At 41.6% G+C, this 58,359-nt stretch overlaps 2 protein-coding genes and 1 long non-coding RNA gene across 8 annotated transcripts; 1 reads left to right on the top strand and 2 right to left on the bottom strand.

The window, feature by feature from the left end:
* Nucleotides 1-24,057: 24,057 nt before the first annotated feature.
* On the bottom strand, nt 24,058-30,685 carry LOC109905347 (probable G-protein coupled receptor 171). Of its 5 annotated transcripts, XM_020502660.2 has the most exons (5): nt 29,538-29,889; nt 28,216-28,580; nt 25,647-27,665; nt 25,079-25,493; nt 24,058-24,919 (listed from the first exon to the last, which is right to left on the bottom strand). In XM_020502660.2, the coding sequence occupies exons 2-3, from the start codon at nt 28,575-28,577 to the stop codon at nt 26,927-26,929; spliced, it is 1,101 nt and encodes a 366-aa protein (XP_020358249.1). In that variant the 5' UTR covers nt 28,578-28,580; nt 29,538-29,889; the 3' UTR covers nt 24,058-24,919; nt 25,079-25,493; nt 25,647-26,926. The 5 variants fall into 5 exon arrangements, with proteins under 5 accessions (XP_020358249.1, XP_020358251.1, XP_020358250.1 ...); XM_020502662.2 differs by lacking the exons at nt 28,216-28,580; nt 29,538-29,889 and adding an exon at nt 30,498-30,685 and having other exon boundaries at nt 25,647-25,710; XM_020502661.2 differs by lacking the exon at nt 28,216-28,580 and having other exon boundaries at nt 25,647-25,710; nt 29,538-29,670.
* Nucleotides 30,686-31,244: 559 nt separating this feature from the next.
* LOC109905350 (uncharacterized) lies at nt 31,245-35,818 on the top strand. Of its 2 annotated transcripts, XR_004203068.1 has the most exons (3): nt 31,245-31,302; nt 35,228-35,423; nt 35,730-35,818. It is a non-coding gene; the product is annotated as an uncharacterized LOC109905350 (long non-coding RNA). The 2 variants fall into 2 exon arrangements; XR_002257258.1 differs by lacking the exon at nt 35,730-35,818 and having other exon boundaries at nt 35,228-35,464.
* Nucleotides 35,819-36,981: 1,163 nt separating this feature from the next.
* LOC109904747 (P2Y purinoceptor 14) lies at nt 36,982-38,802 on the bottom strand. Its single transcript, XM_031791404.1, has 2 exons — nt 38,799-38,802; nt 36,982-38,346 (listed from the first exon to the last, which is right to left on the bottom strand). Exons 1-2 carry the CDS (start codon nt 38,800-38,802, stop codon nt 37,307-37,309), a joined length of 1,044 nt encoding a protein of 347 aa, XP_031647264.1. The 3' UTR covers nt 36,982-37,306.
* Nucleotides 38,803-58,359: the final 19,557 nt, after the last annotated feature.

Below are 58,359 nucleotides of genomic sequence, written 5' to 3'. Positions count from 1 at the left end.
TAAATATATACAAAAAATACCTTATTTACATATTCAGCCCCTTTGCTTTGAAACTCAATTGAGCTCCTGTTTCCATTGATCATCCTTGAGATGTTTCTACTACTTGATTGAAGTCCACCTGTGGTAAATTCAATTGCACACTGCCAAGAGTGTGCAAAGCTGTTATCAAGGCAAAGGGTGGCTACTTTGAAGAATCTCAAATATAAAATATATTTTGATTGATCACTTTTTGGGTTACTACATGATTCATAGTTTGTTGTCTTCTCTATTCTACAATATAGTAAAAAATTAAGAAAAACACTGGAACGAGTATGTGTGTCCAGACTTTTGATTGCTACTGTAAATATTTTATCCAGTCAGATAAACACTTCAAACAGCATACCCGACCGCTCGGAGGCCTCCGCATGGTCCTAAAGCACACCCTTGACCATTTTTGTATCACATTTCAGAATGTGGGGGGGGGGGAGACATGTCCCCCCGTCCCCAATGAAAGTTGCACCCTTGTCTAAAATAACTTACTGTTGGCAAATCCAAAGTCCTCTGATAATACTAGTCCTGTGCAAATCTCCATCCCTGTGTTTTGTGAGAAATGTCTCAGTTTGACAGGTATTGCTCGTGGTGAAATAAAATCTACAGTGAAATAAAACAATAATAACTAACCGAAACAGCAGAAGACAAGGCATATTGACATTAGAGAGAGGCATGTGTCGCCGAGGGATCATAGGGTCCAATGAGAAGCAATAGGTGAGTCAGGGAGCCGTTCGGTATTCGCTACTACGCTAGGTGAGCGGGAAGCACGGCGTTCAGAATACTAGCGGGCCTGGGCGGAAAAGTCTGAAACCACATCGGACGATTACGTCGGCAGACCAGTCGTGATAGATCGGCTGGGCTCCGTGTCGGCAATAAAGGGTCCAGGCCAATTTGCAAAATAAGTATTGTAGCCCACGAATTAGTTAGCAGGTATACCTCTTCGACAAGCCGGGAGATGGGCCTAGCTAGAGGCTAGCTGGTGCTTTGCTTCAGGACAGAGGTGTTAGCCAGGAGTAGCAACTGGGTTGCAGCTAGCTAGCTGCGATCTGGTGTAATGGCCCAGAGTTTGCGCCAGGAATCCAGTGATGTGGTGGAGAAAAGCAGTCCGATATGCTCTGGGTTGATATCGCTCTGTGTAAACTGGTAGTTATTGACCGAGCTAAAGCTGGCTGGTGTCCGAGCTAAAGGTGAAGACCGCTAGCCGTCGCTAACAGTGACAAGTAGCTGGCTAGTTGCTGATGGAGGTTCCAGTTATAACGTATATAAAAATAGCAGGAAAGTATAGTTAGATCGTAGGTGGAAAGTGAGAGAAAATATAAACGAAAAAAACGACTATTTAGATGGGACAAGACAAACACACGTCTGACTGCTACGCCATCTTGGATTAGTCAGTAGACTTGATTCACGATGATGACTGCTAGCTAAGATTGTGAAAGTAAGATGTTGACATGCTCAGTCCAATCAAAGCTACTGTACAAATAACGTGATTTGACATCTTTTCTGTGACCAATGACCTTGAGCCTTCTTGGAAGGGCACTTGTAATATAACTCTGGTAGGACCCAAATGGCAGACATTTTGGATGTCTACCCTTTTTTATTATTTTTTTCTTTTTATTAACAACAAATCAATACATAAAGCACACGAGGGAACACAAGCATACATAGATTACAAACAATGGACAATCGAGCTAGGGGGTACAATGTCACATTACAATTACACAAGGACCTTAAGGGACATGCCTATATTTACAATTCTATCAGCTTTTTTGTTAGTAGAGCATTTAACCGTCTTAAAATACAGTTCAAATTTTTTTTGTAGGGTACGAAAATGTGGTTTTCTGTTTGTAAATTTACATTTGTGTATATGAAATTTGGCCAAAAGAATAATGAAATTAATTACATAAAAATGTTTCAGCTTATTTCTATTGTATGTAAAGAATCCAAACAGTACATCTCTCCACAATAGTGTAAAATCTTCATAAATGTGTTCAATTATAAACCTACTGATGTCTTGCCACAGTTTTCTTACATGCATACAATGCCAAAAAAGATGCAACACTTGTTTTGGGGTGGTCATTACAAAAGGAGCAATTTGAGTTGTTTTCCTTACACTTCTTCCTACTTCCTACTTCTTCCTGGTTGGAAACTTCTTTCATTTTGTTAACAAGTAGGTATGTGTGTGGCAACATACAAACGTTTTTCCAACAGATATTATCAATAAATCCATTCCAATAAGGAATGACATAAGGTATAGATACAACATCCTGCTGAAACAAGGATCCTATCGCTCTGTTGTTGAATGGACCAAAAGAGAAACAAATCTTTCCAACTGATGAGTCAACAGGGTCAATAGAAGGTAGGCTCTGAGGGTCAGGTCTTGACACGTTCCTGAATAACAGCAACACCTGAGGGAATGGCATCTAAAATAATTGCAAAATCTTTAGGTGTTACAGGGACCTTGTAAAGTGATAAGAATTCTTTATAACTGAGTAAAAGACCCTCTGCATTTACCAGTTGGCTCACCAATAGGATATTATTTCGGAACCAATATTCTAAAAACAGAGAGGTATTTTTATACAATATATCCCGATTATTCCATATATAATATCTGTGTGGAGAAAAATTGTGTTTATAAATTAAGGACCATGACAAGAAAACCTGCTGATGAAAAGCAGAAAGTTTCACTGGAACTTTGTCAATATTATAATTGCAAAACATCATGAAGTTAAGGCCACCAAAAGTAGAGAAGACATGATGAGGAATAAAATTCCAGATAGAAGCGGGTCTTCTTAGGAATAGTTTTATCCAATTGATCTTAAAAGTATTATTTAAAATAGTAAAGTCCAGAAAATTCAGTCCACTATTCTCATAAGTGTTCATTACAGCAGTTTTCCTAATGTAATGGGTACGGTTTCTCCAAAGAAAGTTGAAAAGCATCTGATCTATCTCCTTGCTTATTTTACTGTCAAGATCTAAAGATAGAGCACCATATGTTAGTCTAGAGATGCCTTCAGCCTTGATTATTAGGACTCTACCTTTTAAAGATAAGTCCCTCTGTAGCCATTGATTTAGTTTCTTCTGGTTTTTTTTAATAAGAGGGTTCAAATTTAGTAAGCCTCTAGACTTCTGATCCTTTGTAATGGTTATGCCTAAATATGTAAGTTCTTATTTTACTGGAATACCATAATATGAAGGTGTCACACAATCTTTGACAGCTATGAGTTCACATTAATTAATGTTAAGATATAGACCAGACGCTTTGGAAAAGGATTGTATCACATTGATCGATATGGGAATTTGGTTAGCGTCTTTCAGAAAAAGTGTAGTATCATCAGCCAGCTGGCTTATAATAATTTCTTTACCAGCTATGGAAATACCTTGTACAGGACTATTATTTAAAGAATTTGCATGAAGTTGGGTGATTAATAAAAACAGGTACGGAGAGATAGGACAACCTTGCCTAATTCCTCTCTTTAACTCAAATCTAGGTGAGGTGCCATATTTCAATTTGATAGAGCTGTTACCATTTGCATAGAGAGTCTTAATAGCCTTACGGAAAAAATCCCCAAAGCCAAGTCTCTCAAGGGAGTGGAAGAGAAACTGATGCTCTACTGTGTCAAATGCTTTATAAAAATCTAAAGATAATATGAAGCTATCCTCAGTTATTAGGTCTGAGTAGTCAAGTACGTCTAATACTAGTCTGACATTGTTTGAAATATGTCTGTTCCTCATGAAGCCAGACTGTGTTTCATCAATGATTGCATCCAGGACTTCTTTAATTATTTTTGCAAGTAGTAAATCTTATAGTCATTATTAAGAAGACAAATTGGACGTCGGTTATCGATGAGCAGCACTTCTTTTTTAGGCGTAGGTATCAGTGTTATTAACCCCTGACTCATTGTAGGAGGGAGAACATTGTTTTTAATACTCTCTAAAAAGACTTCAAATAGGAAGGGAGCTACTTGTTCAGAAAATAATTTGTAAAATTCTGATGTAATTCCATCAACACCTGGTGATTTATTGTTCTTTAGATGTTTTATAGACTATAATCTCTTCAACTTTGATGGGTTCATCACACTGTTTAGATTCTATATCACTGATAGAGTGAACATTATTCAGCGAGTTAAAAAACATATCTGTGGATTCCTGACAGTACTTGGAGCCATACAATTTTCTGTAAAAATTGCTACAGTATTTAGCGATTGATTTTTGGTCATCTGTAATAATACCATCAATGTTTAACTTATGGATAGTGTTATTTTTAGAGTGAAATGTCTCAAGCCTAAAGAAATAGGATGAATTCTGTTTTCCCTCCTCAATCCATTTTTTCCTAGATCTAATAAAGGCTCTTTCTGCTTTTAATTTATATATATTATCCAGTTTATTTTGTAACTCAATTAGTTCCATCTTCTCCTCCCCCAAGAGGTCAGCTGGGGACCTCTGAGAAAGGGAAGTTATCTTAATGATCACCTTTTCCTCCTCAGCTCTTCTGGTCTTAGCAAGATCACTACCATATTTTCTAAGGTATTTGGACATCTCAAATTTAAAGAGCTCCCAGTTCTTGCAATAAGATTTTTCTTCACAATCCCTTTCCCAATAGTGTGAAAGCAGATCTTTAACCTCAAATTTAAAACCTCTCTCTCCATATATCAGTAAGATCAAACTTTTCCATAAAAAGTATGAAACCCAAATTCTGATTGGTTGGCCTACCTGGGGGCCATCTATCAGTTGAATTATCTATTGTATTGTAAGTCCCCTCCTATCAATAATAACGAATTGGGAAATTTAGATAACCAATGAAGTATATGTTTCTCTATAGATTCAAGCAACTCATCATTCTCATGTTTGGTGTTGTACCCGTAGAAGTTTACAGTAATGAGCATAATGTCATTGTAACTGATCACAAGACAAATAAAGTGACCAAAGGGGTCACATTCCGAGTGTAGAATATTACCACCAAAGGTATTTTTCATTGTAGTGACACCGGCAGAGCGTTCTGATCCATGGGAGAGACAAATATCGTTGCCCCACTGTGACCTCCAGAAGTTGGCATCAGTCAAAATTGAGTGAGACTCTTGAAAAAAGCAAAAATCTGTTCGAAATTGTTAGCAAATAAAAATAAGGCCTTGCGCTTCACATTGTTTCGTAACCCCCTAGCATTAAGAGATAATATAGACAAAGACAAAACAACAAAGATTATATAAAAGTATAAACTGTAGTAGGATGAGTCAAAGACGTAGGAGCAGTGAACGTAAACGATAAGGAAACGAGATCTGCACCATTTAAGTCAATTTAAAGTGAAAATAGCTTATTCCATAACCTTTGAGCTAGACGTTATCTGGCTTTGAAATTCAACTCAACTGGAAATTATGTTCAAGACCAAACCAAGGGTTCTTGTAGTAAGAGAGCGGAAAAACCCTCTTTAGTGTAATCAGGAACTATTCTGAGAAATAAAACAACAAATAATAATTTAAATTAAAGGGTACCTACTATTTTAAGTACATATGAAAACTGATCATAAAATAATTGAATAACAAAATGTTTTACATATAAACATCCCTAAGACCTTTTTTGGAAATAAGTATTAATAACTAAATAGAACAATAACCGTGTAAAGTCAGAACAGACCTGTATGCCCTTTAAAACAGTATCTTAGTTACTGTATACATAAAAAATAAATACAGCTTTCAATCTTCTTCGTAAGTTTGTAAACAAAATAGGTCTTCTGGTCATACAAGAACAAACTAATAAATTGAAATACCTGAGTATTCCTGAAAAATAGTCACCTGATGCTTGTTAGGTAAACAACATAAGGAAAATGAGAATACCATGGCTGAAACCATCAACCTGTTCCTTCTGGTGAGATTTTAGGGAGGAATATGGATTTCTGAACCGTTGATGAAACCCCGTCCTCTGACGAAGTAAGCAACCTTCCCCTCATTTCGTGCTAAGTAAGGGATGTCTACCCTTACTTAAGGACTGAAGCTAGGCGATTGCGCAATGTCCCCATGAGTGACACAATACTGAGCCAATCATGGTGCAATGCTCCTATTTTCTGGTGGCCCGCCCCACCACCACAGAAAGCCCTGAGCTAGGCTGAAACACTTGCATTTTGGAGCTGCCTTACTCAAGAAAACAAAAAAGAGACCATGGTTGTATGCGGCTTTATTAACTCAGTTGTATATATATATGTTTTTACATTGTTTGCAAACTGATATGTGACACGTATTAATGCCAAAATAACATGCAAGCCACCCCCCAATTAAAAACAAATAAATAAATATATATATATATAATTTATTTAGTTGCTAAAAATGTGGGTCTCAAAACCGGTGGGGCTCTGCCTGCCCTTAGTATCTCTATTCCACTGCTCCTGCCATCTCTACACCATTACTGTCCATATCAGGCTTTGTCTATCTGACTTGCTCATTGACACTACAACATCAACAAATCAAATCAAATTTTTATATAGCCCTTCGTACATGAGCTGATATCTCAAAGTGCTGTACAGAAACCCAGCCTAAAACCCCAAACAGCAAGCAATGCAGGTGTAGAAGCACGGTGGCTAGGAAAAACTCCCTAGAAAGGCCAAAACCTAGGAAGAAACCTAGAGAGGAACCAGGCTATGTGGGGTGGCTAGTCAACAACCCCACTATTAAGTGCTTGTTTAGCCAGTACATGAACTGCCTCATTCCCCTCCACACCTAAATGGGCTGGAACCCAGATAAAGCTTGTCTGTATACCCATCTGTCTAACCCTGAAATGGGACTGCAGACTCAACACTGCACTTGAATTAGAGCAAATAACTACTATGTCTGGCTTGACTTCCTCCACCCACTGCAAGGCCAACAGTATGGCCATCCGCTCCGACGTTTATACAGCCAGATGATCCGTAATATATTTCTTGACTGCCACCCCACATTCCTGCACTGCAAATGCTGACCCAGTATGTCCTGTCCTTGGATCTTTTGAACCATCTGTGAAAATGGCAACAGAATCCTGATATACACAGTATCCAGATGTCTATTAAACAAATCAGATGGATCAACATCCTCCTTATCTTTCCATAATCTCCCCAACACTGCCAGACTACTGGAGGCGGGAGCAGCCATGGTGGATTCACAGGAATAGCTACCGTTGGACTAAACTCCCTTCCATACAGTCCCATCTCCCTCGTCTGGGTATTACTCACCCACCCAAAGCTTGTGTTCTGTCCTCGCTCATGTTCCCAGCATGCCTGTAAAATCCCTTTCACAGGATGACACCCCATGTTACTGTAGGTTAACCCAATAATTAATTGCCAGTTCTACTCCTCCAGGCTATCTCAGGTTACAAACACCAACCTATTCTATGGAATGCAGTCACACTCACACAGATGATAGAGTACTCATCAAAGCTATTCGAAGCATGAAGAGTATTACAACATAATCTTGTAATTTTTCTACCATAGGGCTGCCGGACCATACTCTACACTGCCATAGTCTATTACAGATCAGATCAATGCAACATACATGGCCCTCGATGAGGAACGCCCAGCTGCACACTCCTTTATCAGACAGTTTATCCTATTTAGCACCTTACACTTTCCCACCACTCTCTCAATGTGTTTTGCCCAGGTCAGCCTAATGTCAAAGCACACCACGAGGAACCTGAGGGCCCCCACCCTCTACAAGTTTATCCCATATAACTTCAATCATACCTCATCTCCCACCTTCCTCCTGGTAAAGAACACTGTCAGAGTTTTCTCTACAGAGAACCTGAATCCCTACAACGCCTACCGCTCTACCACATCAATTGCTTCCAAATCAAATCAAATTTGTCACATACATATGGTTAGCAGATGTTAATGCGAGTGTAGCGAAATGCTTGTGCTTCTAGTTCCGACAATGCAGTAATAACCAACAAGTAATCTGGCAAAAAATTCCAAAACTACTACCTTATAGACACAAGTGTAAGGGGATAAAGAATATGTACACAAAGATATATGAATGAGTGATGGTACAGAGCGGCATAGGCAAGATACAGTAGATGGTATTGAGTGCAGTATATACATATAAGATGAGTATGTAAACAAAGTGGCATAGTTAAAGTGGCTAGTGACACATGTATTACATAAAGATGCAGTAGATGATATAGAGTACAGTATATACATATACATATGAGATTAATAATGTAGGGTATGTAAACATTATATTAGGTAGAATTGTTTAAAGTGGCTAGTGATATATTTTACATCATTTCCCATCAATTCCCATTATTAAAGTGGCTGGAGTTGAGTCAGTGTGTTGGCAGCAGCCACTCAATGTTAGTGGTGGCTGTTTAACAGTCTGATGGCCTTGAGATAGAAGCTGTTTTTCAGTCTCTCGGTCCCAGCTTTGATGCACCTGTACTGACCTCGCCTTCTGGATGATAGCGGGGTGAACAGGCAGTGGCTCGGGTGGTTGTTGTCCTTGATGATCTTTATGGCCTTCCTGTGACATCGGGTGGTGTAGGTGTCCTGGAGGGCAGGTAGTTTGCCCCGGTGATGCGTTGTGCAGACCTCACTACCCTCTGGAGAGCCTTACGGTTGTGGGCGGAGCAGTTGCCGTACCAGGCGGTGATACAGCCCGACAGGATGCTCTCGGTTGTGCTTTTGGTGACAAGCCGAATTTCTTCAGCCTCCTGAGGTTGAAGAGGCGCTGCTGCGCCTTCTTCACGATGCTGTCTGTGTGGGTGGACCAATTCAGTTTGTCTGTGATGTGTACGCCGAGGAACTTAAAACTTACTACCCTCTCCACTACTGTTCCATCGATGTGGATAGGTGGGTGTTCCCTCTGCTGTTTCCTGAAGTCCACAATCATCTCCTTAGTTTTGTTGACGTTGAGTGTGAGGTTATTTTCCTGACACCACACTCCGAGGGCCCTCACCTCCTCCCTGTAGGCCGTCTCGTCGTTGTTGGTAATCAAGCCTACCACTGTTGTGTCGTCCACAAACTTGATGATTGAGTTGGAGGCGTGCGTGGCCACGCAGAATGCAACCTTGTGGGGCCCCAGTGTTGAGGATCAGCGGGGTGGAAATGTTGTTGCCTACCCTCACCACCTGGGGGCGGCCCGTCAGGAAGTCCAGTACCCAGTTGCACAGGGCGGGGTCGAGACCCAGGGTCTCGAGCTTGATGACGAGCTTGGAGGGCACTATGGTGTTAAATGCCGAGCTGTAGTCGATGAACAGTATTCTCACATAGGTATTCCTCTTGTCCAGATGGGTTAGGGCAGTGTGGTTGAGATTGCATCGTCTGTGGACCTATTTGGGCGGTAAGCAAACTGGAGTGGGTCTAGGGTGGAGGTGATATGGTCCTTGACTAGTCTCTCAAAGCACTTCATGATGACGGAAGTGAGTGCTACGGGGCGGTAGTCGTTTAGCTCAGTTACCTTAGCTTTCTTGGGAACAGGAACAATGGTGGCCCTCTTGAAGCATGTGGGAACAACAGACTGGGATAGGGATTGATTGAATATGTCCGTAAACACACCAGCCAGCTGGTCTGCGCATGCTCTGAGGGCGCGGCTGGGGATGCCGTCTGGGCCTGCAGCCTTGCGAGGTTGACACGTTTAAATGTTTTCCTCACGTCGGCTGCAGTGAAGGAGAGTCCGCATGTTTTAGTTGCAGGACGTATCAGTGGCACTGTATTGTCCTCAAAGCGGTATGTATGTATGTATGGCACATTTCTTCCCCTCTTCCATTACCCCATCATCTGCAAATAACGACCTCCCTATATCCGTCCGTACCTGAGAGTAAACCTGATTGGTCATGATTGAGAACAACCGAGGACCAATCACGCTCCCCTGAGGTATACCGTTATCCACTAGGTAGCTGCCTGACAGAGACTTCACCACCCTCACCTGGATAGACCTTCCAAACAGGAAGTCCTTTATCCAGTTGTACATTGCTCCTGGGTCCATAGTTCCCCTCCCTTCCTGAACCCACTCTGATTTTATTTATAATTTCTTAATTTATTATTTAACCTTTATTTAACTAGGCAAGTCAGTTAAGAACAAATTCTTATTTACAATGACGGCCTACCCCGGGCCAAACCCAGATGACGCTGGACCAATTGTGCACCGCCCTATGGGTCTCCCAATCACGGCCAGTTGTGATACAGCCTGGAATTGAACCAGGGTCTGTCATGACGCCTCTAGCACTGAGATGCAGTGCCTTAGACTGCTGAACCACTCGGGAGCCCCTGAGCCCCTAATGTGGCGATACTAACCCCCTGCTCTCCAGGAAATAAGTATGTTGTTCTGTAGTAATATGTTCCATAATCTTACATGCATGTGATGTTAAAGCTATTGGCCAATAGCTTGTTGGCCTCTTTGGTTCGTTCTCTGGCTTCCAGATTGGTACCACTACTGCCTTCTTCCAGTTGCCTGGTAGTTTCCCTTCCTCCCACACTCTGTTGTACAACACCAATACCTTATCCAGTGCCTCATTACTAAGATGGGCCAACATAACATAGCACACCTCATCTTTCTCAGATGAAGTTAACCCAGCCTTACATATTACCCTCTCTCCCATGGTAAATGGTGCATTCAACGCGGAATAAACATCCTCCCTCCTATCCAGCACTCCCCCCTCGTTCTCTCTCAGTCCCTCTGACAGATTTGCTGAGCTATGCATTTGGACAAACGCTTTGGCCATCATCTCTGCCTTCTCCTCATCTGTTACTGGCACATCCTCCCCACTTGTCAATACTGGCTAATCCCACTCCCTTCTGGCCCCACTCATCAATACTGGATTATCCCATGCCCTTCTGACCCCACTCATCAATACTGGATTATCCCACTCCCTTCTGGCCCCACTCATCAATACTGGATTATCCCACTCCCTTCTGGCCCCACTCATCAATACTGGATTATCCCACTCCCTTCTGACCCCACTCATCAATACTGGATTATCCCACGCCCTTCTGGCCCCACTCATCTTCTTAATCATCCCCCACACTTCTTCCACAGGTGTCGCCTTCCAATGGTGCCACAGAACCGACGCCAACATGACCTCTTTGTTCTCCTCACCAGGGCCTGGGCCTGCTTATACTGAATCAGATGTTGGAAGTTGTCTAAATACCCTGTATTACCATGTAGTCACCATTGCCCCACACTCCTCCATCCACCATCGGACTGCTTTCCTCCTCCTCCTGCCTGAACTCTTATAGCCTCAGTAGCTGCCCCACTAAAGCTGTACTCAGTTATTCATAGTATCCACATACCCTCTTATATCCACCGATCCATCACCTGCTCACTCATCAGCTCCTGAAACTGGTTCCACTTTGCCCTTCCAAACACCAACCTGCCTACTCCGTCCACTGACACCTCCTCCTCTCTCAGCCTACTGTGCATACAGTAAGGATAAGGATCACTCCCTACTGTCGAATCCTCCCATACCTCCCACAGACAGATTCCTGCCGTTTCATTAGATACCAGAGTGAGGTCCAACGTAGACTCTTTCCTTGTGGCTACATCAATCCTGGTCTTTCATTTAAATCAGATTTTACATCACTTGGCTATTTCCATCTATTCGTTTCCCTCCCCAGAGTGTGTTGTGGGCATTAAAATCCCCTCCCCCTACATCTCTGTCCATTACGAACCACTACATACACTCTATGATAAACTCCGAAGTCGGTTTAGCTGGCTTAGCTGGCATATCCACAACGAACTGCTGGAACTACTGCCCATTAGCCAACAAGCTTCGAGCATTCAATTCCATTATAGTATTACCACCATAACTAACATCCAGTAATACATTGAGGTAATCTCAAACCTCTTCCCATGTCATATCTCAGACCACCTGCCCCGTAATCCCCGGTCTAGATGTGCCTACCCACATAACACTTTTGCATTGACAACTTCCCAAATCAACTTTTATCACAGCCGTCAATCAACCTCATTGCCCCAACTCCCCCTTCCTCCCTAAACTTCAGAATCACTTTATGTTCCTCTTCACGTCCATGATCCCCTCGCAACTTATCTTGCCCTTCGCCCTTGGCACTCTCGACCTCTGAACTGCCGCTGGCGTTGGAAACTATTGCTCTCCTCAAACATATTTTTTTCTTCATCTCCGCCTCCATAGACCTCTCGCTCCCCTTCAAACCCTGCTTTCTTTCTCTCCTTTATTTGTACTGATATGAACGTACTTGGTTCACCTTCTTCTCAATCACTATCTCCAACTATATTTGACCCAGTCACAGCACACCGAGTAAAGTTTGATTGTTTGCTTATTCACTTTCAATCGAATTGCAGTATCTTCAATCGAATCGCAAATCTTTCTCCAGACAGGTGAGTGTTCTTCAAGCAGAGTCCTATATGTCCAATTCATTGCCATAAATTTTGTGATTGATGGAAGTTAAGTTGACCACATGACACACTGCACAAAAGCAGAGCCAGGTTACTGAACCAATAGTGTGGGCATTCCTACATCTGCAGGAACGCCCCCCTCAAGCATCCCATTGGTTCCTGCCTGAACTCGCTCCTGCATGAACACCCCCCCCCCCCCCAAGCACAACGTCTTCATGCTTGTGACACGGTGAAAAGGGAAATAAATGTATTAACCAATAGACAGTGTCAATCGCCTGACGAACACCTGCCACCACCGTCTGACAGAACTGCAGGAAAACAGTTTGCGAAGGACACTGTCTACCATGTGCTAGCTATCTTCTTAGCGACACTTTGTGCTAGCTTGTTAGTTAGCTAGCACACGGTGTCACCCACACCTCCCACCTGCTGTGTACCGGAGAGAACCATGCCCAACAGGCATGAATGACTGTCTGCCAGTAGCCCCCGCCTCCCGCTAGCACAGCAGGCGAGAGACTGGAGCGGCATTGTGTGTTAGCTAACTAACTAGCTAGCACACAGTGTCGCCCTTGCCTCCTGCCTGCTGTGTACCGGACTACCCTCTACAGGATCGGTGGGTCCCACACAGGACGGTTGAGCTAACGTGGGCTAATGCGATTAGCATGAGGTTGTAAGTAACAAGAACATTTCCCAGGACATAGACATATCTGATATTGGCAGAAAGCTTAAATTCTTGTTAATATAACTTCACTGTCCAATTTACAGTAGCTATTACAGTAAAATAATACCATGATGTTGTTTGAGGAGAGTGCACATTTATGAACTTGAAAAGTTATTCATAAACCAATTAGGCACATTTGGGCAGTCCTGATACAAAATGTTGAACAGAAATGCAGTGGTTCATTGGATAAGTCTAAAACGTTGCACTTAACACTGCAGCCATCTAGTGGCCAAAATCAAAATTGCGCCTCGGCTGGAATAATACATTATGGCCTTTCTCTTGCATTTCTAAAATTATGGTACAAATGTTTTTTTATGTGTATTCACTTTTACCAGATCTAATGTGTTATATTCTCCTATATTCATTTCACATTTCCACAAACTTCAAAGTGTTTCCTTTTGAAATGGTATCAAGAAAATGCATATGCTTGCTTCAGGTCCTGAGCTACAGGCAGTTAGATTTGGGTATGTCATTTTAGGCGAAAAAGTGGAAAAAAAGGGTCTGATCCTAAGGGCTTGTAAGTAAGCATTTCACAGTAAGGTCTACTCCAGTTGTATTCGGCGCATGTGACAAATAACATTTGATTTGGTCATAGACAATGCACTGATGGAGGGTGTCATCGGTGGAGTTTGTGGGAAGCGTCATCATCAATTGGGGAGTAGATAGTCTAACACAACATGCACCTTTGACTGATGTTGTGGCAGAATCAGAATTATTTAGGTAACATTGATAAATAAGATGTTTTATCAATGTTCATAAGTATGTTTATTTGGGAAAAGTTACTTGGGGCCCAGAGAGGGGAGAGGTCAGGTTTGTCTTATCTGTGAATGTGTCTGTAACTATTCCTAAACCATGTGAAGGGATGGTGTGATTAATGGGGAACCAGCTAGTTGGCTCCACAATGTCTGTGTGCCAGTCACTCCTCTCCGTAAGCTCGTCCAGGAGGGGTTGTATTTTTTATGGGAATATCTAGAATTGATATATGCCATTGAATGAGGTAATGCTTTGGTCCTAAGTGGTACCAAGAACGAGAAGTAGAACCTCGTCTAAGAGGGCAAACTGAACGATAATTTATAGCTAATGCTGTCTGGCTATAGGATACTCTTTTTTTCTGGTAAAAGGTTCTTTGTGTAATGTTCCTAAGATCTGTTATTCGTCATGTGAGTTTTGATGGGTGTGTCTTGGCTATAAATGATACTAAGAACTGTTTTGTAAGCACTCTCAGAGAATTCATTTATAGACACTGAATTGATCTGAGAGTCACAGGGCTATGGTGAAGCTCATATAATTAAAGATGGCCTTTATGATAACTCTGACTTGTGTGTGGTTTACTCTCTCATGATTTGGTAATACAGGAAATTTCCAAGACATTTGGCGACGAGGAAGGGATGTGAAACTTCACTCGGTGACCATTCCTGACAATCTAGGTAAATAAATCGTGCACGAGGGATCCCTCAAAATTGGGATCTTAGGGAAACCACACTTCAGGAACGAAGCAGATGGACCAACCTTTGATCTGAGAGGAAGCGAGCAGAGTGGATACCACATCTCGAACTGAGTTTTTTTTTAAGAAAGAGGTGAGCGAACCACACACACTTGAAGTCCATTTTTTTTAAAAATATGCCTCTGTTACGTATACTCTGAGTGTGAATTCCTCTGTAAGGAGGGCACTTTGGAGGTGTAAGCAGGGCCGAGTCAGAGGAGAGTAATCTGAGAGTTTGTGGACTCAAAGATACTCTGCCACTGTCCGGTTGCGAGTGACCAAGAGCTGTCCTGACACTGAATTGATCACAGTGGGGATTGGTGCGGTCTGTGGGGGTGAGGGGCAAGGGTGACTGTGTTCTGTGTGAAACATGGTACTTGGTGAAGCCCTATTGGAAGAAGGACCTCATTCTGTGTGTCTGTGTGATTGTCTAAGTGACCCTCAGACGTGGTGAATTCCAATTATTTTAAATGTGCTAGCCAGGTATGCCCTGGGTTACTCTGTGTGAGTATTTTGTTATGGGATCACTCGGTAATATTTGTCGGAGCGTTCTGTGTGAGCGGGGTAGGTTGACTCTGTGTGAGTAACCTTTCAAGTATGTTCTGTGTGAACGTCTGACCAGTTCTGTGTGAACATCTGACCAGTTCTGTGTGAACATCTGACCAATCCTGTGTGGGTGATCCTTAAAGTTCTGTCTGAGTACCTAAGATTTTTTATGTTTTATATGGATTCTGTGAATATTTTAAATTATGATTAATTGTATGTGTGTATAATCAATTACTACAGATTTGATAAAGTAATGCTGAGAATATAATTAGATACAATTTAAACCACCCGTTCGTAGACGTACGTAGGTTTTGAGTTGGTATCTTTAATGGATAATTTGATAAAGATGAGGGTGTAAGCACTATTAAACTAGCCTACAAAATCTTGGAAATTGAGCTCTGGAAACTGATTAGAGTGTGTCCACTTTTGGTTATTTTACCCTAACGATGTAACTATAAAACGCTTATTGGATTATCTCCGTCTGGGTACAACATTTGAAATAAAACTGCCCTTAAGGTCTGATAATGTTAGATTTTTTCTTCCCAGCATGAGATAAATTGCGGGATTTATTGAATAAACTGTTTTCCATAAAGTTAGAGAGAATTCGAGGGAATTTCGAAGTAATTTATAATGTCGTACACAGCCTAAAGTTTCCATCAAACAAATTATCATTGCGTGATGTAGTAAAGTAATTGAAATACGTTGCATGAGTAAACATAATCTACTTTTATTAAAAGGCGCAGGATCTGTTTCCTTGTGTAATAAATTTTATTTTTTGATTGCTAATCTATTCATTTGGCATATGAGAATCATAGCCGGAGTAACGCTTGGACCTTTAAAACTATCGGAATTGCCGATAGTGACATGTCCAGATTTTACGAATACAGACAATTGTAAAGTGGGTTTATTTGCGGAGAATCTTAGTCATTTACATAGTGTTGGTGGTATAGTGGTGAGCATAGCTTCCTTCCAAGCTGGAGCCCCGTGTTTGGTTCCCAGCCAAGGCGTTAACTAAAATCTGAGTTTTGGATTGTAATTAAACTATTTGTATGGCTTCCCTGGAAAATGATGGTCGCTTGTGTTTGTATAAAATATAAAGGGAACTTTTTAAATAGCTTGTTTGGTTCAAATTGAAAGACTAATTCATTCAACTTAAAATAAGAGCGAAGCGACTCAAGACAGTATCTGTTGCCTAAATGATCTACTGGAATAATGTATTGAGAATTGAGTCGTATTTAAATAACTATCAATAGAGGAGACAGTTACCTAAATTAAAGACATTCTAAATAATAGCGGAGAGATAATGGCGATAGAGAGGTGCCCACCGAAATGTTTTTCATTCTTATAGATTGACTGACACATGTTATAATTTTGGCGCTGTGTGTGTTATTTTTAAAGTCTTGGACATTTCATAAGTGTGAAGATGAAAGAGAAGAGAAAGTTGTAAAGTTTGGTTTTAAAGCTTTTGCCCACTGGGAAAAAAAGAAATAGGATATGTTGAGCTGAAAGGGATTCAGGTGTGAGTAAGGAAACATTGTGATAATGTATTCTGATGGTTATTGATTCATGATTCATTAATGATAGTTTTGTTAACTCTATAGTCAACACAATTGCATATGTTTTGGGAAACTAGCTAGGTTGAATTTGGTTATTTGTGCTTTTCCCCTGATACATAGACATCTGTCTCAGGGGCATCAGTTTTTTTTTTTTAAGAAACATGCTGATTGTGTTTTATTTTATTGAGATGTAAACATGAGTCTCTGAGCAATTTTTTCATCTGAACCATTATAGTAGTGAGTTCTTGTGTAGTTTGTTTGTTATTTGCATGAATTTATCACTGTATCATCTGCATACATTGGAACTTCAGACCCTGTACAGACAGAAGGAAGATCATTAATGTACGTGCTGAACAGTATTGACCTTTGGGGAATGAAAACTTTGTGGATATGAGTGGAAAAAATTTGTTTTGATTTTTACGCTGATGAGACAACGCTAACTTTCGAAAGATTTTAGATTTGTTAAAAATCAGGATAGTTTTTACTAAATTTATATCAACAGGTTGAAATTATTAGATTGCTGATTAAAGGGGTTTGTTTATTTGTTACTGTTTATTGTTGATTTTAGGTGTTGATTTTACTTAATTAAACAAATTTCCACGACACTGACAAAAAAAAAATCCACATGTGGTTAGGTCATACAAATTTGAATAGTTTAGAAAACTGAGGCTAGCCAGCAAAACATAAACAAGTGTACTGCAGTGATCTTAGTACAACACCTATGAACCTTGTTTAAAAAATAATACTTACTTCAAATCAAATCAAATTGTATTTGTCACATACACATGGTTAGCAGATGTTAATGCGAGTGTAGCGAAATGCTTGTGCTTCTAGTTCCGACAATGCAGTAATAACCAACAAGTAATCTAACTAACAATTCCAAAACTACTGTCTTATACACAGTGTAATGGGATAAAGAATATGTACATAAGGATATATGAATGAGTGATGGTACAGAGCAGCATAGGCAAGATACAGTAGATGGTATCGAGTACAGTATATACATATGAGATGAGTATGTAAACAAAGTGGCATAGTTAAAGTGGCTAGTGATACATGTATTACATAAGGATGCAGTCGATGATATAGAGTACAGTATATACGTATGCATATGAGATGAATAATGTAGGGTAAGTAACATTATATAAGGTAGCATTGTTTAAAGTGGCTAGTGATATATTTACATCATTTCCCATCAATTCCCATTATTAAAGTGGCTGGAGTTGAGTCAGTGTCAGTGTCAGTGTGTTGGCAGCAGCCACTCAATGTTAGTGGTGGCTGTTTAACAGTCTGATGGCCTTGAGATAGAAGCTGTTTTTCAGTCTCTCGGTCCCAGCTTTGATGCACCTGTACTGACCTCGCCTTCTGGATGATAGCAGGGTGAACAGGCAGTGGCTCGGGTGGTTGATGTCCTTGATGATCTTTATGGCCTTCCTGTAACATCGGGTGGTGTAGGTGTCCTGGAGGGCAGGTAGTTTGCCCCCGGTGATGCGTTGTGCAGACCTCACTACCCTCTGGAGAGCCTTACGGTTGAGGGCGGAGCAGTTGCCGTACCAGGCGGTGATACAGCCCGCCAGGATGCTCTCGATTGTGCATCTGTAGAAGTTTGTGAGTGCTTTTGGTGACAAGCCAAATTTCTTCAGCCTCCTGAGGTTGAAGAGGCGCTGCTGCGCCTTCTTCACGATGCTGTCTGTGTGAGTGGACCAATTCAGTTTGTCTGTGATGTGTATGCCGAGGAACTTAAAACTTGCTACCCTCTCCACTACTGTTCCATCGATGTGGATAGGGGGGTGTTCCCTCTGCTGTTTCCTGAAGTCCACAATCATCTCCTTAGTTTTGTTGACGTTGAGTGTGAGGTTATTTTCCTGACACCACACTCCGAGGGCCCTCACCTCCTCCCTGTAGGCCGTCTCGTCGTTGTTGATAATCAAGCCTACCACTGTTGTGTCGTTCAGATGTCACTCTTTCGTTGTGTCTGTTTGTTGGTTTTCAGTTGAGACACCGAAGTCACTGTCTGTTTAAAATGACATTACAGGAAGTGGTGAACACAATGAGTTTCATGTTCAATTTCTTTAGCGTATACACCCAGACGACACATCCTAGACAGTCAGTGACCTGTAGAAGGAAGCCCAAAAAGATTTCCATTCTGAATCTCACCATTTTGTAGTTTGAAAAAAAGTCAAACCATTAAAACATTTTTATTTTTATCTCAGTGTACCTAAGGAATACGTTTGCTTGACAGTATCTTACCATTTGTACAGCAGATTGAAACAAGTCCTATTTTTGGTTGAAATGTCCTATTTGACAGGTCTATTTAGCATTAGAAACTGAGATATAATCTAACGCTTTAAAAGAGGATGCACTTTAATTGCATATTTTATATTTAGGTGTTACTATTTGCTCCAATATTGTTTTGGCATTCTGTATGTTGGACTTCCTCTTGTAAAAGCCTTCCTCATACCACACAAAAACAAAAAGCTTTTAGCTATATTATGTTATGCTTTTAAGGTTTTACATTTTGAGGACATGAAATTCTGTGGTGGGATTCGGCGGTCTGTATCTGCTACAGGAACTGATGCACAGAAATAAGATGTGCTCTGATCTGTGCTTTTGATCACACATGGAAATTATGACAGGTACTCGTTTCTAATGTGTATCATTTATTGGAGCTTGATACAAATACATAAGACACGAAGTGCACAGACACTAACCTTGGTGTTTTATCTGGCTGTACGTGTTGCCATGCTTTGATTGATTGAACGCACAATGATTAATACTGTACTTTTGTCAACAACAATGCTAGAGCCATTGACTAAGAGGACAATGAGTGTGCAGGTTGGTTGAATAGAGAGTTTGGGGACAGAAACAAGGCCAAGCAGTATATTTCTCAGTCTAAATCACTAAGGTAAACCACAGGTTACATATAGTCAGGTCAAGCTGTCGTCTGAGTTTATTATTAAAGGAAAAATTATAGCTGAGGTCGAGGCTCTCAGCCGGGCAAAATAGCGGTACAAGGAAAATAGGCAAATGTATGTTCTATCTAGACCAAAGCATGCCCATAGGTAACCCATTTCATATTCTGTATTGAGTAGAGACATCACATTTTTAGTTAGCCAATTTTAGCCTCAATATATGTATTTTATAATATATATTTATTTATGTTCCAGGCAGTTCCATTTTTTTCCCCCAATACAAAGTTCTAATCATTTCTAGGTATGTGGAAGAGATGCTGGGAAAAATATATACAGTAGATAGACAATGTACAATATATACAGAAATAGTTAGAGTGAACAGATTAGCAAAGGAAAACAGTTTTACGTGTATAGCATCCGATGAATTTGTGGCAATGAATTACATTCAGAAGTTCCTTTACAACTGCCATTTTCAACAGATTCAACTGTACTGGCACATGATCCAGAAGGAGGGCAGTGCGGTGTGTCCTAAATGACACTGGCCCGTCTCGACATACTTAACGACGTCCTTGTCTGGGTGCATGGCAGGGTGGTCAGGTTCCCCTGGCTAATTCTCCTAGCTCCTGGTGGTGGGGCTGTACTGTCTGGCTGTGCCATTGTTGTACTAAGACGCCTCTGCATGCCCAGCTAGGCCCTGAAGGTCTTCCAGAAGATGAAGTAGATGAGTGGGTCCAGGCAGGCATTGAGGACTGACAGCAGCACGGTCAGTTACTTCAGGTAGGCCTTGCTGGCATATCCACAATAAACTGCTTGAACTCCTGCCCATTAGCAAACGGGCTTTGAGCATTCCATTGCAGTATTACTACCATAACTAAAATCAAGTAATACAAAACTCCAGCTTCGGCTGGTTGAGGTAATCTCAAAACTCTTCCCATGTCAATCCTGTCATACTCAGATGTTTCCCAGCCACTTTCACTATCAGCTGAATCCTCTCGGTTTTAGACTACTTTAGCAGTGCTATTGATAGCTGCTGCTATAAACTTCACCAACACTCTCTTATCTATGTACAGTTGAAGTCGGAAGTTTACATACACTTAGGTTGGAGTCATTAAAACTCATTTTTCAACCATGCCACACATTTCTTGTTAACAAACTATAGTTTTGGCAAGTCGGTTAGGACATCTACTTTGTGCATGACACAAGTAATTTCTCCAACAATTGTTTACAGACAGATTATTTAACCTATAATTCACAGTATCACAATTCCAGTGGGTCAGAAGTTTACATACACTAAGTTGACTGTGCCTTTAAACAGCTTGGAAAATTCCAGAAAATTATGTCATGGCTTTAGAAGCTTCTGATAGGCTAATTGACATCATTTGAGTCAATTGGAGGTGTACCTGTAGATGTATTTCAAGGCCTACCTTCGAACTCAGTGCCTCTTCGCTTGACATCACGCAGCCGTCATACCGCTCAGGAAGGAGACGCGTTTTGTCTCCGAGAGATGAACTTACTTTGGTGCGAAAAGTGTAAATCAATTCCAGAACAACAGCAAAGGACCTTGTGAAGATGTTGGAGGAAACGGGAGCAAAAGTATCTATATCCACAGTAAAACGAGTCTTATACCGACATAACCTGAAAGGCCGCTCAGCAAGGAAGAAGCCACTGCTCCAAAACCGCCATAAAAAAGCCAGACTACAATTTGCAACTGCACATGGGGACAAAGATCGTACTTTTTGGAGAAATGTCCTCTGGTCTGATGAAACAAAAATAGAACTGTTTGGCCATAAAGACCATCATTATGTTTGGAGGAAAAAGAGTGAGGCTTGCAAACCGAAGAACACCATCCCAACCGTGAAGCACGGGAGTGGCAGCATCATGTTGTGGGGGTGCTTTGCTGCAATAGGGACTGGTGCACTAAAGAAAATAGATGGCATCATGAGGGAGGAAAATTATGTGGATATATTGAAGCAACATCTCAAGACATCAGTCAGGAAGTTAAAGGTTGGTCGCAAGTGTGTCTTCCAAATGGACAATGACCCCAAAGTTGTGGCAAAATGGCTCAAGGACAATAAAGTCACGGTATTGAAGTGGCCATCACAAAGCCCTGACCTCAATCCTATAGAACATGTGTGGGCAGAACTGAAAAAGCTTGTGTAAGCAAGGAGGCCTACAAGCCTGACTTAGTTACACCAGCTCTGTCAGGAGGAATGGGCCAAAATTCACCCAACTTGTTGTGGGAAGCTTGTGGAAGGCTAACCGAAATGTTTGACCCAGTTAAACAATTTTAAATGCAATGCTACCAAATATTAATTGAGTGTACGTAAACTTCTGACCCATTGGGAATGTGATGAAATAAAAGCTGAAATAAATCATTATCTCTACTATTATTCTGACATTTCACATTCTTAAAATAAAGTGGTAATCCTAACTGACCTAAGACAGATCATTTTTACTGGGATTAATTGTCATGAATTGTGAAAAGCTGAGTTTATATGTATTTGGCTAAGGTGTATGTACAGTTAACTTCCGACTTCAACTGTATATGAGATCTCTGCCCACCTGCCCCGTTATCCCTGGTCTAGATGCTCCAACCCATCTCTTCCTTGAACCTGTATCTCCCTGGACCTGGACCTCCCTCACTGCCTCACCATATGACACCCTTCTCTCCCCTCTCACTTGTTGCACCTCCGCTGCCTGCTTCATTGCCTCAAAAACCACCATACACCACACTATGAGCACCCCCACAGCTGTAGTACTTTGGTTGTACACCATTGACACAGTTCCCATACTCATGCTCCCCTCCACACCTGGCACGCCTCTTTCTCTCTTTACAGGCTGTTGCCACGTGCCCAAACCTCTGACAGTTAGAACATCTTAAAGGCTTGGGTACATAAGCCCTCACATAATAACTCATATATCCTGTGGTTACTTTATTTGGAAGTATCCTGTCCGTGAAATGTAACAGAATAGACGGGCTATCTACCCTCACTTCATCCCTTGTTGCTTGCCATCTTTGAAAATTCACTGGAACGCTTCTTCTAAAAATTTAACTTACCTCTTTAGTGCTAACACTCACAGGCACTCCTGTTATCACCCCAATGCTTGATCAGTCCAGCTGATCAACACCACCTTACAGTTCCCTATTTGCTTCACTCTGAGCTTTTTGCCTCCACCCCATGTCTTTACAGAACACAAACAAGCTCCCATCTCTTAACCCTATTGTATTAACAACTTCCCCAATCAACTATTTTATCACAGCCGCCAACCTTATCGGACTCATTTCCCCAACTCCCCCTTCCTCCCTGAACCTCAGAATCACTTTAAGCTCCTCCTGACCTCCATGATCCCCTCGCAACTTATCTTGCCCTTCCTCCTCAGCACTCTCTACCACTGAAATGCCTCTGACGTTGGAAACTATGTTGCTTTCCTCAATCATCATTTTCTTCATATCCTCCATAGACCTCGTGCTCCCCTTCAAATCCCTACTCCTTTTCTCTCCTGCTTTGTTTTTTATTTTTCCCTCTCTCCCCTTTATTTGTACCGCTATGCGCGTACTTGCTTTGCTTTCTTCTCAGTCACTATCTCCTACTGTCACTGACCCAGTTACAGCTGGGCTGAACTGCCATCACGCTGAGTAAAGTTTGATTGTTTGCCCATTCCCCTTCAATCGAATTGCAATTTCTCTCTGCTACCACCCCTGCCAATCCTTCTCCAGATATGTTCTCACGTGTTCTTCAAGCAGAGTCCTGAATGTCAAGTTGATTGCGCTTGATTTTTGGATTGATGGAAGTTAAATTGACCACATGACACACTGCACAAAAGCAGGGCCAGGTTCATGCTTGTAACACTTTTGAATGCAGGTCAAAAGGGAAATAAAAGTATTAACCAGTAGACTGTCATTCGCTCCCACCTGCCAAACACCTGTCCCCACCTTTGTTAACAGAACTGCGGGACAACAGGTGGCGAAGGACACTGTCTACCGGAGGCTCGGGCGACACCATGTGCTAACTAACTAACTAGCTAGGGTGGGTCTAGCTAGCTAGTTAGCAACACTTTGTGCTACTTTTAGTTAGTTAGTACACGGTGTCACCCACACCTCCCGTCTGCTGCATACCGGAGAAAACCATGCCAGACAGGCGTGGGAGAAGGACACTGTCTACCGGTCGCCCCCGCCTCCCGCTAGCACAGCAGGTGTGAGGCTAAAGCGACATTGTGTGTTAGCTAACTAGCTAGCTTGCTAGTCAGGGACACCGTGTGCTAGCAAAATATGAACAAAAGCATGAGATGAGCTATAAAACTTAGGGGGTGGGATCCTGCCCCATAACAAAAAAAGTATAGAATTGCAGGAAATTAGCTTTAAAACTGAAACATTTTCTCTTAATCTAATGACAAAATGTGTAGAATACCATTATAAAACTAGACATTTTTCTCTGCACTGTGTCAAAATGTGTTGAAATGCAGGAATTTAGCGAAAAAAGAAGCAATCATCTGTTAATCATCTTTAATTCAGTGTGATCATGCAACAATGAAATGTAAAACAATGCAATCATAACATCACAACATCATGGGACTGCATAAAACACCTCACAGCGAAGAATCATTTTTGTCTAGGCCTACAGGCTACTCTATTGTAAAGTGGTTGGTAAAATGTTTTTCATACGGCGGTCATTCTCTGTTTCTTTATCTCTGTCACCCCCTCTCTCTCTCCTACTCCTTGGCAGTTATTGGCTGTAGCTTCAAGTCTTCACTGGCTTGGGATGGTGTTTGAATCCCGTCTGCTCCTCCTACTCCTGAACACCTCCCTGACCCTCTGTCTGAATGCCTTGGAGAAGTAGTAGTAGAGCACGGGGTCCAGGCAGAGATGCAGCACCACCAGCAGTAATGTGGACTCCTTGGCCAAGAAGAGGTGCCTCTTGGTCTGGCAGTCTGGAGTGATGACCTCGGTCTGGGCCAGCGTATAGGGCGTCCGTACCACATGGTATGGCACGAAGCACACCACGTATGCTGCCGTCACCACCGTAACATTGACGGTTGCACGGCGAGCATGGCGCCACTGTTCAGGGTCATTCCTGCTCGCCAGCAACCTCTTTAGCACCAGACCGTTGGAGACGAGGACAGCCGTGGACGCGTTGAGGAACAGGATGGTACAGAGGAAGACTGCGAGGCCGTGCCAGTGGAGTCCCACCTCCTGCTTCAGCTTGGAGCAGCTCAGGAACTTCCTCTCTGGGACATCCTGGATGGGCAGGGCCATGTTGGGCACCATGATGAGGAGCACAAGTAGCCACACCGTCACTGACATCAGCCGGGCGAAGCCCACTTCTTGTATACGGAACAGTCTGGAGCTCTGGCTGGTCAATCAATCAATAAATCAATCAATCACTGTTTAAAGTGCCTCTAATTCTAGCAAAATATTTAACCAAAAAAATGCTAATAATCCTTACACAATAATGAACAATAGTACAATATTAAAATAAGTTCAAAAGACAGTTTCAAAACCATAATAATACCTGATCTGCATGTAGCAGTCAATGCTGATGAAGGTGAGGAAGAAGATGGACACATACATGCTGATGTAGACTACCACGGCGCTCACCTGGCAGTGGAAGACCATGAAGCCCCAGGGTGACACACCCAGGTCTTTGGCCACCTTGAAGGGCAGGGCCAGGGTGAGCAGGAGGTCAGCGGTCAGGAGATTGACCAGGTAGACATTGATGCTCTTCTTGTCATTGTAGCTGTGTATGAACACCCACAGAGCCACCAGGTTGGCAGCTATGCTGGTGAGAAAGACCAGGATGTAGAGCACGCTGAAAACCTCCATCTGGTCATTGACAACGCACTGAGCGAGGGTGTCATCGGTGGAGTTTGTGGGAAGCGTCATCATCAATTGGGGAGTAGATAGTCTAACACAACATGCACCTTTGACTGACAAAACAAATCCACATGTGGTTAGGTCATACAAATTTGATCCGTTTAGAAAACTGAGGCCAGCCAGCAAAACATAAACAAGTGTACTTGCAGTGATCTTAGAACAACACCTATGAACCTTGTTTAAAAAATAAATAATGAGAACCTTACTCTAAATGTCACTTCTCCGTTGTGTCTGTTTGTTGGTTTTCAGCTGAGTCACCGACGTCACTGTCTGTTTAAAATGAGATTACAGGAAGTGGTGAACACTATGAGTTTCATGTTCAACTTCTTTAGCATATATACCCAGACGACACATCCTAGACAGTCAGGGACCGGTAAAAGGAAGCCAGAAAAAGATTTCCATTCTGAATCTCACCAATTTGTAAACAATCTAACCATTTAAAAACAATGTTTTTTATCCCACTATACCCAAGGATTACGTTTGCTTGACATTATCTCACCATTTGTACAGTAGATTGAAACAATCCTATTTTTTGTTGAAATGTCCTATTTGACACATCTATTTAGCATTAGAAACTGAGATATAATCTAACGCTTTAACAGAGGATGCACTTTAGTTGCATATTTTATTTGTAGGTTTATTTGCTACAATATTGTTTTGGCATTCTGTATGTTGGACTTCCTCTTGTAAAAGCCTTCCTCATACCACACAAAAACAAAAAGCTTTTAGCTATATTATGTTATGCTTTTAAGGTTTTACATTTTGAGGACATGAAATTCTGTGGTGGGTTTCGGCGGTCTGTATCTGCTACAGGAACTGATGCACAGAAATAAGATGTGCTCAATAGAGAAGTGTAATTTCTGTTCCCTAATCTGTGCTTTTGATCACACATGGAAATTATGACATGTACTCATTTCTAATGTGTATCATTTATTGGAGCTTGATACAAATACATAAGGCACGAAGTGCACAGACACTAACCTTGGTGTTTTATCTGGCTGTACGTGTTGCCATGCTTTGATTGATTGAACGCACAATGATTAATACTGTACTTTTGTCAACAACAATGCTAGAGCCATTTATTAAGAGTATGTGTGCAGGTAGGTTGAATAGAGAGGTTGGGGACAGAATCAAGGCCAAACAATATATTTCTCAGTCTAAATCACTAAGGTAAACCACAGGTTACATATAGTCAGTCAAGCTGTCGTCTGAGTTTATCAGGAAAATTTAAGTCTGAGGTCTAGGCTCTCAAACAGGGCAAAATAGCAGTACAAGGCAAATAGGCAAATGTATGTTCTATCTATACCAAAGGATGCCCATAGGTAACCCATGTCATATTCTGTATTGAGTAGAGACATCAAATTAGCACATTTTAGCCTCCAAAACAAGTATTGACATTCTAGGCAGTTTATCTTTTTTTCCCCAATACAAAGTTCAAATAATTTCTAGTAGATAGAAAATGTACCAGAGGGCAGTGCTGTCTATTCTAAATTACACTGGCCCGTCTCGACATGCTGAACGACGTCCTTGTCTGGGTGCATGGCAGGGTGGTCAGGTTCCCCTGGCTAATTCTCCTAGCTCCTGGCGGTGGGGCTGTACTGTCTGGCTGTGCCATTGTTATACTAAGGCGCCTCTGCATGCCCAGCTGGGCCCTGAAGGTCTTACAGAAGATGAAGTAGATGAGTGGGTCCAGGCAGGCATTGAGGACTGACAGCAGCACTGTCAGCTCCTTCATGTAGTAGAAGGCCTGATGCCAGTAACACCTGTGCAAGAAGGGCCGGATGAAGGCGTAGGGCAGGCGCACCAGGTGGTACGGCACAAAGCACACGCAGAACACAGTGACCAGAACTAGCATGTTTCTCTTGGAGCGGCTGAGGTTCCTTCCGGATCCACAGGAAGGGTGTTTCTGCTGGTTCAGCTGCGCCTGTCGCAGCCTGAGGATGGTGCCCCAGTAGAAGAAGACGAGGGAAAACAGAACAAAGAGGAAGATGGCGGCCGAGAAACTGTGGATTATCTTGTAGATCAGTAGAAGCTGGGTGCTGTGGAGGGAGTCGCAGCCTATGGTACCGGGGATGAGATCTGCACCCCAAGTGGTGAGGAGGGATACGGTCAGGTACGCAGATGATGAAGCCAGAAGGGTGACCCAGGTTGCCATGGAGATGTAGTGGGCAGCGCGCACCGTTTGCAGGGTGTGGGTCTCCAGAGGACGGACGATCTTCAGGTACCTGTAGGCAGTAGGATGGCTTAGCAGGGGTAAGAGGAATTGAGAACTGACTCATTACTGAGTCTTACTGATGTTGTATTCATGAACATGGCTGCCAACCTGAATGGTGTCAGTGAAATGTGCACCTTTTGAAGGTGAAATTTGCAACAACAAAAAAAGATACATTTGAAGGGTAGCTAGCACTGACGACACTTACGCAGCATCACAAGAAGACTATTCAACTTGATTCACATATCCAAATCAAACAATATTGCTGTAGTTGTGTCACTGGACATGGGAAAGGAATCTGATAGGGTCAGCTGGCCTTTTCTCTTTACAGTCCAAAACAATTAAATGGATAAAGATTATATATACACAACACCTACAGTATCTGTTGTAAACAATGGGAAAATGTCTCAACCATTTATGCTGGCTAGCAGGGGCATTCTCATGAATTTTTTCCACTGCTATTTCCCTCTTTATAGAACCTCTTGCCTGTGCTATCAGACAGAACAACCAAATCCATGGCATACAGGCTGACAGACATGGACTTGTCAGTTATCAATAAATACCTGTTGGCTGCGATGTAGTCCATGAAGAGGATGCTGGCATACATGTTGAGGTAGAAGGCCGTGGCTCCAAAGTTGCAGTACACATGGCGCATGATGGTCGAGTTGTGGGTGGCGTAGTTGGCAATGCGGAGAGGCAGACACAGGCTGAGGAAGAAGTCTGCCGCGGCCAGGTTCTGCATATATACTGTCACGCTGGATTGGTGGCGCTGGGCTCGGCAGAAGTAGACCCGCACCGTGAAGCCGTTGAGAACCACGCCCACCAGGAAGACCAGGGAGTAGGTTATGGTGAAGAATGGGTGGGCGGAGATCTCCATCAAGCCGCAAGAGGCCGACCCAGAACCATTTCCCACAGTGTAGTTCATGGTCTGTACAGAGGATGTATTGAAATAGCTGTCCATTCCTCCCAAAATGGAATCATTAAAACATTTCTAGCCCGTCTATCTATGGGTAACATGGTTGACGTGTTACGCTCGACGTGCTCAGTTTTCCACCACAAAATAGCCAAAAAGAGTAGAACCAGCTATTTATTTTTAAAGTTGCACCATATTAAAAAGGGAGGCCAGTTCACGTAATAAGGTTGACCTTAAATTGAGGGACAGGATTCTTAAGAATATTTATTTTATGTGATTAGTGATTCATCTAATCACATTAATGACATAATACTCTTCAGAAATGACACAACTAGGGCTTTACAATAATGGTGAAAACCCTGGAAAAGGTCTGGTGTTAAGTGGTTAAAAATCTTCCTAGAAGTTACAGAGGATGCACAGAGGGGCATCTCAAAATGATACATTTTGGCACTTTAGCAAGTCATTATTCATATAAAAAATATATATATTTATTGAATTTTCCATGTGGCCTATGTTCAAATGAATTAAAATATCAAAGGGACACAAATGTCTCTCTATTCGTGGAACAACCCTCCTATCTATCTGTTATACAGATCCTCGAATATCAACGTTCTTCTGCCTCAGTTCCTTACAGCATCTTTGTCAATCTCCAACAATTCATTAATGATCTTGGTTAAGCTTTGTAGTAGTCATCAATAAATCATTATAACTGCTTATAAGTAATAGTATACATTTGAAAATACTCATTTATGAATAGAATGTAAACTATACATTGTTTATTCATGCTTATGCATGAAAGTGGTACTACCATGATATGTAAAATACTTAACTGACAGGGAAATAGATATGCTCATCTGCATCGCTCCACTATTGCTCTCTTAAGCTGTTACTTAAAAAAATCTTTCACTCATTTGTTGCAGAATTATTAAGTTATCACTATGTAATAGAGAATGTTATGAATATATCTCTTACCCTTCTTCTGTTCCAAAGATACAGTATGTCAGCTGGACCGCCTGGTTAGATCAAAATATGTTCTCTATATTCTCTACAACTTCCTTTTTTCATGAGGTAGTGTGAATGCGTATGAATGTGGGTGTGTGTGTGTGTGTGTGTGTGTGTGTGTGTGTGTGTCTCTGTGTGTGTTGGTGATAGACAGAGAGCAAGAGTAAGAATGCCTGAATGCACATGTGTACATGTGTGTGAGCGTGCATGTGTTCTAGAGAGAGAGGAAGAGGGCGCATGGAAATATTTGTCTAGTCAAGAAACAGTAATGTAGTGATAGCTAAATAGGTCATCAGTCAATACTATAAATGCAGATCTCAGATACTGCATTTGGAAGTCAAATCAAGAGGTCGCTTGACAAATATATACTTTTTGCCCCGTAGCAGTTCTCCTCACTGAATTGAGTTCATTATGATGGTGTGATAAGGTCATCTGGAGCATCCACAGAAACATCACTTCTTGAATTCCCTACTTGGCTGTGTTCCAAAACAAGTAAAAGACACACCCTCTCCCCTCAGCCCTCAAATTAAGTGGACAGTTCAGAAGAAGTATCATGAAGTATGATGAATTGACACTTGCAAGGCAATGGGTGAGGGAGGAATAAATTCCTTGCCCGGAGATTCGTCTCGTTTGTCCCACGGTTGTGTTTTCAGTCATCATGGAACCACCCATAGCTGCTGTGTGTGTTTTATATGCGCTACAGTCAATTATGATTGTCTTTCATATATTGGCTGGAAGACAATGCATACATCGAGTACTAGCCATTCGACAATATCTGGTAAATCAGAAATGATAATGTCAGGGAAAGTTGTATGCACTATCTAATGTTTCCAAAAGCTAACCAAACAAAAACATCCTTACTTTTACGATACGTGTTTGTGCCGTCATATGCATTAGTAGCATAACTTATTTACATTCATTTTTACTTACACTTGTATGTTGACGTCTCCATATTGATGTTGGTTTTAAGTTTTGTCTGACTTTTCTTAGCGGATGTAATACAATCATCGCAAATTGAGTTATGGGGTGTTTCAGGCCCGGGAGTGAACAGAATTGTACACTTGATCACAAACGAGGGCTGAGGGGCTTACGTTGCCAACTTCCCTTGCTTGGCTAATTGTTTGGACCAACGACAAATATGGCTGCTGGGATTCCCCCAAGGGCATAAGGCGAGGGTAAGTGGAGGAGGATGTGTCTTTTACGTGTTTGAAACGCAGCCCTTGTCTGTGCAGTTTGATACAAACAAGCTGTAGCACTGCCTGGAGTTGTCATCAACTCACACACATCCAACAAATACATTTAATTCAGTAAGAACCACATAAATACCCCAGTGGTATATCAAGCTAGCAGGTTTTATGTTTTTATTTCCCCTTATACAGCAACTTGAAGGTGAATGGGGAAAATAGTGAACATGAGGAGGATGATAGGGCACCGACAAGCAGTTCCAGGAAGTGGATCCTCAATGCTTGGAACCCGTTGTGATAATAAATATTAGCGATATTACTGTGCAACATTCTATTTTCATTCTATTTTCTCCCAAGATCGTTCGTATGTTCGTATGTTGATGTAGTGAGCCTTGCGGATTGTATTGTCCAATCATAGAGCAGATACAAGCCACATGATCTGCGAGCGAATACATAACGGCAGCTGACGACAGATCACGTGACTTGCATCTGCTCCGTGACTGGACGACACATACCTCAATGGATAAGTAGTTTGTTTCCCCTCAACACCGGTATGTACAGTCTTGAACTCTTGACTCTTTTTCTTCTTATATCACAGTTTTTTTATTCAACATTAACCAGCATGTTGTTGAAATGTGTATGCTAAAAATGACTGGCCATGTCAGTTCCGGAACCACATGAAAATAAAATAAAAGCGAGACGCACACTCTAGGAGCTCAGATGCAAAAAATTAATTACCAATGTTTCGACAGCCAAGCTGTCTTCATCAGGCTATAATCACAAACACTGCGGGATGACTCGTTTATATAGTGTCAAAAGACACAGGTGTCTGTAATCATGGCCAAGAGTGGCCTAATATCATTGGTTAATAATCAAATATTAAAATGTCATACAAAGAACAGCATACAAACAACAAATGGATAGCATACGATCATAGATTAATTTGACTACACAAGCTTACAAACAATTACAATGGCAAAGTCACAATAATCACAAGAATGGCTTCAGATCAAAGTGTACGTTGAGACCGAAGGGCGCAAGGGTCTTTAAATTAAAGATCCAGGCAGCCTCTCGTTTTAACAATAAATTATCAAGGTCGCCCCCTCTCCTAGGGAGGGTGACATGTTCAATGCCAATATAACGCAGAGACGAGATCGAGTGGCCTGCCTCCAAGAAGTGGGCCGCAACTGGATAAGTAAAGTTTTTACACTTAATGGTGCTACGATGCTCTGAGATACGTACTTTTAATTCGCGCTTTGTTTTACCTACATCATTTTTTACCACAAGGACAAGATAAATAACTGCCTTAGTGGAGCACGTAATAACACCTTTTATTGGGATCGATTTCCCTGTTTGTGGGTGTTTGAAGGATCTACATTTATAAGTGCCATTGCATTGAGCACAGCCATTACATTTGGGTGACAACTATCAGCCCTCAACAAACTGTTACGATCAGTAGGCTTCCTGTAAAGATCAGTGTATAGAACATTATCTTCACACAAGATCAGAAGATCAAGAAAACTGGTATCAGATTGCATAGTAAATCTCAGATGTTCAGACTCAGAACAGGAGTTAAGAAAAGCATGGAATGCCTGGAGCTGTTTTGCATCACCCCTCCATAAAACAAAAATATCATCAATATACCGTTTCCAAATAATGATGTGAGGCAAGAAAACATTTTTGAGAGGATTGAAAACAGACTGTTTCTCCATGTAACCCACATACAAATTAGCATTAGCAATATGTCTGGATAGAGTGATTGCGATTGGCTGGAGGTATAAAATAACTCGGAGAATGTGCAGGAGAGCAAGAGTGGCCTAATATCATTGGTTAATAATCAAATATTAAAATGTCATACAAAGAACAGCATACAAACAACTAATGGATAGCATATGATCATCGATTAATTTGACTACATAAGCTTACAACAATTACAATGGCAAAGTCACAATAATCACAAGAATGGCTTCAGATCAAAGTCTACGTTGAGACCGAAGGGGGCAAAGGTCTTTAAATTAAAGATCCAGGCAGCCTCTCGTTTTAATAATAAATGATCAAGGTCACCCCCTCTCTGTTTTTTTAGAAACATCCGTTTAAGGGAATACTTTAACTCCCCTAATTCTGACACTTATATTGAACCAGTAGGTTGCTCTCCTGCACATACTCCGACTCCTTTTCGAAGCAAGAGTTATTTTATACCTCCAGCCAATCGCAATCACTCTATCGAGACATATTGCAGACTTGTGGAAAATGATGTTGGACATCTCCTTAAGAATAAAAAGGATCCAAATCTTTCCATAATTTACCTAAGAATAAAAAACAAGCTTTGCTTGATTTACAATCCGATACGTCAGTCCTTATATGTCCTGCTGATAAGGGTGGGTCGGTTGTACTCATGGATAGGACAGTTTATGTACATGAGTGTCATAGACAGCTGCTTGACAACACCTTTTACAAGAAACTCAGAAGTGACCCCACTTCCCAATTTCAGAATACTATCTTTACTGTCCTAGATGGGTATTTAACTTCTGAAAAGGAACATGCTTTTTTGGCTATTCAACACCCTAAAATTGCCACTTTCTATACTTTGCCGAAATTACACAAGAATGTTACACAACCTCCAGGGCGCCCTATTGTAGCGGGCATTGATGCAGTAACGGCCCCTCTATCTACTTTTGTAGATTTTTTTATTAGACCACTCGCAGAACAGCTCCCCTCCTTTGTAAAGGACACCAGTAGTAGGATCTCTATCATTGAATCTCTTGATCCTCTCCCTGAGAATACCTTGTTAGTTACTTTTGATGTTGAGTCATTATACACTAATATTCCACACGAGGGCGGTATTGAAGCTATGGAACATTTTCTTCTGCAACGTGACCCTAATGAACTACCTTCCAGTGCATGCATTGTAACGTTGGCTGAAATAGTACTCACGCATAACTATTTAATGTTTCTAAATGATTTCTTTATTCAGATGAAAGGTACTGCTATGGGATCCCCCATGGCTCCTAACTATGCTAATTTGTATGTGGGTTACATGGAGAAACAGTCTATTTTCAATCCTCTCAAAAATGTTTTCTTGCCTCACATCATTATTTGGAAACGGTATATTGATGATATTTTTGTTCTATGGAGGGGAGATTTACTATGCAATCTGATACACATCAAATCAGTTTCCTTGATCTTCTGATCTTGTGTGAAGATAATGTTCTATACACTGATCTTCACAGGAAGCCTACTGATCGTAACAGTTTGTTGAGGGCTGATAGTTGTCACCCACTTCCCTTGAAAAATAGTTTGCCCTATAGCCAATTCTGTCGAATCAAAAGAATTGAGACGCAAAGAAAGTTCAAGGAGAGGGGCTACAAGAATGATCAGATTAATATTGCCATTGAGAACATTCTAAACAAAACGAGACATGACCTTTTTCAAGGTCAGTCTCGCAAAAAGACGCATTCTTGCGTTCTAACTACCCGCTATTCAAAGTGCTCTGAACAAATTAAGGGAATTGTTCACAAACATTGGCACATCCTAAAATCCGATGATAGTCTCGGTAATGTGTTTTCGGACCTTCCCTTGGTCATATTCTCGCGGGGCAGAAATCTCAGAGACCAATTGGTAAACTCTGATTTACCACCCCAAGATATTCCTGAACAACGTCTATTTGCGCCCCTAATAGTTGTCACCCAAATGTAATGGCTGTGCTCAATGCAATGGCACTTATAAATGTAGATCCTTCAAACACCCACAAACAGGGAAATCGATCCCAATAAAAGGTGTTATTACGTGCTCCACTAAGGCAGTTATTTATCTTGTCCTTGTGGTAAAAAATGATGTAGGTAAAACAAAGCGCGAATTAAAAGTACGTATCTCAGAGCATCGTAGCACTATTAATTGTAAAAACTAAACGTATCCAGTTGCGGCCCACTTCTTGGAGGCAGGCCACTCGATCTCGTCTCTGCGTTATAATGGCATCGAACATGTCACCCTCCCTAGGAGAGGGGTGACCTTGATAATTTATTGTTAAAACGAGAGGCTGCCTGGATCTTTAATTTAAAGACCCTTGCACCCTTCGGTCTCAACGTAGACTTTGATCTGAAGCCATTCTTGTGATTCTTGTGACTTTGCCATTGTAATTGTTTGTAAGCTTGTGTAGTCAAATTCAGAAGCTATCCATTTGTTGTTTGTATGCTGTTCTTTGTATGACATTTTAATATTTGATTATTAACCAATGATATTAGGCCACTCTTGGCCATGATTACAGACACCTGTGTCTTTTGACACTATATAAACGAGTCATCCCGCAGTGTTTGTGATTATACCCTGATGAAGACAGCTTGGCTGTCGAAACATTGGTAATTACATTTTTGCATCTGAGCTCCTAGAGTGTGCGGCTCTCTTTTATTTTATTTTCAAGTTTTCTACTCCGCTAGCCAGCACCTCGTCTTAATAGTTTTGCGTTTCTTTTTCTTCTAGATAGTTCTGGAACCACAACCATGAAATGAGGGGCGCGGCCCGTCAGAGCCCTATGGAGGAGTTGGTGGCTGCCTGGTACTCTGGAATGCTGTTGTTCAGGCCTCTAGTTTCCTGAGACATCCTCTCTTCTAGACATTCCTCCAGCCATGAAAATGTATCTCTATCTATTACAACCACAGAGGAGATTTGTTTGTGTGTATGTGTACACTTGGGGATTAAACCATTTTTTCAATTTTCTTAACTTTAATTTTTTGCAGCAAAATATCCATATACATGTGTGTATGTATGTGTATATATATATATATGTATATATATATATGACATTATAACTACTTACATGTTTTGTCAGCAGTTATGTCATAATGTGTTAGTTAATGTAGAGACAAACAATTGTGCATATCTTTTTGACAAAGTTAATTTACAAATATAGCTATTTAGCAAGTTAGCTGCCTAGCTAATGACATGAGTATGACATTATAATTCGTGTTGTTTAATGTTTTAGGGACTCCTGAGAACCAGCACACCAGGCTGTCGTCTTGGGAAACAGTGGATGTAAAGAATCTAGCTAGCTAAAGCATTTACTGCAAATTGTATATACAATTGTGTAAGCTTGCCTTGCAATGCAGCTGAAGTAACATAGCTAGTTAACTGTTTACTTTCTTATTGTGTAGTGGAGGATAAAAATAACTGAATGCCTATGGATGTGTAGCTAGCTACGGTATGTAGCCGATCTGTGTTTGTCCGTGATGTGTACGCCACCTTCTCCACTGCTGTCTTGTAGATGTGGATAGGGGGGTGCTCCCTCTCTGCTGTTTGCTGAAGTCCACAATCATCTCCTTTGTTTTGTTGATGTTGAGTGAGAGGTTGTTTTGCTTACACCACACTCCGAGTGCCCTCAACTCCTCTTGGAGGCTGTCTCATCGTTGTTGGTAATCAAGCCTACTACTCCAACTCAAACTTGATGATTGAGTTGGAGGCGTGCATGGCCACACAGTCATGGGTGAACAGAGAGTACAGAAGGGGGCTGAGCATGCACCCTTGTGGGGCTCCAGTGTTGAGGATCAGCGAAGTGGAGATGTTGTTTCCTAACTTCACCACCTGGGGGCAGCCTGTCAGGAAGTCCAGGACCCAATTGCACAGGGCGGGGTTGAGACCCAGTGCCTCTAGCTTCATGATGAGCTTGGAGGTTACTATGGTGTTGAATGCTGAGCTATAGTCAATGAACAGCATTCTTACATAGGGTATTCCTCTTGTCCAGGTGGGATAGGGCAGTGTGCAGTGTTATGGACCTATTGCGGCGGTAAGCAAATTGAAGTGGGTAAGGTGGAGGTGATATGATCCTTGACTAGCCTCTCAAAGCACTTCTCAATGACAGAAGTGAGTGCCACGGGGCGATAGTCATTAAGTTCAGTTACCTTTGCCTTCTTGGGTACAGGAACAATGGTGGCCATCTTGAAGCATGTGGCACTGCATTATCCTCAAAGCGAGCAAAGAAGGTATTTAGTTTGTCTGGAAGCAAGACGTTGGTGTCCGTGACATGCAAGTAACCACTTCACCGTACCATTTACACCTTCTGTATCCTGTGCATGTGACAAATAAACTTAGATTTTATTTGATATAGCATGCGTTTACCACATGGCCTCAAATGTGAATCTTTAAAGAGATGGGTGGGGCTAAGGCTTAAGAATGTGTGAACGATACTGAATACAACATTGACATGATTAAAGCAAAAAAATATTTTTATTAAATCAAACCTCAAAACAACATTGACATGATTTAAAGCGACAACAAAAAATGTCTTAACCCATGTCTTATCCTATGGCATCAGTAGCAATGGAATGTAAGCATTTTTAATACTGTAAAGGTGTTTTCTAGAGACAAATGTCTGTTGTTATAATTTCTAACGCAGTGCAGACATGCCTTCAGCGGAGTTCATTACAAAAGGGTCAGTCGAACTTTCTGCAATATATTAACACATACTGTATCAAGTGTTAGAATTCTTGCCTTTTGATGGTTTACTATTTTTCCACATATGCTTCTTCTTTCAACTCACCTGTTCTCTCTCCTTTCCTCTTCTCATCACATATTACTAACAGTCTGTTCTGTGGTAAGGGAACATCTCTTTGGCCCTCCCCTGCCTCTGGGCAGTTTCTTCAGTAGTGACTCGCGGAACTTAGTGCACATCAAGAAGTAGATGACGGGGTCCAGGCACACGTTGAGTGCTGACAGGAAGAGGGTGACCTCCTTCGCCTGGAACAGCATATAACGGCTGTGCCAGCTGAAGCCGGAGCCGGGTAACTGGCTTTGGGTGTAGGTCACGCGGCAGATGTGGTAGGGCACGAAACAGATGAAGAACACGGCCAGGAGGCTGAAGATACTGCAGTTGGACTTGCTGTACACCCCGCTGTCGTCCTGGCGAACACGGCGGTACGACTTGTAGAAGTGGTGGGCAATGGAAGAGTAGCAGAAGGCTAGAACCAGTACGGTGGCCCAGAACAGGGCCACACCGAAATACGAGGACACCTTGTGCCACTGCTGACCCAGGGGGGTCTTTAGCTGCACACAGTGCCTGGAGCTCTCCTCATCCGCAGGCTTGCTAGTCAGCATGACATTGGGGAGTACGGAAAGCAGCAGCAGGCTCCACGTCAGCAGGGCCAGGACCCGGGTGAACCCCACTCGCTGCAGGGGGTGTGTGCAGGAAGACGAGTGTCTTACGACCTTGACGTAGCGCTCCAGGCTGATGAGGCCCATTAAGATTATGCCCACATACATGGAGGAGTAGAAGAGCACAGCGCTGTAGCGGCACACGGCCACGCGGATCTGCCAGCCGCCCAGGCCGAGCTCGCTGGCCACCCGCCAGGGGAAGGTGAGCAGCATCAGCAGGTCGGCCACTACCATGTTTTTTAAGTAGACCACCATGCCTGAGTCGCTGGGCACCCGGAAGAATATCCAGGCAGCCAAGCTGTTAAGAGCCAATCCCACGCCGCCGATCAGCACGTAGAGAACTGGGAGCACCTGGTGGGGAGAAGCAGGATGAGAGTCTGGCTGGAGAATACGAATAGAGGTGGTTGATACATAAAAATAGGATAACGCAAACACATTTGTTGAAGAAGCGTTTGCTATGTCTCAGCATCAGTGTAAGTGTACTGCACCTATCCACCCTTAGAAAAAAAGGGTTTCAAAAGGGTTATTCTGCTGTCCCCATCGGAGAACCCTTTTGAGTTCCAGGTAGAACACTTTTGGGTTCCATGTACAGTGCCTTAAGAAAGTATTCACCCCCCTTGGCATTTTTCCTATTTTGTTGCCTTACAACCTGGAATTAAAATGGATTTTTGGGGGGTTAGTAATCATTTGATTTACACAACATGCCTACCACTTTGAAGATGAAAAATATTTTTTATTGTGAAACAAACAAGAAATAAGATTTTAAAAATGAAAACTTGAGCATGCATAATTATTCAACCCCCCAAAGTCAATACTTTGTAGAGCCACCTTCTGCAGCAATTACAGCTGCATGTCTCTTGGGATATGTCTCTATAAGCTTGGCACATCTAGCCACTGGGATTTGTGCCCATTCTTCATAGCAAAACTGCTCCAGCTCCTTCAAGTTGGATGGGTTCTGCTGGTGTACAGCAATCTTTAAGTCATACCACAGATTCTCAATTGGATTGAGGTCTGGGCTTTGACTAGGCCATTCCAATACATTTAAATGTTTCCCCTTAAACCACTTGAGTGTTACTTTAGCAGTATGCTTAGGTTCATTGTCCTGCTGGAAGGTGAACCTCCGTCCCGGTCTCAAATCTCTGGAAGACTGAAACAGGTGTCCCTCAAGAATTTCCCTGTATTTAGTGCCATCCATCATTTTTTCAATTCTGACCAGTTTCCCAGTTCCTGCTGATGAAAAACATCCCCACAGCATGATGCTGCCACCACCATGCTTCACTGTGGGGATGGTGTTCTCAGGGTGATGAGAGGTGTTGGGTTTGTGCCAGACATAGCATTTTCCTTTATGGCCAAAAAGCTAAATTTTAGTCTCATCTGACAAGAGTACTTTCTTCCAATATGTTTGGGGCGTCTCCCACATGCCTTTTGGCGAACACCAAACATGTTTGCTTATTTTTTTCTTTAAGCAATGGCTTTTTTCTGGCCACTCTTCCGTAAAACCCAGCTCTGTGGAGTGTACAGCTTAATTAAAGTGGTCCTATGGACAGATACTCCAATCTCCGCTGTGGAGCTTTGCAGCTCCTTCGGCGTTATCTTTGGTCTCTTTGTTGCCTCTCTGATTAATGCCCTCCTTGCCTGGTCTGTGAGTTTTGATGGGCAGCCCTCTCTTGGCAGGTTTGTTGTGGTGCCATATTCTTTCCATTTTTCCCCCTCATTTACTTCTCCACAACTTTGTCCCTGACCTGTTTGGAGAGCTCCTTGGTCTTCATGGTGCTGCTTGCTTGGTGGTGCCCCTTGCTTAGGGGTGTTGCAGACTCTGGTGCCTTTCAGAACAGGTGTATATATACTGAGATCATGTGACACTTAGATTGCACACAGGTGGACTTTATTTAACTAATTATAAGACTTCTGAAGGTAATTGGTTGCACCAGATCTTATTTAGTGGCTTCATAGCAAAGGGGGTGAATACATATCCACATACCTCTTTTCCGTACATTTTTGGGATTTCACTTCACCAATTTGGACTATTTTGTGTATGTCCATTACATGAAATCCAAATAATAATCCATTTGAATTACAGGTTGTAATGCAACAAAAAACACCAAGGGGGTGAATACTTTTGCAAGGCACTGTATAATATAGAACCAAAAAGGGTTCTACTCAGAAGCAAAAATGTTCCTTTATAGTGTTCTCCTATGAGGACAGCCAAATAACCATTTTAGTTTCTAGATGGGTTCTCTGAGAGTGTATGCATGCCTATACAGTACAAATATTTTAGTGTACATGTAGCTATCAGTCATTCATATAGTTTTCTTGCACATAACGTTTGCTTTTTAAACCTATAGCTGTATTCTTTGAGCCAGAGCCTCATCGCAGATATGAGAAAAGAAAACAAAAAGTGATCAGACATCAGTTCAACTTCTAGTTTTGATTTACATTGGTTGAGTTTTCAACTAACGTGATTTCAACATGAAATCAACAAAAGATGTCACCATTTAGGTTAAAAGTTTGGTGAGAAAAAAAAAACTGAAATGCCCTTTAAAATCCAATCAGTTTTCTTCATTGATTCAAATTAATCACATAGATTTTGGGGGTTTAAATTATGTGGAAACAATGTTAATTCAATCCGTTTTTAACTAGTGGGAGGTAATCAACCACATACCTCTACCCTGCCACCCTACATTTCACAATATTGAACACTTTCTTTGGCCTTAGATTAGATTAAGGCATCCACCTAGCTGACAAATTTGTGTCATGACAATTAGCAAAGCCCACTTGTCAGTGTAGACTGACATGTAAAGCCAAGATCATTTTGACTTGAGGTGGATAGGACTGGGGGTGGGTAACAGCCTGTAATGTCTTATAATGAGTCTTATAATATGCTGTTTCTATGTTTCTATGTTTAACTTTTCATCTGATATAATAACTGGTATTATTGTCAGTATTTAGTCAGGATCATTGGGAGATTATTATGAGAGAGCATATAATGATAGGCTTAGGGTATTATAAAATATTTTCATTTTCAATATCTAAATAATTTCATTGCATTCTTGTGTGGTATAAACATAAAAGCACAGGTGCCTTATGTTACGACATCATCAGCGCTGTACCTGGTGAGTGAACACGCTGCCGAAGTCTGTTGTCTGATTGGATGGGCCAGTGATCCAGTTGCCGGCCATGCCTGAGAGAGACAGTGTTGATTTCAACGTACATACAGTCTCGTAAAATGGTGTCACTAGAATTTGGTTACAGATGTGCCCCTTTAGTGCAGAGAAAGTCAATAGCTGTAAATATGGATTACTGGTGGTCAAAGAAAACCAAATCAAGGTAGAACATTTTTACATTCTGTAGCATTTGTACAACTTCACCCAAGTATGAACTTATAAACTGCTGAATCCTACTCGTTTTTTGTGTTTGTTTTTTAAAATACATAAAACTTAAAACAATAGGCTTAGTAAGAATGATTCAGCCAAGTTATTCAGCCCACACAGAAGCCTCTTTTACACCTTGCATCAAAATGTGTTTCATGATCTGAACAATATGATCCAGTCCATAGAGATCCTATTAAATTACTAAAGGGGATATGTCATAAACCCTCAAAGTTACAGAATGTGGTGAAAATGGCAGCTGTATTGGTCAGGGACAAATCCAAACCAGTCTAATTGGAGTTAATGGCAGTAGAGGCATAAAATAGTAATATAATTACAAATACAGTTCATATGGGTTTTATACACATTTTCTGTATAAATAGCCTCTAAAATATATGTATACAGGTCATAAACGTCTACCTTTTTGTTTTCTTGGGAAGCTGTGAGAGCTATTATATGATACATAATCAGTATCTGTTGCATTTACAACTTATCTAAGTCCTATCATCAACTGATTTCAGCCAGTGTATGGCTGTGGGTTGAATGCATTGTTTGAATGGAATGATGGCATATTGGCAGTTAATTTGAATAATTCCTCTGAAGTTGTCTGGCTAGCTAGCTAGCTAACAAACAGACAGTGCAGATACATTCTTTAATGCTCAGGCTTTATTGTCCCCCGTCTTACTGGCAAAACCATGTTTGATCAACTCCCTGACCAAAATGTCTGTCCTTTATCCCATCATAAGAAGGTTAATGTCCATTCTATTATTCTATTTCATAATTCTATGATCCAATCACTTTCTGATCAAGGCTTGTCATGTCTACACATTGTATTAAAATCTTTGTCTCATCCGTTCAATGTGTCCGCATTGTGACCAGATTGGCTGATGTCTCCCTGTATACAGATTTTCTTTCAAAATAATAGGAATTTATTTATTTTAAGAAAATGACTGATGCCATAAGTCAATAGTGCTACCGGTCAATGATTTTAGATGCCGGTATAATGATGATTTAAATGGTTTGACCATCCAGACGTGTTTACACTTGATTCATATCCAGATACAATGTGTGCCTGACTAGCTCCAGAGGTGGTTAGGAAAATGTGATGAAAATCAGATCACAATGTGTATTTTAATCATGGGCACAAACAGAATGAAGACAAGATCATTACAAAAGGGGCATGTTAGCACCGGGTATAAATGGGGCTATAGATGAGTAAAACTCTGTGAAACAAAGATAAAACATTCTGCACCGTGTCCGTGTGTAATGTTAACATACAAGGGAACAATTAACACATTCCTTTTTGCATTTAGCTATGTAACAATTAGCACCTGCAAACCTCTTTCATATGTACAGCAAAGTTATGTGGAGTAGTACACATAGACATATCTCCACAAACTATTATCTCCAGTAGCTTCTATACAAATAGAAAGGCAGTTCCTATATATATTTTTTTAAGTAGTCTGATACAGACTAACCTTCAGCAAGCAGGACAGAGATTCTCTGAGGGGAAAAGTGGTGGAGGTCTCTACCTCCTGGCTGTGTGATGAGAGGACACGGCTCCTGTCCTGTTGGATGGTCGAGTATCTCTGTCTGCCTGTCTGTGGGTGGATCTCTCTTACTGCTGACAACACAGGATGCTACTCAGACCTTCCACTGATATTCCAACAACGACCTTGTGTTCTCCAGTCTCAGGGGTTACCTTTTGTCGGACAAATACACACAATAAGTTTCCCCTGTGATGCTCAGGCTTTATTGTCCCCTGTCTTACTCTCTCTCTTTCTCTCTGCATGTGTCCTCCTCCCACATGGCTCCTTCATGAGAATTGGAGGAAGTCAGCGGGGGGTTGGGGGGTGGGGGTCTAGGCTAGGGCATTGCATGAAATGGGAAGTGGTGTGACCTCGCTATGCCTCCAAATTTGAGGATCTGTGGTTTCTGGATCTTTGGTTTCTGTATGATTTGGTTCCCATTTTCCCATTTCAGTAATTTAGTGGGGAAATCCAATAACATACCACAGTCACTGCAAGAGCACCTTTCTTTGAAATGTTTTAGAAAATATCAACAGAATCACTACCGGTGAGTGCAACAAACACATAAAATGCTTCTCTTCACATTCACCGCCCGACACTTCACCCACTAAGGAGAATGCTGAGCTAGTCAAGTGAACAAGTGATATGAATGTGAGTCAAGCCTCACCAGGGCTGGCGCCAGAACAAATTAGTTGGACAGGCATTTGATTTCCACTCTTAATTTATTTTTATGTATGAGTGTTATATTAAACACCATACGTGGCGTGTGAGTTTCAGGTTTGGGGAAGCTTCCCACCCAGCAAACTGTCGTTAAAAAGACATTGAAAAAGGCCCTTCCAGTGCCGCGGTGGTCTACTAGATTTGAGTCCAGGCTCTGTCGCAGCCGGGAGACCCATGGGGCGGTGCACAATTGGCCCAGCTTCGTCCGGGTTAGGGGAGGGCCAGCAGGGATGTCCTTGTCCCATTGCGCACTAGTGACTCCTGTGGCAGTGCACGCTGACACGGTCACCAGGTGAACAGTGTTTCCTTCGACACATTGGTGCGGCTGGCTTCCAGGTTAAGTGGCAAATTGTGTCAAGAAGCAGTGCGGCTTGGTTTGGTTGCGTCGGAAGAAGCACGGCTCTCGACCTTCGCCTCTCCCGAGTTCGTACGGGAGTTGCAGCGATGAAACAAGACTGTAACTACCAATTGGATACCATGAAATTAGGGAGAAAAAGGGGTAAAAAATATATATAATTACAGTGGGGCAAAAAAGTATTTAGTCAGCCACCAATTGTGCAAGTTCTCCCACTTAAAAAGATGAGAGGCCTGTAATTTTCATCATAGGTACACTTAAACTTTGACAGACAAATTTAGAAACAAAAATCCAGAAAATCACATTGTAGGATTTTTTATGAATTTATTTGCAAATTATGGTGGAAAATAAGTATTTGGTCACCTACAAACAAGCAAGATTTCTGGCTCTCACAGACCTGTAACTTCTTCTTTAAGAGGCTCCTCTGTCCTCCACTTGTTACCTGTATTAATGGCACCTGTTTGAACTTGTTATCAGTATAAAAGACACCTGTCCACAACCTCAAACAGTCACACTCCAAACTCCACTATGGCCAAGACCAAAGAGCTGTCAAAGGACACCAGAAACAAAATTGTAGACCTGCACCAGGCTGGGAAGACTGAATCTGCAATAGGTAAGCAGCTTGGTTTGAAGAAATCAACTGTGGGAGCAATTATTAGGAAACGGAAGACATACAAGACCACTGATAATCTCCCTTGATCTGGGGCTCCATGCAAGATCTCACCCCGTGGGGTCAAAATGATCACAAGAACAGTGAGCAAAAATCCCAGAACCACACGGGGGGACCTAGTGAATGACCTGCAGAGAGCTGGGACCAAAGTAACAAAGCCTACCATCAGTAACACACTGGGACTCGCCAGGGACTCAAATCCTGCAGTGCCAGACGTGTCCCCCTGCTTAAGCCAGTAAGCCAGAAGTTTGCTAGAGAGCATTTGGATGATCCAGAAGAAGATTAGGAGAATGCCATATGGTCAGATGAAACCAAAATATAACTTTTTGGTAAAAACTCAACTCGTCGTGTTTGGAGGACAAAAAATGCTGAGTTGCATCCAAAGAACACCATACCTACTGTGAAGCATGGGGGTAAAACATCATGTTTGGGGCTGTTTTTTCTGCAAAGGGACCAGGACGACTGATCCGTGTAAAGGAAAGAATGAATGGGGCCATGTATCGTGAGATTTTGAGTGAAAACCTCCTTCCATCAGCAAGGGCATTGAAGATGAAACGTGGCTGGGTCTTTCAGCATGACAATGATCCCAAACACACCGCCCGGTCAATGAAGTAGTGGCTTCGTAAAAAGCATTTCAAGGTCCTGGAGTGGCCTAGCCAGTCTCCAGATCTCAACCCCATAGAAAATCTTTGGATGGAGTTGAAAGTCCTTGTTGCCCAACAACAGCCCCAAAACATCACTGCTCTCGATGAGATCTGCATGGAGGAATGGGCCAAAATACCAGCAACAGTGTGTGAAAACCTTGTGAAGACTTACAGAAAACGTTTGACCTCTGTCATTGCCAACAAAGGGTATATAACAAAGTATTGAGATAAACTTTTGTTATTGACCAAATACTTATTTTCCACCATAATTTGCAAATAAATGCATAAAAAATCCTACAATGTGATTTCAGGATTTTTTTTCTCATTTTGTCTGTCATAGTTGAAGTGTACCTATGATGAAAATTACAGGCCTTTTTAAGTGGGAGAAGTTGCACAATTGGTGGCTGACTCAATACTTTTTTGCCCCACTGTATATAAAAGACAACTTTCGTGTCGTTGAAAAGACACCTATAAAAATACGGCCTTCTACCGCCTGTTTTGGTTGAAAGTCTTTTTCAGGTCGTTGTTTTAACTACTTTCAAATGCCATAATTTCAATGTACTTGTAGCCTATACACGTGGACGCAGTAACCAAAAAATGGTTTGTATTTTTTATTATTTGATTAACAATCACACTACTCGTTACATTAGTCCAGTATTTGCACAAAACATTCAGTCAAAGAATACTATCTAGTACAGTGATAACAGACAAAATACAGTTAAGTTCAAATGAATATAATTAATTATATACACTGAATAATTATCCATCAAAAGTATAGATATATTTTGCTGCGTTAGCAAAGGTCCTGTGTGGTGGTGACGTGGAAGCCACCACCCCTGGCTCTACCAGGAGCATGTTTGAGGTGGTCTGCCACAGCTCTTCGAACATCATGGTCAGTGGCCTTGCTGTTCTATTTCTTGACTGCAGCTGTAACACCATAATAACACAGTAAGTTATAAGAAAAGACTAATGGATATTGAGCGTCTTACAGGTTCCCCACGGCACTTAAATCAGCATTCAAGGCTCAAACCACCGGTTTATCACTAACCAATGGTGGCTATGTTGTGTTGTGCAGTAATAATTTAGAAGTGGATAAATGTGTTTGCTTTTCCGTGTCTGTCAAAGACAAAAAAGCAATTTACAAGATAAGTTGTCCTTCTGAGGGGCTGACAATTGATTAGGGCCGGGCTCAAACTTGAACGCAGTGTAGAAAAGACAAGGCCCTGTTTGTATGGCGCAATTTGTCTCTCTCACGCCTCCCTAATAGACTATTATAATCACATTCATTGGTAAACTCTGAACACTGTAGCCTAATATATTTGTCAGTATGCAGAGATCGCAAGTAAAAAATTCATCTTGAAATGAGGGAGATGTTTAACTAACTGGTTGCTCAGGAGACAAAGGCCATGTCAGACGTACGGAAGACATTTGACTTGAGCTCATAGAAAGAGGATGGAACCAGCGCGTTTACAGTGTAAACAACACAAAATAAATTATAGGTGTACCAGAGAGTTGATCTGTACTAATGAAAAAAATGATAAAGCCTTTATTATTATTTAGGCCATTGTAAAACTCTAGGCTAATTATTCAAGCGAATGCTTGACTGCATTTAAATGCAGGACTAGTAGGCTGTGTGATGAAATTAAGTAATAATAAGGCCTAACTGATAACAGGACAGAAAGCTAAACAAAACCAGCATAATGACATACTAGAGTCTGCTCCAATTAAGAAAAAAAAATGGTAAAGCATGTATTAGGGCTACAGCATTGCAAAATAAAAAAAACTGATTTCGAGAAAATGCCACGCTGGGTGGACGTTATACATTTTTAGAACTTTTAGAACTTAATGGCCTTTTAACAATAGGTTAAAAGGCCATTAAGGTCACATGATCACCTCATTCAAAATTGGCAAGCTCCTAAAACCATTCTTCTCAAAAAGGGACCACTGTAACACTCGTCCTCTTCTTCTGAGGAGGAGTAAGATAGATCGGACCAATTTTCAGCGTGGTAGGTGTCCATTTTAATATGTAAAACTGAACACTACAAAATAACAAAGTGAAACAAACGAAACAGTCCCGTGTGGCACAAACACTAACACAGAAAATAATCACCCACAACTCAAAAGTGAAACCAGGCTACCTAAGTATGGTTCTCAATCAGGGACAACGATAGACAGCTGCCTCTAATTGAGAACCATACCAGGCCAAACACAGAAATCCCAAATCATAGAAAAAGGAACATAGACAACCCAAACAACTCACGCCCTGACCATACTAAACAAAGACAATAACAAAAGAACTAAGGACAGAACGTGACAACTACACAAATTACCACCATGCAAATGAATAATTGTTTTAGAAGACAACATAATAATCTAGCCTATTAAAACAGACAGAGCAGGTCATTTTGATTGCGCAACCTTAGTGATCCTTTAAGCAATGGGAAGGTGTAGTAAAGGCTTTTCTTATGCACAACGCAACTCAGGGTGCCTGGATACAGACTGTTAACCATGTATTGTGTGGTTACGGTACCACAAAACCCAGAGGACTGTGCTTTTATGGCTATGACACTCACAGCCATGATAAAAATGTCATCATAACACATGGGCTCTCATGTATTATTGCTTAAATATACCATGGCTGTTAGCCAATCAGCTTTCAGGGCTCAAACCACCCAGTTATTAATACAAAATATACTACAGAATAATGACATGTTTGTAGGTACTGTTGACAACAGAGTACACAGTTGTGTTTCCTAATCCTCGCTTGCGTGATGGCCATTGAAGTTGAACAAGGACATCAGGCCATTGGTAAAGAGCCTGAAAGTCAAGCACACATAGAATGTACTTTGTGAATTGAACACTTTCAAACTGCTGAGGAGATAAGGCTGGATTTACTGTCTTTGTTGCAGACAGTTTGTATCACTAACAATACCTTTAAAATGACTTTCTTATTGGATCCATTCTGAAGATATGACATACCATGACCTTGTTGGCACAGTCCTTTGTGTCCTTAACACCAATTTTGCTTAACCTTGCAATCTGTGTCAAGAGACTTTGTTTGAAACACCAGAAGTTATGCAGTAACCACTGTCTCAGTATGAGTACTTTTTGTATCGCTTGTGTGAAAAATGCTTACAAATCTACAAAATAAATTTCACTTTCACCATCAGATTCTGTGCATCCACACCTTGGAGCTGCTTCTCTAGTTGGTCAATGTCTTGCTCCGTCGCCATCCTCTTGACATGGAACTCAAAGAGTCTTGGGGCTCTGCTCTCCCAACACGTTTCACCTCCTCCAATATCTCCAATTTAGTTAGGACACACTTCTGAAGTTCTGAAAGGAGAACATTTTGTTGACACTGTGGAATTATGGGGTTGTCACACGCAAGAGGATCCTGACAGACAAGATTGTGAATGCAAATAAAAGTGACATTTTACTTGCAATAATACATATAGTTCAACGTTTCCATAATGTTCTGTATTCTAATGGATTCATTGTTTATCTTCAACACAAGTTTCAATGTTGTGGTCAATTTTGAGTCATTCCACAAAATAGGTGCCTTTTGAATTAGTGCATCATTTATACATAAAATATCAGAGAGAATCAAAAAGGCACACATTTCGTGGAACAATCCACTTACTGGCATTATTCATGGGAAACAACTCTGGTCTAGTGGAGGGAATGGGAGGGTGAGAGCTGCGATGCTCTTGGCTCCGTTGGGACTGACAAGTAGAAGCCCTGGATGAATCTGCAAAATCCAAAGCAAACTCAGTGTCAACCCAGAGGTAAACAGCAAAAATAAATAGTACCTGATTTTTTTAAACCTACACACTACAACACATATTTTAAGGATAGTTTTAATCTTCAGTTATCAAGACTGAACATGATGTGTATAATTTCTGCTCATTGTAAGGAAACTAGCACTGATGAGCGAACGTGTCCCCGTTGTGTGCATGTTGTCTGTGTGTGCTCTTTAGTTATTACATAACTACCCTCACCTTGTCTGGTAGAGTAACAGGATGGATATGAAGAACGTCTGTGCTCTCTGCTCTGGAGGTGGGACTGGCTAGTAGAAGGCCTGGATTATTCTGCAACATTCAAAACCAATTAATAAACCTTCCTAAAGGACTTGACCGGTTAGCTGATTAAGATTTCTGGACTTGTCTGGCAAGCTGTACTCTTGACCCACTGTGTTTGAAGTGAGTTGTGGATATATAAGCTGATTAAGATTTCTGGACTTGTCTGGCAAACTGTACTCTTGACCCACTGTGTTTGAAGTGAGTTGTGGATATATAATTATAATCTTCACTCTTTCATTTTCTGAAAAAAAGTTCATAAAAGTAAATAGTAAACATACTGTAGTAATAAATATAGTGAGAGCAAGTTTGAATTATATTTTGACAGGCTTCTTCACTAGTTAATTTTGGTCAATGCATTTTGCACTCATTCTCCTGTCTTATTTGTAACATATTAACACCCTCTCTCCTGTGAGCTAACGTTCTTAGCTAGATAGATAGTTAATGTTAGTTAACCCATACTACAGTTAGTTAGCAAACCAACCAGCTTCACGCCTAACTAGCTAGCTAGCATTTGCAGGTACCCAGAGAGTAACATCGATGTTAGACTCTAGCTAGCTAATGTTCCTGTCAAAAAACAATGACTCCACACCCGTTACCAGAAAACATAGCTAACCGTAGTTAGCTAGACCAATACAGTAAGCTAGCTAACAGTTAGTACAACCATCAAATCTGTTAGCCCTGCTTTCCCGCCTTGTACTATCTAGCTAGCAACTAAGTTAGTGTTAGCTAGCATGCAAGCATCCAAGCAGAGTTGCTAACGTTAGCCTAGAGAAAATCATATTTTGCGACATGTACAGAAACTGATAATTAATCAAATTACAAAAGTTTTCAGAAATGCTGCCGCTTGTGTTACGTCTAGAGGAACAAATGTCAGGTTCTTCGTTCTGCCTCTCCCAGTTTTGAGGCATGACAGTTAGAAATTGTAATCAATTCTGTTGTGAAATTGTAAACTAGTGATTTGAAATTAGAGGTAATTTTCAGTCATTCTGTCTATATCAGAACATCTAACCAGCTATTCGAAAAAAAATACATGTTAAATCAATATATTTTATTATATTGTGTATATCAAAAAAAGTATCAAATGTATACTATATGTAATAATTGTGTTCGTGTATGTCATGCATGTCAATGAGCACAAGCTGACCTTCGGTTATATTTGGACCAAAACGGACAGATTAAATACAGCCCAGTTTTTGGGAAGACAATTTTGGACAAAATAAAGTCCATGAAAGATCCAATATAGACGAAAATACGTCGTCCCTGGACGTCACGTGCTGAGTGGGTTACAATTTATCCTTCCATTTCGATCTGCGAACCAGTTATGATTATTTCTATATGCACATTTTTGTGAAACAGTTTCATTTCAATAATAACGTTTTTGTTTCTCAAAATCAGTTAGTCATAAAAAATGTAATTAAAATGATATAAATTGAAAAGTTAAATTCAACTAATGCGAGAGCACTAGCCTCTGCTCAGTTTGACCTCCCACACTCACAGCCAACCTCCCTTAAACGTTCTAAATGGAAAGCGATCTAATAACGATATACCTCTCTCAGGCCGACATCGGACAGATGTATGTGTGCTATCTGGGTATATGGACACACTAATACACCGTGATCCATCGGCGGCTACAGAAATGAGCGCATGGAACTCAGAGATAGCCTAGCCTAAAGGCCAGGGCAGCATTAGGCCTAGAACTTCCATCACCAACTAAGTAAAATACGACGTATTTTCGTCTATATTGGATCTTTCATGGACTTTATTTTGTCCAAATTTAGTGTTCTTAGGCACAGGGACTATGGTGGTCTGCTTGAAACATGTTGGTATTACAGACTCAATCAGGGACATGTTGAAAATGTCAGTGAAGACACCAGCCAGTTGGTCAGCACCGACGAGCATCGGAGCCGGTGTAGTACGATTCAATCTTAGACCTGTATTGGCGCCTTGCCTGATTGATGGTTCTTCGGAGAGCATTGGCGCCCCCTCTTAGGTTGTGCCGTGGCGGAGATCTTTGTGGGCTATACTCGGCCTTGTCTCAGGATGGTAAGTTGGTGGTTGAAGATATCCCTGTAGTGGTGTGGGGGCTGTGCTTTGGCAAAGTGGGTGGGGTTATATCCTGCCTGTTTGGCCCTGGCCGGGGGTATCATCGGATGGGGCCACAGTGTCTCCTGACCCCTCCTGTCAAAGCCTCCGGTATTTATGCTGCAGTAGTTTATGTGTCGGGGGGCTAGGGTCAGTCTGTTATATCTGGAGTATTTCTCCTGTCTTATCCGGTGTCCTGTGTGAATTTAAGTATGCTCTCTCAAATTCTCTCTTTCTTTCTCTTTCTCGGAGGACCTGAGCCCTAGGACCACCTGGCATGATGACTCCTTGTTGTCCCCAGTCCTCCTGGCCGTGCTGCTGCTCCAGTTTCAACTGTTCTGCCTGCGGCTATGGAACCCTGACCTGTTCACCGGACGTGCTACCTGTCCCAGACCTGCTGTTTTCAACTCTCTAGAGACAGCAGGAGCGATAGAGATACTCTCAATGATTGGCTATGAAAAGCCAACTGACATTTACTCCTGAGGTGCTGACTTGTTGCACCCTCGACAACTACTGTGATTATTATTATTTGACCATGCTGGTAATTTATGAACATTTGAACATCTTGGCCATGTTCTTTTATAATCTCCACCCGGCACAGCCAGAAAAGGACTGGCCACCCCTCATAGCCTGGTTCCTCTCTAGGTTTTTCTCTAGGTTTCTTTTGGCCTTTCTATGGAATTTTTCCAAGCCACCGTGCTACTACACCTGCATTGCTTGCTGTTTGGGGTTTTAGGCTGGGTTTCTGTACAGTACTTTGATATATCAGCTGATGTAAGAAGGGCTATGTAAATCAAATTGATTTGATTCATAGCAGGATTTCTTACAAGCTTCCGGGTTAGAGTCCCACACCTTGAAAGTGGCAGCTCTGCCCTTTAGCTCAGTGAGAATGTTGCCTGTACTCCATGGTTTTTGGCATGTACGTACAATCACTGTGGGGACGACGTCCTTGATGCACTTTTTGATAAAGCCAGTGACTGATGTGGTGTACTCCTCAATGCCATCAGGAAGAATCCCGGAACATATTTCAATCTGTGCTAGCAAAACAGTCCTGTAGTTTAGCATCTGCTTCATCTGACCACTTTTTTATAGACCGAGTCACTGGTGCTTGCTGCTTTAATTTTTGCTTGTCAGCAGGAATCAAAGAGGATGGAATTATGGTCAGATTTGCCAAATGGAGGGTGAGGGAGAGCTTTGTACGTGTCTCTGTGTGTGGAGTACAGGTGATCTAAAAAATGTTTCCTCTGGTTACGCATTTAACATGTTGATAGATATGAGGTAAAACTGATTTAAGTTTCCCTGCATTAAAGTCCCACTAGCAGTGCTGCCTCTCGGTAAGCTGTTTCCTGTTTGCTTATTTCCTTATACAGCTGACTGAGTGCGGTCTTAGTGCCAGGATCTGTCTGTGGTGGTAAATAAACAGCCACGAAAAATATAGATGAAAACTCTCTTGGCAAATAGTCTGGTCTACAGCTTATCATGAGATACTCTATTTCTGGTGAGCAAAATCTAGAGACTTCCTTAGATTTCGTGCACCAGCTGTTGTTTACAAATATACACAGACCGGTGCAGCCTATATTGGTGCAGCCTATATCCCGCCAGCTGACTGTTATCCATGTCGTCATTCAGCCACGATTCGGTGAAACATAAGATATTAGTTTTTGTTGTCCCGTTGGTAGGATATTTGTGATCGTACCTCATCTAATTTATTGTCCAATGATTGTACGTTGGCAAGTAATACTGATGGTAAGGGCAGATTTCCCACTCGCCAACGGCAGATCCTTACAAGGACCTGCGTGTCTATACCTGCGTGCCTTTCTCTTGCCAATGATGGGGATTTTGGCCTTGTCGGGTATCTGAAGTACATCCTTTGCGTCCTGCTTGTTGAAGAAAAAATCTTTGTCTATTCCGAGGTGAGTAATCACTGTCCTGATATCCAGAAGCTCTTTTTTGCTGTATGATAAGGTGGCAGAAACATTATGTACAAAATAAGTTACAAATAACGCGCACAAAATTGGTTAGGCGTACACATTACATTACACATAAAACATACACCTACCATCCACACCAACCTTCAACCGCCCACCCACCTTTCATTTTTGCTTTAAGTAACCTTTTATCTTATGTAACCATACCATACATATCCTACAAATTTGAGTGTCCGAGGATTTGCATTTGCTATGTTACGTCAAACCTTTGAGACCAGTCTGGCAACGCGCACTAGGTGGTGGGCCAAAGCCCAAAAAATGTGAACTTGATCGATCCCAGTCGTGGGAGGAGCTGATATTTTATATTTGACAGTAAAACATTCTTATGATGACTATAACACCTGTTGGCACCTTCAATTATTGAACATTTTCTCATAAAAAGTATATTTCAACACTGTCTGCTCAGGCAAATTTGCCACACTGCTAAACCTGGAACCAATCAGCAGTTTGTTGAAGCCCTTTTGGCAGCGATTACAGCCTCAAGTTTTCTTGGGTATGACACTACAAGATTGGCACAACTGTATATGTGGAGTTTCCCCTATTCTTCCCTCTCAAGCTCTGTCAGGTTGGATGGGGAGCGTCGCTGTACAGCTATTTTCAGGTCTCTCCAGAGATGTTCAATCGGGTTCAAGTCCGGGCTCTGGCTGGGCCCCTCAAGGACATTCAGAGACTTGTCCCGAAGCCCCTACTGCATTGTCTTGGCTGTGTGCTTAGTGTCGTTGTCCTGTTGGAAGGTTCAGCCTTCGCTCCAGTCTGAGGTACTGAGCACTCTGGAGCAGGTTTTCATCAAGGATCTTTCTGTACTTTGCTCTGTTCATCGTTCCCTCGATCCTCCCAGTCCCTGCCGCTGAAAAATATCCCCACAGCATGATGCTGCCACCACCATGCTTCACTGTAGAGATGGTGCCAGGTTCAGGCCAAAAAGAGTTCAATCTTGGTTTCATCAGACCAGAGAATCTTGTTTCCTCCCTGATTATGGCCCTTCAGTTTGTCTGGGCGGCTAGCTCTTGGAAGAGTCTTGGTGGTTCCAAACTTCTTCCATTTAAGAACGATGGAGGCCACTGTGTTCTTGGAGACCTTCAATGCTGCAGGCATTTGTTGGTACCCTTCCCCAGATCTGTGCCTCGACACAATCCTGTCTCTGAGCTCTACGGATGATTCATTCGACCTCATGGCTTGGTTTTTGCTCTGAAATGCACTGTCAACTGTGGGACCTTATATAGACAGGTGTGCGCCTTTCCAAATCATGTCCAATCAATTGAATTTACCACAGGTGGACTCCAATCATGTTGTAGAAACATCTCAAGGAAGCAAGATGCATCTGAGCTCAATTTCAAGTCTCACAGCAAAGGGCCTGAATACTTATGTAAATAAGCTATTTCTATTTTTATTTTTATGAAATCTGCATGAAATGTCTTAAAAAAATGCTTTTGCTTTGTCATTATGAGGTATTGTGTGTAGATTGATGAGTTTAAAAAAATGGAATACATTTTTTAAATAAGACTAACATAACTATATGTTGGAAAAGTCAAGGGGTCTGAATACTTTACGAATGCAGTGTATATATTTATATATATTTTTGCCATGAATGATGGGTTGCCACTGGTCTTAACTCTTAACTTTCTTTGCCTCACACAAGTCGATGAAGTCCGTTTTGCAAATTATAGTTCCTCAGTATTTTAAAAATCTTTCCAACACTCCCAATCACCAAGCCACGGTGTGAAACAGCAAAATATCACAATCTGATGATCCCATATATCCAGTGGAAACCTCTTAAAAAACAGATTTCTGTCCCAAGCTCACGGGTGCAGGAAACTCTGAGGGCCCAGAATAAGCTATTGATACAATGTTGCAAGTTCGCTAGTGACAGTTTCCAGATGGATCAAATGATTATTTGATACAATGTTGCAATAGCTCAAGTCATGACAGATAGAAAGTGAAGCAGACAGGCAGAGTAGAGAGATTCATGTGTTTGAAAGAACCAGACTTTTCATCAGGATATTGTCTACTGTTTTTATGTCGGCTTTAAGTCTATTAGTTTTACTTAGTTGATGATGGAAGTTATAGGCTTACTCGTGTATCTCTGAGTTCTTTGCTCTCTAGCCATTAATGGATCATAGTGTATCAATGTATCCATCCATGTGGCAGAGGCTAGTGCTCTCACCATAGTTGAATTTGAACTTTTAGATTTTTATCATTTTACTTGATATGATTAACCACGTGACAATGATTTTGAGAAAGGAAAACATTAGTATTGAAATGAAACCGTTCCATTAAAAACTGTCACGCAGATGGGTATAAATGTAAGATAAATTGTAAGCTTCCCCAAACTTGAAACTCACTAGCTGCTTATTGTCTTTACAATCATTCAAAAGAAATGTGAATGTGCAAGCACATAGGAGATCCCTTTAAAAAAATCCAAGGCCGTCCAACTGATTCGTTCTTGCTTCGTTCTTGCGCCGGGTCTGGATACGAAGAGCGACATAAAAGAGAGAAGACAAAGAGAAGAACGGAAGGTAGCAGGAGAGAGGGAGGGTGATGCATGATGCATGAGGAAGTGGACACAAGGCAGACAGAACTAAAGACAGAAAAAATAACAAACAGAAAAAGCTGAAACAATGGAGATACTAGTAGCTAATAATAGCACTATTGCAATCTGATGTCTGATGGATTGTGTCTGTTAATATTTCCAATAGTAAAGGTCTTGCCTTGGGACATTGAGAGGAAACACAGTCTAAATACTCTATGAACTCACTTTGAAAGGCTCTGTGTAGTTTTTCCATAATTTCAGCCAGTAGTAGCCAGTTGTACTGCTCATGAGCTAAAACAGGTCACTGAAGTTTGTGTTGTATGTCATATTAGGCTGTGCATGTGCAGCTCTGCATAAAGGTTCACACATTAAGCGGATAATGTGCCCGACTTCCAGTTTTACCTTGTAACCTCATTAGACCCATCAAATTATGTTGTTATTGGCTACTATGGACTGAATGTACATCCCTTGAACATTGTGGAATATCTAAATAGGCGTACAGAGGCCCATTATCAGCAACCATCCCTCCTTCCAATGGCCCGTTGTGTTAGCTAATCCAAGTTGATCATTTTAAAAGGCTAATTGATCATTAGAAAAACCTTTTGCAATTATGTTAGCACAGCTGAAAACTGTTGTCTGATTAAAGAAGCAATAAAAACTGGCCTTCTTTAGACAAGTTGAGTATCTGGAGCATCAGCATTTGTGGGTTTGATTACAGACTCAAAATAGCCAGAAACAAAGAAATGTCTTCTGAAACTCGTCAGTCTATTCTTGTTCCGAGGAATGAAGGCAATTCCATGCGAGAAATTGCTAAGAAACTGAAGATCTCGTACAACGCTGTGTACTACTATCTTCACAGAACAGTGCAAACTGTCTCTAACCAGAATAGAAAGAGGAGTGGGAGGCCCCGGTGCACAACTGAGCAAGAGGACAAGTACATTAGTGTCTATTTTTAGAATCAGATGCCTCACAAGTCCTCAACTGACAGCTTCATTAAATAGTACCCGCAAAACACCAGTCTCAACGTCAACAGTGAAGAGACGACTCCAAGATGCTGGCCTTCCAGGCAGTTTCTCTGTCCAGTGTCTGTGTTCTTTTGCCCATCTTAATCTTTTCTTCTTATTGGCCAGTCTGAGATATGGCTTTTTCTTTGCAACTCTGCCTAGAAGGCCAGCATCCCGGAGTCGCCTCTTCACTGTTGACGTTGAGACTGGTATTCAAAAGCGTTTGTTTTGAATACATGCTCTGCCCAACTCAAGGTAAGTAACCATTTATACTGCACCAACATAAGACTTTGAAACAATGATTCAACATACTGTTAGAACAAAGATTTCTCAGCAACTCAGCTTTTCACTGTAGCAATGACATCTCAACAATTCAAACAAGTACAATAGCAAAGCATTTCAATAACACATTTTTATTCTGGATCTCTTTTAGGGCAGGGATCCGCCTACACCCTTTGGCATTTCACAGGTCTATGACAGCTCTAGGCTTGACCTCTCTTCCTGACCTTGTGTGATATGAAGCTGAAAATGCTTCTGTGTCAGTCAACAGTTCTTGTGGTGTTGCAGGTATGTATGTTGTGTGTGTGTTTAGTCCATCGCGTTCTCTTTCAGGGAAACAGTTCATCTCGTCAGTGTGTTGTTCTTTTATGTTCAGTAGGTGACGACGATTGCGACGGTACACCGCTCCTTCTGCGGTGCGGACGTGATATTAACTCTCAGTGTCAGCTGGCTGGATGACAACTGCTGGCTTCCAGAGGCCATGCTCCTGGATTCTAACTGACTCTCCGTTGATGGTGGTGGCAGTGGTGGCAGTGGTCTAGCTGACCTGTCGTCGTATCGCTTTTGTTGTTGTTGTCTCTGTGCATGTTTTTCATGCATTTCCTTGTAGCTGACAATCTCAGGTTACAAATGCTGGTTTGTGCTGGGAAGGAATGAGCGAAGTCTGCGGCTCATCAACAACTGGGCTGGTGATTTGAAGTTGTCAACTGGAGTGTTGCAGTATTCAAGGAGACTGAGTTAGGGGTCTTGTCTGCTTTTGTTTTGTCCTGGATGGCAGGGAGCTCGGCCACAGTGATGTACTGGGCTGTTCGCACCACCCTCTGTAGTGCCATGTGATCGAGGGCGGTGCGTTTGCCATACCAAGCAATAATGCAGCCAGTCAAAATGCTCTCAACGGTGCAGCTGTAGAACTTTGAGGATTTGAGGGCTCGTGCCAAAGCCTTCTTCATGACAGTGTGGGTGTGTGGACCATTTAAAAAATATATATTTCACCTTTATTTAAAACCAGGTAGGCCAGTTGAGAACAAGTTCTCATTTACAACTGAGACCTGGCCAAGATAAAGCAAAGCAGTGCGACAAAAACAACAGAGTTACACATAAACAAATGCTCAGTCAATAACACAAAATAAAATAAAAATAGGAAGATCTATGTACAGTGTGTGCAAGTGTAGAAGAGTAGGGAGGTAGGTAACAAATAGGCCCTTGAGGCGAAAATAATT

Source organism: Oncorhynchus kisutch, linkage group LG15, assembly GCF_002021735.2.
Source record: "Oncorhynchus kisutch isolate 150728-3 linkage group LG15, Okis_V2, whole genome shotgun sequence".
NCBI lineage: Eukaryota > Metazoa > Chordata > Actinopteri > Salmoniformes > Salmonidae > Oncorhynchus > Oncorhynchus kisutch.
The sequence above is the reverse complement of the archived record's forward strand: the minus strand, read 5'-3'. Positions and strand labels throughout refer to the sequence as shown.

What these genes read in the sequence shown, in the direction of transcription:
- LOC109905347 (XM_031790382.1), bottom strand. Translation starts at nt 28,613, where the DNA reads ATGGACAGCTATTTCAATACATCCTCTGTACAGACCATGAACTACACT. An exon ending in GACTACATCGCAGCCAACAG is followed by an intron (nt 27,666 to 28,215) that starts GTATTTATTGAT and finishes TACTGCCTACAG; the next exon opens with GTACCTGAAGATCGTCCGTC.